Here is a 72089-nt window from a genome sequence, read left to right on the forward strand (position 1 = left end):
TTTATATTATGTACCATTTAGGTTAATTAGATATAAAATGACACCAGGACATATTGTGTTAGTAAAATAAAATAAAATAAAAACTGTAGAGAATGATTGTATGTGGGGTTTAGGGAATTTAAATAAATTATAGAAATGTATTCATTGTCTAAAATATTTGACTCATAATAGTGGACTGCAACCCAACTAATGGTTGTAACTTTTACTTTTAGCAAGAAGTACACATACACGGAGTGAATTGTGGGTAATTCATGGCTGCCAAACAAACGTTTTTTTTATTTTGTTTTCGAAAATTCAACATAGTACTGTAGTTATTCAAATGATAAAAGAATCGACATTACAGAACTATTCTGTACCATTAGTTAGCTGTCTGGTTACAAGAAAGCTCCAAAGAAGTTGTTTATTTTCTTCAGGTATCAGGTTATTGATCAGCTTGATCACTTTTTAATGACACTTAGGAATTCTTCGCCCGAATTCATTGCAGTGGACAGGTTCATTGAACCAGTATATTGCAAGTGATCCTTAGCGGGATATAAGGCAAAACTAGCCTAAAACAGATAATATGAAATTAGGTACTACCAGTGACTCAGAGAGTCCATAAAATTAAACTTAAAAAATGCAATTCATGAAAAGACATGTTACAACTTACAGATACTTTTTGTCTTTTCCGCCTTCTAAGTGAAAAGATAAGGTAAATTTTATTTTAAGTCGACGAGACAGAAAAACAGTACAACATAAGCGGCAAGCGCTTTGTAACCTAATATGAAATAAGGCAAAGCCTCAAAGCGAGCTCAAAGAAATCGGATTTATCTAAAATTATGCATCATTTATTTGTCACAAAGAAACTATTCACTAGTCACAAGAATTCAGGAGAACCTATTCACTGAAAAAGTCTACATTTAGTGTCACCATACCTATAACAGCGAATATCATACGTTGCAAAATTTATGGGAAGCCGGTGTCACGGTGACGTCATTACCGCGTTCCCGTTTCTTTTTGCTTATTATGACATTTTTTTCCATTTTCTGGCCGATGCTTGATCTTTTAAATGAAAACAATATTTTTTTCAAACAACTGGAAATCATTCTTTCATTATTGTTAATTGATGAATAATTTTTAGCAATTGAACGAAGTTCTGTATTCACTCCGGAAAGAAGTACTTCCTGTGAGCACCAGTCCGCTAGGGTGCGCTTTTTTAAAACTTCCGACGAAACTTTTCAAATCCATCACCAAGTGTGAAAGTATACTTGCGTTACCGTAAAGCTCGATTCTCGAGCAGGCCCTTTGGGCCTGCTCTTCGAGCTCGCTACTAAGTTATGAGACGAACCGCATATAATGCGTCAAATCCTCCATCAAATGAAAAGAATAATTGTCCTAGAGTATTTACACTGATATATATACATATATTTATTATTTATTTATTTATCCTGAAAGCACTGTTTAACTTTCTACTTTGAGTTCAGGCTGTGCTTGATTTTTAAGTCTTATAATATAAACCAGAATAATGAGAATTTGTTTTTCCAGGAGACTACACTGAGAGTAATTCATGTTTTGTTTGGGTTTAACGCCATTTTGAACAGTATTTAACGGCGAGCAATTAACCTGAACTAGTGTCCATTGATTGTGCATCAGTACAAACCAAGTTCTCCGCAATTAACTGCCAACTTCCCCACATGAATCAGTGGTAGACAACAAATGATTTCGGAATCCGAAATTCGGATACAATATCTTTATCAAATCCTCATGGAGAATAACGCCCTGCCCAGGGATTGAACTCACTACTCCGCAGTCCATAGAATTGTGCCCTCCCTATTGAGCGTATTAGCGTAAATTACACTTTGAAATAATGCACATACGCATGTCTGATAACTTTTAAGTGTATAAAAACATACATGAAATTACAGAAACGCACGCAATGACTTTTTACTAGCATAAACAAAATCTGAATCGTCTGGATGCTTTATGTAACAGAGCATGGTTGGCATTAATTCTACCACATTGAACATTGTTGAATGTACACACACATTGAATGGTACTCAATAAACCTAGGTTAGGGATTTTTCTAGACCTCTAAAAAGGGGCAGGGTGCATTTTGCGCGTTGCGTACCTTTGTCCACAAAAATCATAAGGTAGATTTCCATGGTTTTGTTGTAATGTCTACATTGTAAGGTACTACAGAAAGATTTGCAATGAATCTGAATGTCAGGAAAAACATTAATACCTGTTTGTCTATAGTATATAACATGCTTAAATCATTTATAATTACATGCAGTTTGTTTTATATAATTTGCATACATTATTAGTCCCCTACTGGTTGAAAACCAGTTTCGGGGACTATAGGAATGCACTTTTCTGTCAGTCCGTCTGTCCGTCCGTCCGTCCGCAATTTTGTGTCCGGTCCATAAGTCTGTCATCCATGAAGGGATTTTTAGCTCGACTATTCGAAGAATAAGTAGAGCTATCCTACTCACCACGGCGTCGGCGTCACACTTTGGTTAAGTTTTTCGTACCAGTCCACATTTTGACAATGTCTTTTGAGGTAAAGCTTTGAAACTTTCAACACTTGTTTACCATCATCATGGCCAGTTATAGGCAAGAGCACATAACTCCATCAAGGATTTTGGCTGAATTATGGCCCCTTTTGACTTAGAAATCATGGTTAAGTTTTTCGTACCAGTTCATATTTTGACAAAGTCTTTAAAGATAAAGCTTTGAAACTTTCAACACTTGTTTACCATCACCATGTCCAGTTATAGGCAAGAGCACATAACTCCATCAAGGATTTTGGCTGAATTATGGCCCTTTTTGACTTAGAAATCTGGGTTAATATTTCGTACCAGTTCATATTTTGACAAAGTCTTTTGAGATAAAGCTTTGAAACTTTCAGCACCTGTTTACCATCACCATGTCCAGTTATAGGCAAGAGTACATAACTCCATCAAGGATTTTGGCTGAATTATGGCCCCTTTTGACTTAGAAATCTTGGTTAAGTTTTTCGTACCAGTTCATAATTTTTGTAAAGTGTTTGACATATGGCTTTGAAACTTTTATCACTTGTTTAGTATAATAGTCTCTATCTGTATGAAAGAGAACATAACTCTGTCATCTATTTTGGCTAAATTATGGTCCTTTTTGGACTTTGAAATTGGTTCTGTTTTCATACAATCCATGTTTTGTCAAAACTATTGACATATGGCTTTTAAACTTCGAACACTTGTTTATCATTATGATTTCCATCTGTAGGCAAGAGTACATAACTATTTTGACTGAATTATGGCCCTTTTTGGACTTTGAAATTGGCTCATATATTGCGATTTAGTGCAAGACTTATCGAAATCAAAGTAATACAGGAACATTGTTTGTCTAATCTATTTATTTCTTTTGTCTGAATATCCGTGGAAATATTTTGACCCCATTCTTCAATCAATTCTTTGAATAGTCGAGCGCGCTGTCATCAGACAGCTCTTGTAATATTACTTGGCACAAATGTTCCCCATGATGAGACGACGTGTCATGCGCAAAACCCAGACCCCTAGCTCAAAGGTCAAGGTCACAATTGGAGGTCAAAGGTCAACAGGGCTTTTTTCCTGTCCGGTCCACAACTCTCCCATCCTTGAAGGGATTTTAGTATTACTTGGCACAAATGTTCCCCATGATGAGACGATGTGTCGTGCGCAAATCCCGGACCCCTGGCTGAAAGGTCAAGGTCACAATTGGAGGTGAAAGGTCAACAGGGCTTTTTTCCTGTCCGGTCCATAACTCTCCCATCCATGAAGAGATTTTAATATTACTTGGCACAAATGTTCCCCATGAGGAGACGACTTGTCATGCGCAAAACCTGGACCCCTAACTTAAAGATCAAGGTCACAATTGGAGGTCAAAGGTCAACAAGGCTTTTTTCCTGTCCGGTCCTTAACTCTCCCATCTATGAAGGGATTTTAATATTACTTGGCACAAATGTACCTCATAATAAGACGATGTGTCATGCACAACTTTCAACCCCTAGCTCAAAGGTCAAGGTCACACTTAGCAGTCAAATGTTAACATAGCATGAACAGGGTCTGTTTCGTGTCCGGTCCATATCTCTGACATTCATTAAGGGATTTTAATATCACTTACACAAGTGTTTCCCCATGATGAGAACGACGTGTCATGCGCAAATCCCAGACCCCTAGCTCAAAGGTCAAGGTCACAATTGGGGGTCAAAGGTCAACAGAGTTTTTTTCCTGTCCCGTCCATAACTCTGCCATCCATGAAGGGATTTTAATATTACTTGGCACAAATGTTCCCCATGATGAGACAACATGTCATGCGCAAAGCCCAGACCCTTAGCTCAAAGGTCAAGGTCACAATTGGAGGTCAAAGGTCAATAAGTTTTTTCCCTGTCCGATCCAGAACTCTGTCATCCATCAAGGGATTACAATATTACTTAGCATAAATGTTTCCCATGATGAGACGATGTGTCATGCGCAACACCCAGTACCCTAGCTAAAGGTCAAGGTCACACTTTGAGATCAAAGGTCAAGAGGATTTTTTCCTGTCTGGTCATAACTTTGTCATGCAAAGCAGTATTTAGATATCAGTTGGCACAAATATCCCCCTGATGAGACAACATGTCATGCGCAAGAACCAGGTCCCTAGGTCTAAGGTCAAGGTCATATTTAGAGGTCAAAGGTCAAATTCAAGAATGACTTTGTACGGAACATTCTTCTTCATGCATGGAGGGATTTTGATGTAACTTGGACCAAATGTTCACCACCATGAGGCACCCTTGTTTTTAGAATTACGTCCCTTTGTTATTACTATGAATAGATTTTATTGTAACTTTTTTATTACTGGCAGTAGAGAAAAATCGAGACCACTTTTCTGTGGTACAGCATGCATGTTACATCCAATTTTTAGGTGTATTTTGACCTATCTCTACCTGGTAAAGAGTTTCTTGTGGACTTATATTATATAGATTTTTTTTTTTTTTTTTTTTTTTTTTTTAAAGATTAATTTCCCTTTGTTGTTACTATAAATAACTTACATGATAACATTTTTATAATCAGCTAAAAAAATTCAATATGAAAACAACTGTAGGTTTTTATATATATACATTTTAATCCAAGTGTTTTGTTATAACATATTGTATATATAGTACAATATTGTTTATACATCGTTGACAGATATCAGTTCATTATGTTATACTGCAGTAGAGAAAATTAGGTGCCTTCCAGTAGGGGACTTTGTATTGCATGGCAATACTTCATTCACTTGTTTTTGTCTGGAAGGTTTTCTTGATTAGAAATATACCATAATAATACTAATTGAATAATTTAATAATTCTGGTGCAAATCTGTCATTATGATTATACATTCATTATATTACTGAATGTAACTTTGATACTCATGTATAAATACATAATTTTTTTAAAGGGGTGCTGAAGAAAGGCAAAAGGGCGGCGATTTCGGGCAGAAGGGCGGCGTTAAAAATGGGCAGGGCGCTGCGCCCTGCTATTCTGCTCTAGAAAAATCCCTATAGGTTAAACTATATTATACACTCAATGCGTGCATAAATCAAATAGTTTGGAATTAATATAGACGTCATACGGTAGTGTATTTTAAAGTAGTGTCGATTTAAAATATCAACTTCCAGTGCGGAGTAAACAACAAAAATGTCTCTTTCTAAGAATGTAAAAGTGAACACATTTTTTTAACCAACAAAAATGATTCCAAAAACATAGCTAAATGTATATTGAAAATTGAATTCAGTATTGAGTGTGAAACCAAAGCAAGCCAAGGGAGAAAAAAGAAGCAAAAACTTGAATACTGAATTAAAACTGAACTGCAAACAAATTCTTGGGTGTTAGTACCAAATAAATATGTTATAAAACTGATTTCTGTTGTTTTTTTTCACATTCATAAATTTCCAGGAGTAAAATTACTCCTAGCCAATTTCAGACTCGACGGCATGAAACTGATTATCGGATAATTAGGAATAAACAATGTGACACCGGTGACTGTTTATTGTGTTTTATTCATGTAAAATTCAACAATTTATAGGGCCAAAAAAACTAGTTTTTTGGGGGGTTATTTTTGTTTTTCTGTATTTTTAATTTTCCGGGACATTTCAACACTGTCCGGGACACCGGGACGAGTATGTGATTTCCGGGACAATCCGGGACGTATGACATGTATGCTTTATATATTTCCAGCACTTGCAGATGAGCGATGGCACCCATAGGCTGTGCTCATGAGCAACTGCTTTTATGACAATAGTAGTGATTATAAATTTACCTCCCTTTGTAACTGCATTTATAAATATTATGTTACAATAGTTACTATTCTGACGTCAGGCTTATTTCAATGCGGGTTTTCAAGCAATAGAACACCCGAAGGCAAGAAAAAAACAAAGGGTAAAGCGGTCAGGACATGTTAGTTCACGGAAAAGTGAAAATAATTGTTAATGTTGAGCACTGTGAAAGAGAATAGTTTCTTACAAATGAGAGGTGAATAGTTGTGTTTTTCTTGTGAATATTCATATTCTTTTCAGTTTGACTTGTTGCCATCACCAGTAAAATCACAGAATTTCACACACATAATGACATTACATTGAGATTTTCTTGAATGGGTGCAACGTATTTTATTTAATTCAATAAAAACTAAAATTATCTGACTTTGAAACATCTGGGGTAAAGGAAATGTGAAAAAAAAAAGACAAACGATTTGTGCTTTTCCACAAGAAAACCTGTATTAATATTGACATAATATAATTATAATATTGTATAAATAATAGTTTGAAATACTGCAAAGTCAATGTTTTTCTGATGATCATGTAGAAACTGTATATTGTAATTCAGTTATCTAAGGCAAATCAGATTCTACCGTATTTTAAAAATTTATAAATGTTATTTGTGTTGTCATGGCAACAACCCATGCACCTTAGGAATAGAGGTGTATAGATAACAGGCCCATGATGAAACCAACAAGTTGTGGTTAAATTATTTTTCAGTAAAATCATTGTGAACTGTTTCTTAATATTCAGAAATATGGTGTTTAGATAGTGATATGCATACTTTGTCCCATAAATGACATAAGGAAGTACATGCCATGCACAACAACTTCATCTGCTTTCATCATGTCTCTTAAATGCCTTAATTTAGTTACTTAAAAGCATTATAAGTCTTTAAATAGTGAAGGCAATTTCTTTAAATTTTCAGATTTGAAATGTAAAAGAATATTCTTCATGAAAATTTTGTTACCTCAGTTTTTATTAAATATAGGATTTGTCGTTGAACAGCTCATTTGTTTTGATGTTTTAGGTTTTTCAAAATCTCAGAGGTAACTTTATTGAAAAAAAAAAAACAAATAACAAAAACAATGTCATTTAAATGTTCAAGTCTTCAGTAAAATTGTTAAAGTTGAATTTCTTATGTAATTGTGCATATTTGGGGGTAAAGGTTGTCATGTTTTGTATTTTTATTTCAGTTTCCAGGATTGTTTATACATAGAACTATAGAAGGGCAAAAAATGAGTACTTTACCCAGCCAGCCTGGGGCCCCGAAGCGGAAGGAGATATATAAATACGAGGCGCCATGGTGTGTATACAGCATGAACTGGAGTATCCGTCCAGACAAACGCTTCAGACTGGCATTAGGCAGCTTTGTTGAGGAATATAATAATAAGGTACATTACTATATATAATACTACCGTACATTACACCTGATTTAAAATGAGAAAACAACATCTGTGAAAATGTTTTTCTTATGTCAGGTAATAAAACTCTTATTGAATGGCTTGCAAGTCAGTAGTTTAAACTATTGACCAGCTTGTCATGTAGTAAGTGTATGATATTGATGGTACTTACAAATTCTAAATTTCCCAATTGTTTTCTTAAATAATTGGGAACTGCGTATCACAAATACGTGTATTACTGTAATCAAAAAGTGCAGCTGGCTGGCACTTAGAATACTTATTTGAAATTCTTTCCACTATGATATTCGTCTTTTTAAATAAACACCGTTGAAATGGTGAATTCATGCAGTTCTAAGCCAAAACTTGAGTTTTACAGGCTATTAGAATTTATTTTTCATACATAGATCAAAATTCTACAGATATTAATATATTTTAGCATAAGTGGTAGAAAAATGTATTTTTGCTATTTTTAGCTCGACTATTCAAAGAATAAGTAGAGCTATCCTACTCACCACGGTGTCGGCGTCGGCGTCACACCTTGGTTAAGTTTTTCGTACCAGTCCACATTTTGACAAAGTCTTTTGAGATAAAGCTTTGAAACTTTCAACACTTGTTTACCATCATCATGGCCAGTTATAGGCAAGAGAACATAACTCCATCAAGGATTTTGGCTGAATTATGGCCCCTTTTGACTTAGAAATCATTGTTAAGTTTTTCGTACCAGTTCATATTTTGACAAAGTCTTTAAAGATAAAGCTTTGAAACTTTCAACACTTGTTTACCATCACCATGGCCAGTTATAGGCAAGAGTACATAACTCCATCAGGGATTTTGGCTGAATTATGGCCCCTTTTGACTTAGAAATCTTGGTTAAGTTTTTCGTACCAGTTCATATTTAGACAAAGTCTTTTGAGATAAAGCTTTGAAACTTTCAACACTTGTTTACCATCACCATGTCCAGTTATAGGCAAGAGCACATAACTCCATCAAGGATTTTGGCTGAATTATGGCCCTTTTTGTCTTAGAAATCTGGGTTAATATTTCGTACCAGTTCATATTTTGACAAAGTCTTTTGAGATAAAGCTTTGAAACTTTCAACACCTGTTTACCATCACCATGTCCAGTTATAGGCAAGAGTACATAAAAGATTTTGGCTGAATTATGGCCCCTTTTGACTTAGAAATCTTGGTTAAGTTTTTCGTACCAGTTCATATTTTTTAGCTCACATGTCACAAAGTGACAGTGTGAGCTTTTGTGATCGCGCAGCGTCCGTCGTCCGTGCGTGCATCCGTGCGTCCGTGCGTAAACTTTTGCTTGTGACCACTCTAGAGGTCACATTTTTCATGGGATCTTTATGAAAGTTGGTCAGAGTGTTCATCTTGATGATATCTAGGTCAAGTTCGAAACTGGGTCAACTGCGGTCAAAAACTAGGTCAGTAGGTCTAAAAATAGAAAAACCTTGTGACCTCTCTAGAGGCCATATTTTTCACAAGATCTTCATGAAAATTGGTCAAAATGTTCACCTTGATAATATCTAGGTCAAGTTCGAAACTGGGTCACGTGCCGTCAAAAACTAGGTCAGTAGGTCAAATAATAGAAAAACCTTGTGACCTCTCTAGAGGCCATATTTTTCATTGGATCTGTATGAAAGTTGGTCTGAATGTTCATCTTGATGATATCTAGGTCAAGTTCGAAACTGGGTCAGCTGCGGTTAAAAACTAGGTCATTAGGTCTAAAAATAGAAAAACCTTGTGACCTCTCTAGAGGCCATACTTTTGAATGGATCTTCATGAAAATTAGTCAGAATGTTCACCTTGATGTGTCTAGGTCAAGTTCGAAACTGGGTCACGTGCCATCAGAAACTAGGTCAGTAGTCAAATAATAAAAAAACCTTGTGACCTCTCTAGAGGCCATATTTTTCATGGGATCTGTATGAAGGTTAGTCTGAATGTTCATCTTGATGATATCTAGGTCAAATTCGAAACTGGGTCAGCTGTGGTTAAAAACTAGGTCAGTAGGTCTAAAAATAGAAAAACCTTGTGACCTCTCTAGATGCCATATTTTTCACAAGATCTTCATGAAAATTGGTCTGAATGTTCACCTTGATGATATCTAGGTCAAGTTCGAAACTGGGTCACGTGCCTTCAGAAACTAGGTCAGTAGGTCAAATAATAGAAAAACCTTATGACCTCTCTAGAGGCCATATTTTTCATGGGATCTGTATGAAAGTTGGTCTGAATGTTCATCTTGATGATATCTAGGTCAAGTTCGAAACTTGGTTAGCTGCGGTCAAAAACTAGGTCATTAGGTCTAAAAATAGAAAAACCTTGTGACCTCTCTGGAGGCTATACTTTTGAATGGATCTTCATGAAAATTGGTCAGAATGTTCATCTTGATGATATCTAGGTCAGATTTGAAACTGGGTCATGTGCCGTCAATAACTAGGTCAGTAGGTCAAATAATGAAAAAACCTTGTGACCTCTCTAGAGGCCATATTTTTCATGGGATCTGTATGAAAGTTGGTCAGAATGTTCATCTTGATGATATCTAGGTCAGGTTCAAAACTGGGTCACATGAGGTCAAAAACTGGGTCACTATGTCAAATAATAGAAAAAAATGACGTCAAATCAGTTCAAAACGGGTATGTTGGACAGTGAGCGATTCAGGACCTCGGGTCCCCTTTTTGTAAAGTGTTGACATTGGGCTTTGAAACTTTTTATCATTTGTTTAGTAAACAGTCTTTATCTGGGAAAGAAACTAACTCTGCATCATTTTGGCTGAATTATGGTCCTTTTTGGGACTTTAAAAATTGGTTCTGTTTTTATAAAACCCATGTTTTTCAAAACTTTTGACATAGGGTTTTTTAAAAACTTTGAACATTTTTTATCATTATGATTCCATCTGTGGGAAATACAAAACTATTTGATAAATTAGGGCCTTTTTGGACTTTAAAATTTGGTCATATATTCCATTTATGCAAGATTTATCGAAATCAAGTAATACGGAACATTGTTTGTCTAATCTATTTATTTTTTTTTGTCTGAAAATCGTGGAAATTTTTTTGACCCCATTTTTCAAAAAATTCTTGAATAGCGAGCGCGTGTCATCAACAGCTTTGTTCACCCTTTGGAATAAAAGTTTACTCTGACCAAAAAAGGGTTTGAAAATTTTTAGTGGAATTGGTTATTTTTTTGATAAAGTAGTAAAGGCTGTTTCTGTTTCTTTTATTTGGTACAATTGTTCCTTGATGAGGCCCCTCGAATTCCATAAAAAGGGAACTTTGACCATCCATACCCCACCACAAAGATCATGTGGATTCCAGACACAGTAAGCTACTAATAACCTGTTCTCATTGTGTTGTAAAAAATAAAATAATGATATGGGAGACTGCGGAAAAGGGTTTAAAAAAAACAAAAATCTATTGGAAAAAAAAAACCTCCTAGCCTTCTGTGCCTTTTGCTTAAGCTTAGCCTGCTGGCGGAAAATTTTCTGCCTTTGTGACCATGCGAAAAGTCACCCTTGCACATCTGCTGCACGTTCGCTTTCAGTTTGTAAATATTTGTAAACCCCCTTTGAATAATAAATGGTATTGCCCAAATTGAATGATGGACCAGTCCATTTTAGAAATGCAGCAGGGTAAAGGTTAAGAAACTGATTCTTTGAAGTGGAAAAAAAAATGAATTTGTGTTAAAAGTGAACTCACAGAAGGCCCTCTGAACCAATAACAGGTTCATCATACTGTTACAAAGCAGAGTAGATTTGTCCTTCAAACAAACAAGTTTTCTTGTGCAAATAAATAGATATTTAGTAGTTGATCAATACTTTCAGAATTTACCCTTTCTTTTTTATTTTTTTTTTAATTTAGTTTGTCCAATTATTTTTTAAAAAAGAATTTTTCTGCAAGGTTTTTCTGATATTTAATCTTTTCACGAGTGAATGCAATGCTTATTTTAAAATTTTAACTGTGAATGGAAAATTCAAATACCTGACTTTGTAGACCATTAATTTGATTTCTAATTTACCAATAATAATTTTTATTTTGTTGTGAATTATAGCATTGACTTAACCTATTAATTACTAGACTAAGCAAAAAGATTTAAATTGAGTCAATAGTAATGTGTTTTCGAAAGAGTATTTTTCCTGACCTTTTGGCAACAAGTGGTGATTTTTACAGTATGGAGAGTTGGTGATAAGAAAAAAGACCCCGAATGTTTTTCTTAATAAGTAAGTGTTATAAGTCATCTTGATAGAACTTCTTGTGTGAATAGTCATTACGAAACTTGTATACTTTTAAAGCATATGAGTTTTTATTTTTCAGGCTGTTGGAATAAATTTGTCCTTAAAAGGGTCTAATGCCTTTCTTTAAAGTGGCTGCCTATTTTTTTAACACAAAAATATTTATTTATTGTAAATCCATTTTGTAATTTTTCTTTTATTTTTTATGCAAAAATTTTCAAATTTTTTTGAATATAGTACTTTGTAGACAAATTAATTTAAATTACGATTTTTTTTACCCCCCTTAATCTCTAACTTTTAAGTTCATGACCATATTAAAAGTCAAATTTTCGACCATATATTTGCATATAATCATTTAACACTGTTTTTATTTGTTTTTAACATAAAATTTTAAAACCCCATGGGAAATTTTTAAATACTGTGATCACTTTAAAATCATTGGGATCGGCAACTTTAAAGTTCCAGATAGTAGGATTTTTAGCCACAGAGAGTTTGTTTTAATGAGACTATGTAACATATCAGATTTAACTTTTCAGGCTCTTACAAAAAAAAAAATGTTATTAATTATGCAGTTAAAACCTATAAACAGAGCTTTCAGTTTAAGTAGGGTGACTTCAGAATTCCAGATAATGTGATTTTTAACTGCAGAGAATAGATTTCAAGGAAAAAGTTATATGTTTAAACATAACTGACCCTTTCAATAGAGGTAACATAGTACAAACTAGTTTTTACTTAAAGCATCTAAGTTAGGTTTGATGTAAATGTCATTTATAAATGCAGCTAGGATGTAAACAGAATAAATTTTAATTCTACTTTTTATTTCAGAACAAGAATTCAGATTTCTGTGCTCCTCTGACATCATTTGATTGGAATGAGGTGGATCCCAACTTGTTGGGGACATCAAGTATTGATACTACATGTACTATCTGGGGACTTGAGGTAATATAGGATATTACATACAGATAAAGAATTTTGCTACGGATTACATGTTATTCTGATATGCTTGTTGCTGTTATAACACACTTACGCTAAAATGACGTCGCGTTAACAGGCAATGATAATGTTTTTTTGGGGACCAAGAAAGAGCACTGCTATATTTTATCTTTTCTTTCTTAAATAAGGCCATATTAGAATCAAACTAATGTATAGCAAAATCATGTTTTGCTTAAATTAATACACTCAAAATCGGTTATACAGTGGAACTTCTGAATACTGGACCTTTGGAAACTTCTAAAAATTGAATGATTTTCTTGGTTTTGATTTTTTTCCTTCTTTTTAGCTCACCTGTCACAAAGTGGCAAGGTGAGCTTTTGTGATTGCGCGGTGTCCGTCGTGCGTCCGTCCGTAAACTTTTGCTTGTGACCACTCTAGAGGTCACATTTTTCATGGGATCTTTATGAAAGTTGGTCAGAATGTTCATCTTGATGATATCTAGGTCAAGTTCGAAACTGGGTCACATGCCTTAAAAAACTAGGTCAGAGGGTCTAAAAATATAAAAACCTTGTGACCTTTCTAGAGGCCATATATTTCACAAGATCTTCATGAAAATTGGTCAGAATGTTCACCTTGATGATATCTAGGTCAAGTTCGAAACTGGGTCACGTGCCGTCAAAAACTAGGTCAGTAGGTCTAAAAATACAAAAACCTTGTGACCTCTCTAGAGGCCATATATTTCAAGAGATCTTCATGAAAATTGGTCAGAATGTTCACCTTGATGATATCTAGGTCAGATTCGAAACTGGGTCACATGCCATCAAAAGTTAGGTCAGTAGGTCAAATAATAGAAAAACCTTGTGACCTCTCTAAAGGCCATATTTTTCATGGGATCTGTATGAAAGTTGGTCTGAATGTTCATGTTGATGATATCTAGGTCAGGTTCGAAACTGGGTCACATGCCATCAAAAACTAGGTCAGTAGGTCAAATAATAGAAAAATCTTGTGACCTCTCTAAAGGCCATATTTTTCATAGGATCTGTATGAAAGTTGGTCTGAATGTTCATCTTGATGATATCTAGGTCAAGTTCGAAACTGGGTCACGTGCGGTCAAAAACTAGGTCAGTAGGTCTAAAAATAGAAAAACCTTGTGACCTTTCTAGATGCCATATATTTCAAGAGATCTTCATGAAAATTGGTCAGAATGTTCATCTTGATGATATCTAGGTCAAGTTCGAAACTGAGTCACGTGCTTTCAAAAACTAGGTCAGTAGGTCAAATAATAGAAAAACCTTGTGACCTCTCTAGAGGCCATATTTTTCAGGGATCTGTATGAAAGTTGGTCTGAATGTTCATCTTGATGATATCTAGGTCAGGTTCGAAAGTGGATCACTTGCCTTCAAAAACTAGGTCAGTAGGGCAAATAATAGAAAAACCTTGTGACCTCTCTAAAGGCCATATTTTTCATGGGATCTGTATGAAAATTGGTCTGAATGTTCATCTTGATGATATGTAGTTCAAGTTCGAAACAGGGTCACGTGCGATCAAAAACTAGGTCAGTAGATCTAAAAATAGAAAAACCTTGTGACCTCTCTAGAGGCCATACTTTTGAATGGATCTCAATAAAAATTGGTCGGTATGTTCACCTTGATGACATCTAGGTCAAGTTCAAAACTGGGTCACATACCTTAAAAAACTAGGTCAGTAGGTCAAATAATAGAAAAACCTTGTGACCTCTCTAAAGGCCATATTTTTCATGGAATCTGTATGAAAGTTGGTCTGAATGTTCATCTTGATGATATCTAGGTCAAGTTCAAAACTGGGTCACATGCCAAAACTAGGTCAGTAGGTCAAATAATAGAAAAACCTTGTGACCTCTCTAAAAGCCATATTTTTCATGGGATCTGTATGAAAATTGGTCTGAATGTTCATCTTGATGATATCTAGTTCAAGTTCGAAACAGGGTCATGTGCGGTCAAAAACTAGGTCAGTAGGTCTAAAAATAGAAAAACCTTGTGACCTCTCTAGAGGCCATACTTTTGAATGGATCTCAATAAAAATTGGTCAGAATGTTCACCTTGATGATATCTAGGTCAAGTTCGAAACTGGGTCACATGCCTTAAAAAACTAGGTCAGTAGGTCAAATAATAAAAAAACCTTGTGACCTCTCTAGAGGCCATACTTTTCATGAGATCTGTATGAAAGTTGGTCTGAAAGTTCATCTTGATGATATCTAGATCAAGTTTGAAACTGGGTCAACTGCGGTCAAAAACTAGGTCAGTAGGTCTAAAATTATTAAAATCTTTTGACCCCTCTAGAGGCCATATTTTTCAATGGATCTTCATGAAAATTGATCTGAATGTCCACCTTGATGATATCTAGGTCAGTTTCAAAACTGGGTTAAGTGCGGTCAAAAACTAGGCCAGTAGATATAAAAATAGAAAAACCTTGTGACCTCTCTAGAGGCCATATTTTTCAAGAGATCTTCATGAAAATTGGTGAGAATGTTCACCTTGATGATATCTAGATAAAATTCAAAACAGGGTCACATACCTTCGAAAACTAGGTCAATAGGTCAGATAATAGAAAAACCTTGTGACCTCTCTAGAGACCATATTTTTCAATGGATCTTCATGAAAATTGGTCAGAATTTTTATCTTGATAATATCTAGGTCAAGTTCAAAATTGGGTCACATGAGCTCAAAAACTAGGTCAGTAGGTCAAATAATAGAAAAAACGACGTCATACTCAAAACTGGGTCATGTGGGAAGAGGTGAGCGATTCAGGACCATCATGGTCCTCTTGTTTACTATATAGACCATATTTCTAAATACTGGAACTTCTAATTTATGAATTCTGGATGATGATTTTGAAAAATTTGAGTTATTACAATAAAATTTTACTTCCAAAAACTGTATGACACAGAAAAGTTGAATTTAACTGTGCCTCTCGGAAAATTATGAATACATTGTCTTCAAATTAGCAGTGTCCGATTATTTTGACATGCATTAGAAACACGAACTGTCAATCAAAGGATCAAATGACTGTCAAAGATCATGATCTTTCATTAAAGAAATGATTAGCGGTTTAAATTTTTAGCTCACATGTCACAAAGTGACAGTGTGAGCTTTTGTGATCGTGCAGCGTCCGTCGTCCGTGCGTAAACGTTTGCTTGTGACCTCTCTAGAGGTCACATTTTTCATGGGATCTTTATGAAAGTTGGTCAGAATTTTCATCTTGATGATATCTAGGTCAAGTTCGAAACTGGGTCACGTGCGGTCAAAAACTAGGTCAGTAGGTCTAAAAATAGAAAAACCTTGTGACCTCTCTAGAGGCCATATTTTTCACAAGATCTTCATGAAAATTGGTCAGAATGTTAACCTTGATGATATCTAGGTCAAGTTCGAAACTGGGTCACATGCCTTCAAAAATTAGGTCAGTAGGTCAAATAATAGAAAAACCTTGTGACTTCTCTAGAGGCCATATTTTTCATGGGATCTGTATGGAAGTTGGTCTGACTGCTCATCTTGATGATTTCTAGGTCAAGTTCGAAACTGGGTCACGTTCGTTCAGAAACTAGGTCATTAGGTCTAAAAATAGAAAAACCTTGTGACCTCTCTAGAGGTCATACTTTTGAATGGATCTTCATGAAAATTGGTCAGAATGTTCACCTTGATGATATGTAGGTCAGGTTTGAAACTGGGTCACGTGCCATCAATAACTAGGTCAGTAGGTCAAATAATAAAAAAAACCTTGAGAGCTCTCTAGAGGCCATATTTTTCATGGGATCTGTATGAAGGTTGGTCTGAATGTTCATCTAGATGATATCTAGGTCAAGTTCGAAACTGGGTCAACTGTGGTTAAAAACTAGGTCAGTAGGTCTAAAAATAGAAAAACCTTGTGACCTCTCTAGAGGCCACATTTTTCACAGGATCTTCATGAAAATTGGTCAGAATGTTCACTTTGATGATATCTAGGTCAAGTTCGAAACTGGGTCATGTGCCTTCAAAAACTAGGTCAGTAGGTCAAATAATAGAAAAACCTTGTGACCTCTCTAGAGGCCATATTTTTCATGGGATCTGTATGGAAGTTGGTCTGACTGTTCATCTTGATGATTTCTAGGTCAGATTCGAAACTGGGTCACGTTCGTTCAGAAACTAGGTCATTAGGTCTAAAAATAGAAAAACCTTGTGACCTCTCTAGAGGTCATACTTTTGAATGGATCTTCATGGATCTTCATGAAAATTGGTCAGAATGTTCACCTTGATGATATCTAGGTCAGGTTTGAAACTGGGTCACGTGCCATCAATAACTAGGTCAGTAGGTCAAATAATAAAAAAAACCTTGAGAGCTCTCTAGAGGCCATATTTTTCATGGGATCTGTATGAAGGTTGGTCTGAATGTTCATCTTGATGATATCTAGGTCAAGTTCGAAACTGGGTCAACTGTGGTTAAAAACTAGGTCAGTAGGTCTAAAAATAGAGAAACCTTGTGACCTCTCTAGAGGCCATATTTTTCACAAGATCTTCATGAAAATTGGTCAGAATGTTCACTTTGATGATATCTAGGTCAAGTTCGAAACTGGGTCATGTACCTTCAAAAACTAGATCAGTAGGTCAAATAATAGAAAAACCTTTTGACCTCTCTAGAGGCCATATTTTTCATGGGATCTGTATGGAAGTTGGTCTGACTGTTCATCTTGATGATTTCTAGGTCAGATTCAAAACTGGGTCACGTTCCTTCAGAAACTAGGTCATTAGGTCTAAAAATAGAAAAACCTTGTGACCTCTCTAGAGGTCATACTTTTGAATGGATCTTCATGAAAATTGGTCAGAATGTTCACCTTGATGATATCTAGGTCAGGTTTGAAACTGGGTCACGTGCCATCAATAACTAGGTCAGTAGGTCAAATAATAAAAAAAACCTTGAGAGCTCTCTCGAGGCCATATTTTTCATGGGATCTGTATGAAGGTTGGTCTGAGTGTTCATCTTGGTGATATCTAGGTCAAGTTCGAAACTGGGTCAACTGTGGTTAAAAACTAGGTCAGTAGGTCTAAAAATAGAAAAACCTTGTGACCTCTCTAGAGGCCTTATTTTTCACAAGATCTTCATGAAAATTGGTCAGAATGTTCATTTTGATGATATCTAGGTCAAGTTCGAAACTGGGTCATGTGCCTTCAAAAACTAGGTCAGTAGGTCAAATAATAGAAAAACATTGTGACCTTCCTAGAGGCCATATTTTTCATGGGATCCGTATGAAAGTTGGTCTGAATGTTCATCTTGATGATATTTAGGTCAGTTTCGAAACTGGGTCAGCTGCGGTCAAAAACTAGGTCATTAGGTCTAAAAATAGAAAAACCTTGTGACCTCTCTAGAGGCCATACTTTTGAATGGATCTTCATGAAAATTGGTCAGAATGTTCACCTTGATGATATCTAGGTCAAGTTTGAAACTGGGTCACGTGCCATCAATAACTAGGTCAGTAGGTCAAATAATAGAAAAACCTTGTGACCTCTCTAGAGGCCATATTTTTCATGGGATCTGTATGGAAGTTGGTCTGAATGTTCATCTTGATGATATCTACGTCAGGTTCAAAACTGGGTCACATGAGCTCAAAAACTAGGTCACTATGTCAAATAATAGAAAAAAACGACGTCATACTCGGTTCAAAACTGGGTCATGTTGCGACAGGTGAGCGGTTCAGGACCATCATGGTCCTCTTGTTTTATGTTTACATCAAACATCCTGATGTACCTTCAGTTTAACTACGTTATCTTTAAAAGCGAGCATTTAGTTAAGAAATTAATTATCCAACTAGAAAATTTAACTGCGGACAATGGTTTAATTTTGTTATTGGATTAACAGTTTCTCTCGCTGATGCAACTCCAAAGGTTGATACAGGAAAGTAAATAAATGAATTTATAAACCTTTTAAAACCATATCATTTTACGAAATCTCCATTTTTTATGCCCCCAAAGGGAGGCATATTAGTTTTCAACTGTTCGTCCATTCGTTCGTTCGTTCGTTACAACGTTAACTTTTTGCATGAAGGCACTTTACTCGCGAACCACTGCACCCAGGACCTTCAAACTTCACATACTGATAGTACTTATTGAGTACACCACCCCTACTGACATTGGGGTCACCAGGTCAAAGGTCAAGGTCAAAGGGGCCAACGTTAACTTTTTGCATGTAGGCACTTTACTCGCGAACCACTTTATCAAGGACCTTCAAACTTCACGTGCTGATAGTACTTACTGAGTACACCACCCCTATTGACTTTGGGGTCACCAGGTCAAAGGTCAAGGTCACAGAGGCCAACGTTAACTTTTTGCATGAAGGCACTTTACTCGCGAACCACTGCACCCAGGACCTTCAAACTTCACATGCTGATAGTACTTATTGAGTACACCACCCCTACTGACTTTGGGGTCACCAGGTCAAAGGTCAAGGTCACAGAAGCCAACGTTAACTTTTTGCATGAAGGCACTTTACTCATGAACCACTGCACCCAGGACCTTCAAACTTCACATGCTGATAGTACTTATTGAGTACACCACCCCTACTGTCTTTGGGATCACCAGGTCAAAGGTCACGGTCACAGGGGCCAATGTTAACTTTTTGCATAAAGGCACATTACTTGCAAACCACTGCATCCAGGACCTTCAAACTTCACTTGCTGATAGTACTTATTGAGTACACTACCTCTACTGACTTTGGGGTCACCAGGTTAAAGGTCAAGGTCACAGGGGCTAACGTTAACTTTTTGCATGAAGGCACTTTACTCGCGAACCACTGCACCAAGGACCTTCAAACCTCACATGCTGATAGTACTTATTGAGTACACCACCCCTACTGACATTGGGTTCACCAGGTCAAAGGTCACGGTCACAGGGGCCAATGTTAACTTTTTGCATGAAGGCACTTTACTCGTGAACCACTTCACCCAGGACCTTCAGTCTTCACATTCTAATAGTACTTATTGAGTACACCACCCCTGCTGACTTTGGGGTCACCAGGTCAAAGGTAAAGGTGCTGCAGGGGCATTTGTCACCATTAGTGACAGCTCTTGTTTCATGCTTAAAATGATTGACACACCTATGAAATGTTGTAAAACATAACTGTCTCTTCAGCGCAAAATTAAACTAATTCGCAAGTCTGAACTTTCTGCAGATCTGTAAGAAAGGCTTATGGTATGCAGTTGTACTTGCCTAAATCTCTCAGTAATTCTAAATACCAAAAACTTCCAAAAAACAGACATTTTTTCTGGTCCTTAGGTGTGCAGTTTTTGGAAGTTTCTCTGTAGATCTAGTGAAATTGTTCCGCTGACATATAACCTCATTTTCATGTATCAATAAAGTTAGAGCATGATTTTCCTGCAGTTTATTTCTTAAATAGAAATTGTGTAAAAGTTAATTTCAAAAGCAAAGATTCTGTTTATTGTGTTCCATTTTGCTTTATGATTTTTTCTTTCCTGTTTTATTGCCACTTAGTACATGTACATGTTGCTTATGTATTGCTTTTATAGTGGATTATAAGGATCTTGCTTGTCTGTGTAGGACAGGGTTTTCCAAACCCGAGGGACAGTGTGGAATGGAAAAATCAAGCACAAGCTATTTTATTCAGTTTGTATATGCTATCAGTTTCCTTTTGATGTGTAAGATAGTTCATGTAAAAAGTGGTATACTGGTTATAATTTGTTTTTTTTTGTCATTACAGACTGGACAAGTGTTAGGGCGTGTAAATGTTGTCTCTGGTCACGTGAAAACCCAGCTGATAGCACATGATAAAGAAGTATATGATATTGCATTTAGCCGAGCTGGCGGTGGACGAGATATGTTTGCTAGTGTTGGTGAGTACTTTCATTTGTTTATCTGTGATATTAGTTAATCCTTCTACACTTGCCAGCCAGCCTTTCTTAGCTCAATAGGGAGAGCGCAGAATTACGGATCACGGGGTCGCGAGTTCGAGTCCTGGGCGAGGTGTATGTTCTCCGTGACGATTTGATAAAAGATACTGTGTCTCAAATAATTCTTCCTCCACTGCCAATTCATGTGGAGAAGATGGCATTTATTTGCGGAGAACAGGTTTGTACTGGTACAGAATCCAGGAACACTGGTTAGTCTAACTGCCCGCCATTACATAACTGAAATACTGTTGAAAAACTGCGTCAAACCCAAACAAACAAATCTACACTTGCCATATTCTGATCTTCAAAGTTAGTAAGAACATTTATTCTGATGTATCAAATATGAACATTAATTTTGTTCCCTTAACATGTGAACATCTTTTGGAGAAAGAACTTTTTGTTTAAGTGTTATCTTCATTGTTTGAAAAATGTTTGTATTACACTTGTTGGTTTGCTATAAATAGTACCAAAGCTGTACAAGACATAATCTAAGCTTACACAACAAGAATAAATTGGCATGCCAGTAAACGGAAGTTTAACCTTTGATATATTAAACAACCCACTATGAATTGATATGCCTTGATTAAAATGGTTATTGGCAGTCCTAAACCTATATTGGGGGCCTCCGTAGCTGAGTAGTTAAGGTCGCTGACTTCAAATCACATGCCCCTCATCGATTTGGGTTTGAGTCTCACTTGGGGCATTGAATTCTTCATGTGAGGAAGCCATCCAGCTGGTTTACGGAAGGTCGGTGGTCCTACCCAGGTGCCAGCTCTTGATGAAATAATGCACGGAGGGGCACCTGGGCTCTTCCTCCATCATCAAAGCTGGAAAGTTGCCTTATGACCTATAATTGTGTCGGTGCGATGTTAAGCACAACAAAATAAATAAATAAATAAACCTGTATTACCATAGGGGCATAATAACCTATGACAGTATAGGTTAAACAGGCATTTAATAAATGTAAAATATTGCCTTTTCAAGATACTTGCGCAGAGAAACTGCTACATAATTGCCCATGGAATGTTTTATCTATGAAATTTGTGCGAGAATACATAAATAGTTATACAATTAAAAAGCAGCCTGACACATTTTAAACTTAAAGCCTGATCTTGTTTAGTTACTTTATAAATGAACACATATACCGCCTCGGTAGCCAAGTGGTAGAGCGTCCGCTTCGAGTGCGGGAGGTCGTGGGTTCGATCCCCGGCCGCGTCATACCAGAGACGTAAAAAATTGTACTAGCAGCTTCCTTGCTTGGCGCTCTGCATTAAGAGGGTAGTGCTAGGACTGGTCAGCCCGGTGTCAGTATAATGTGACTGGGTGGGGTATCATGTCACGTGTCTACGGCGTGATATTCCAGTAAGGCAGCACTATAAAGTTGGGCATTGTGCTCACTGCTACAAGTAGACACCATCGTTTATATGACTGAAAAATTGTTGAATATACGTTAAACCCAAACACACACATATAAATGAACACCATTAATATTTGATTGACATATGCTACCAGATAAATTAATTCTGGTAACAATTATGATAAAAGGCAAGTGTTAAAATTTTGATTTACTTTGAAATTGCTCAGTTTTCAGGGTTAACTTTGTGTTTAACAATTGAGGTTTGTTCTAGAAAATAGATCAGTTTCTGGAATTGAGGGGTTCGGGTTTACAAAGGAATTATTTAAATGAAATAAGAAGGCAAAATTTTGGACTGCAAAACTTTCTCAGTGTGAGAGGTTGTTCCAATTTAGAGTAGTTTCATTGATTAAACCAAATGACAATACATTTTGGTACATAGAAAATAATTAATTTACGTACATGACAGGTGCTGATGGATCAGTAAGAATGTTTGACCTTCGACATCTGGAACACTCAACAATTATATACGAGGATCCTCAGCATCATCCCTTGTTAAGGCTTGGGTGGAATAAACAAGATCCCAATTACCTGGCCACCATGGCCATGGATGCCTTGGAGGTAATTACAATGTACTTCTGTTTTATTGACAAGGAGGTATATCAAGTCATGTATTATTTTGTATATTAATCTTAGGTGAAAGTATTGAAGGAATTCCAGAGAAAAAAGTTAGTTCATTACTTCTAAGATCAAGGTCTTAAGTAAGGGCTCTTATTTTCTTGCATATTTATATCAATGTTTTATGTCTCATAACTTTAAAACAATTCAACAGATTTCCATGAAACATAATGTTAAGCATGGTGAGATTGCTACAAGCTTACTTACTGTTTTCATATAATATCCAGACCCAATGAAATGATAACCAGTAAAAGCAGTCAAATGTAACCAGTATTCAGACACATTTTTGATTATGTGTAATCCCATTGTAAATGATTATATCAGAAAATCATGTGTAATCATGAATACTTTCTGACAGCAGCTTGATCACATGTAAATTATCCATATCCTTTTTAGGTATTTGAACTTTGATCATCCACATACTGACATTCTTGTAGAGGCATGTTTATAAATGTAGAAGTCAAAGGGCAGCTAGATACAAAAAAAGTATTTAATAGTATTTAATTTTACAGTAGTTCTTAACATATTTCACTGTGGCAGCTGTGCCACTTTGGAAGTATGACTGTGCTTTTCTCAAAATGATGTTTAATGTTGTGTCCGCTATTCCAGGTCATTATATTAGATGTGAGAGTACCATGTACACCAGTTGCCAGACTGAACAACCATAGAGCTTGTGTAAATGGAATAGCATGGGCACCACATTCCAGTTGCCATATTTGTACTGCAGGTGAGTGAAGGGCACATATTTAGTTCTTTGTTTTAAATGATACGGGATAGACATGGTGAGAATGTTCATATGTTCTTTATTGAAATAAAGAGGAGCAATAGTCTACAGGAAGAAGAGTGGCTAAATGGAACAATATTAAACCCCACTTTGCTTTTGCCTTCGCCTCTATGCTAGTCAAGGGAGCTAACCATCACACTCGGGATAATAATTGACTATTCACTAAATATAATGTATATATGTATGTGTAGAGTCCTGTAAGGGTGTCTTTTTCCACAACTTCATATGTCTTTATACAGTATGCTAGGGGTACATGTAGTTTTAATCTTTATGAATCTCTACCTGGTGGCGCTAAATACTTACGATTTTGATATAAGAAAAGTACATTTACTAAGCAACATATTTTAACATCCTTGAAGAAATTTTGCGGTTGTTGAGTCTTTATTAATATACTTACAGGTGATGATCACCAAGCACTGATCTGGGACATACAGCAGATGCCAAGAGCTATCGAGGATCCGATACTCGCCTATACTGCTGCTGGTGAAATCAACCAAATACAATGGTCATCTACACAACCAGATTGGATTGCAATCTGTTACAATAACTGTCTCGAAATATTGCGTGTATGACTGTGAATTTGACAGCTTTTATCGTTGTAAAGAGATATTTTAAGGTGTGAAAGCTACCCTTTGGGAATCCATTGAAAGTGTTACAATGGAGGACAGGGCCAGTTCTTGCTGAAAAACCTGCCAATACTATTACATTTATGGTGACTGGATATGGAATACACACTGTTGAGGAAATCCAGTAGCTGGTTAAAGCGAAACTTAACCTCATGTAGATTTCCAGCAGTGTACATCCCATAGCTTGTCAACAACAAATCACTTAACAATTTCATGTTATTTACAACCCTTTACTACAGTTTTTCTGTAGTTCAACTATACCAGAGGTGCAGCAACCTTTTTGTTTGAATCAAAACCTACATGGGATGTTTACAAACACCATAGGGAATATATAGGGTCTGCATGTGACCCACACAATCTTGACCAACAGAAATGCTGAAAAGTTGTTGGAAGCAAGATAAATATCCATAAAGTGGATGATTCATGTAACTGATTTCATATAAATTAAAGCGGTTTTACATTCAGCCCTCAGATGAGAAGGGGCTATTTCTGTCACAACAGTTAAGTGCTGAGGGGTTTGTATATTTGATTTTATATGTACAAGCATTAATTTCGCCACTACTCCTTGTAAGCAAACTCAGGATACCTTATTCATTTCTGAGTGTAGGTCTAAGATTTGTGTTCAGGTACTTACATCAGTCACTTTGTTATACTTCTTATCATTATATTATCTTTCTGAAATATATTCAGAAATGCTTGAGGAAGTTTTATTGCTTGGCTGTGAACTTATGTTGGTATGGTTTATGCAGACTTAATACAGAAAAGAGATTTGACTTATTTCATTGAGGCTTAAGAACACATGGCAGTACATGATATTTTCCAGAAAGTGAAAGAGTGATTGATGTCAGCATCAGACTTTCATCAGTAGCGTGTTCACATACACTATGGAAACAAAATAGTAAAATAAGAAATCTAATTTTGTGGACATAAGACTTTAAGGTTTTATTGCAAAAATGGCTTTTTCATGAAATTTAAGTTTGGAATATAGAAAGATAGGAATATTATCTGTTAGTTGCGATTTAATTACATCATTTGAAGAAGCCATGAAATTTTATATTAAACAAAATACCCCACAGATAATTTTTTCACAGTAATCTTATATTACTAGTGTAGAGGCATTGAAAAGAAAATGGATGGAAATGTATAATTTCTTTTGTGTTATAATAGTTTGTTAACAGTTCTTAGGTAAACTATTGCTAGATAGTTTGTTGCATCATTGCTTGATTGGGTAACCAGGGTCTTATTATGCCCCCCTTCAAAGAAGGAGGGGTATATTGTTTTGCAGATGACGGTCGGTATGTAGACCAATTGGTTTCTGGATGATAACTCAAGAACGCTTGAGCCTAGGATCATGAAAGTTGATAGGGAGGTTGGTCATGACCAGCAGATGACCCCTATTGATTTTGAGGTCAGTCAGTCAAAGGTCAAGGTTACAGTGACCTGGAACAGTTTCCGGATGATAACTCAAGAATGCTTGGGCCTAGGATCATTAAACAAGTTGAATAAAATAATAAAATGCGAGGCTCTGACGAGCATTTTATCAATTTTATTCAACATGTTTAGTAAATTGAATGTGGAAAGACACAAATGTAATATTCTTTAAATCACATGTAAGCTCTTCCTGCTGAAACATCAAAATTTCTTTAATTATTATAAACCAAGTAAATTTGACCAGTGTCTCCTATACTTAGATCGACGTCAAGGTCAAAGCTGTATTACACTAGTGTATTACCAGATTTATTTTATGGCTTTATTTCACTCCAGTGACGTCAAATGTGATAAAAAGTATTAATGCTGCATAGAATGGGAGTTTACTCTAAACTTGATTGGTAATTATGTCTCCACCACACAGTGGTGTGGGAGACATATTGATTTACTCCAGTCTGTCTGTCTGTGTGTCTGTGTGTGTGTCTGTCACAAAGCTTGTCCGCACTCTAAGTCGAACATTTCTTATCCGATTTTGACCAAACTTGAACAAAATGTGTTTGACCATAAGACCTCGGCCAAGTTCGATAACTAGCCAAATCGGTCCAAGCATCTTGGAGTTATGGCCCTTGAATTACCAAAAATCGGTCTTTTTACTCTTGTCCGCACTCTAATTCGTATATTTCTCATCCAATCTTCACCAAACTTGAACAAAATGTGTTTGACCATGAGACCTCGGCCAAGTTCGATAACTAGCCAAATCGGTCCAGGCATTTTGGAGTTACGGCCCTTGAATTATCGAAAAATCGGCCTTTTTACTCTTGTCTGCACTCTAAGTCGAACATTTCTCATCCGATCTTCACCAAACTTGAACAAAATGTGTTTGACCATGAGACCTCGGCCATGTTCGATAACTAGCCAAATCGGTTTAGGCTTTTTAGAGTTACGGCCCTTGAATTATCGAAAAATTGGCCTTTTTACTCATGTCCGCACTCTTAATCAAACATTTCTCATCCGATCTTCACCAAACTTGAACAAAATGTGTTTGACCATGAGACCTCGGCCAAGTTCGATAACTAGCCAAATCGGTCCAGGCATTTTAGAGTTACGGCCCTTGAATTATCGAAAAATTGGTCTTTTTACTCATGTCCGCACTCTTGATCAAACATTTCTCATCCGATCTTCACCAAACTTGAACAAAATGTGTTTGACCATGAGACCTCGGCCAAATTCAATAACTAGCCAAATCGGTCCAGGCATTTTGGAGTTACGGCCCTTGAATTATCAAAAATCGGCCTTTTTACTCTTGTCCGCACTCTAAGTCGAACATTTCTCATCCGATCTTCACCAAACTTGAACAAAATGTGTTTGACCATGAGACCTCGGCCAAGTTCGATAACTAGCCAAATCGGTCCAGGCATTTTAGAGTTACGGGCAGGGTTGTCAATAAGAACCGGCCGCCGGCCGAAATGGACGGTTCAAATGGCATTTGGGCCGGTTCAAATTCGCAACAACAAAAAAAAATTCGGGCCTAAAAACATTAACCCGTCGATTATAGTTTTTTTTTGACGATTCTGTCACGAAAATATAATTTGTATAAAGAACTCTCCATCCAGTCTAAAAATCGATATTACTCACGGCCGTTTCCGTTCATAATACACAGCGTGTCATCACGGGCGATGGTTTCATACACTGCCACGTGCCTGTCTATCTTTGACTTGAGTTAAAACACGCAATAAACCAATGAGAGCTGTGGATGTAGAACGCGTGACGTTTTTTATCGGCAAAACTATTTAAGCTCCGCCTTTACAAATGATGATATACGTACGTCATAACTGACGAAATCAAAGCTAACGTCAAAGAGACGAAAATCATGTTTCACGGACTGAATTATTATAACAGGCCTCGACCTTAACTTTTTTTCAGCAGTTGCCAGCAGGTCCACCAACTGCATAAATCTAGTAGGCCTCCAATTCCATCACATAAATTGTGATGTTGTAGACGTCATAACTTCATATGACTCAAAGAAACAGGACTTATTTCTAAAATAATTAAAAATGGAAGACAGTAGCAATCTGTTATCCCGAAAAATAATTATTTGAAAAGTGTCCCAAAATATGGACACAATAATCACCATCCTCCCGACCCGTGTTGAAAGTGAAAAAAAAATCAACACTTATGGGTAATTATTCTGATGATAAACTAAGTAATTGGCCGTTTTCATCATCAGTTAACACCCCCTCAAAGAGCTAAAAGAAGTGTGTCGGCTATTGTGGCATCTGCAGTGGAGATCAAAGCGGTATAGTTTCCCCGAGATTGTCATGGCATTACGTCATGTTTTCGCGCCATGTGACACATCACTGTCTGATCGTACTTTCTCGATTCCTTTAATTGTTGAGAAGAAATCAGTAAAAAAGTTTTTTCTTTAATTTTTTAAAAGCGACTGTGCAATATCCCGAATAAACTGACATGTAAATGTGTCAAACCGTGAACGATGATAGTGGATGTCCTACCTCTGTGACCTATTTGCCCTCAAGAAATTTACATTATTGTTTGAGAAGAATATCTAACAACAACAAAGTGTTGTGTCAAAAAAAATATGTACAAAGAATCATTTAAAACTTATTAAAAACCGCAACGACATCATACTGCTTCATTTTAAAAGCACATTTCTATTTACGTTCATGAGGTCACGTAACTTATTCTGCCGCGCTAACAGAAATCTGTTTGCCAAAAATCGTTTTACTCCATGTATTTAAATTGCTGCCCCTTTTCATTATTTAAGATTTTTTAATTGTGTTTTTTGTACTTTCTGGTCAAAAGTCTGAATTTTATTACCATAGTATGTACCGTTTATTTACTTTAAGAAGGAAATAAATGATCAAGATCGCGCTGTTTGAAATTTTACAAAACATTATATGAAAATTTTATCGTTTTTAAAGAATTTTGCCTACATTCCTGTAGATATCTTATTAAAATTGTTATAGAATTCATACTGTATTAGTTCTCAAGCGGTGTTGAAAATTTGAAGCGATTATATTAAAAAATGAATGCACTACGCGCGTTTTTTGTGTCAAAAGTAACCGCGATGTAAATTAGATATTACGATGGGGCGCACGTGCTTGTGGAATGGAAAATTACCAGCATGACGTTTTGATATTTTTACGATTCGCGGGTAAATTCCAGTCAATCCAGGTAATTTTGCCGGATGTAATTTCTCAATTTGGTAAAGTTACCACGTAAAAACCACTCGCCCGATCGGTTGAGTAGTCCATTCGTGCTATCCTGACTTTAACTCGCCAATGCTTATAACTGTAGAATGCCGTACTTAAGGCAAAATCAACATTCGTTTTGTGAATTCGCCGATATGGGTACGATTTCCCCCCTATTTTTCACTTTTAAGGGTTTTATTTTATTTGCAGACCGTGACTGAAAATTGGTTGACCGTCGGTCAACCCAACTTTTGATAGTGGACCTGTCGATATTTTGGTTGCGTCGGTCCAACGGTCCACCGCTAAGGTCGAGGCCCGATTAATATTAGAGATCTGCGTGAAAATATATTCATCAGTTATCGTAGTGTCAAAGTTATATTTTGTAGCAAAAATTTCGGAAGAAAGAGTGATGGGACATCCGCGATAATTTCCAAGAATTTTGAAATCATGAGTGTCGATGGTCCCGATTTAAAAGAAAAGACAACAAAAAACAAAACAAAGAAATTATCCACAAGCTCCTTTACATTTAATAATCCAAAATCGCTCATAACTAATCGTGTAAACAACAATTTTCGGATATTTTCACACCTATTTACCCCTGTCGAGTGCTGTTTATTGCATTGTATAACAAAGCCAGGTGTTGATTATAATGTGTGACAACTGAGACAGATATTTAATTTCTATAAAAAAATTATTAATCACATCAAATTTAGATCAGAAAATATATATTGGCTTTTACCTTTTTTCTATAAAATCGAAAGTACAGTAGTTGTCGCGGTATCAGCCGGCCGATTTTGATAAATATTTCTCTTAAATCATTTTAATAAGAGGAAATGTCATGGTAAATTTTTATATCAGATACTGTCAAATGCTGTTAAACTGTCTTTGCACCATCATATTTGTCAAACACATCCTTTAAACTGGAGATCTGGTCCCGGACATACAATTTTGGATATCTGGATTTTGATCAATAAAAAATCGAGGCTAGGGGTTTTGGATAAGGATAGGTGGGATGAGAATCAAACAGTTAATTTTCTATGCCTAAACTTGTATTACTTCTAACTCTGTACATTTTGTTTTGATGGTTCTAACAGTGACATTTTTTGTCAGGCCAAATTGTAAAAATTCATCTGGGGAATCTTCCCCACAAAAGAAAATATGAGTAGGCCTACAGGTTTAATTCTCAGTAGAGTTTTGAATTTAGATATACAGTAGTTCAATAACTATTTGATTTTGCAAAGAAGTAAAACAAAGAGTTGGAGTGTGGTGACAAGTTAGATATTAGCATTTCAGGACTTGAAAAATGCATGCATGAACGTGTAAACTCATTTTTATTATTATCTCCAAATTTACCAGGTGAGCTCATAAAAATGTGAAAATATGGGTATATTGTATTTAAAAATGCAGTGGAAAAGATGTTCTTAAATGCTTCCAAAATGCCCCAAAATGCAGGAAATGAAGCGCTGAATTTCAAAATTTTTCGGGGGGGGGGGGGGGGGGGGGGGGGGGGGGGGGGGGGGGGGGGGGGGGGGGGGGGGGGGGGGGATGCCCCCGGACCCCCCTAGCTGGCCGCCTACATTTCTATTTCAGCCTGTTCAACAAAAACTTATTGACAACCCTGAAGTTACGGCCCTTGAATTTCCGAAAAAATTGGCCTTTTTACTCATGTCCGCTCTCTAAGTCGAACATTTCTCATCCGATCTTCACCAAACTTGAACAAAATGTGTTTGGCCATAAGACCTTACCCAAGTTAGATAACTAGCCAAATCCGCCCAGGCACTTTTGATTTATGGCCCTTGAATTACTGATTGGATCCACTCATCCAGACCATCTAATTGGATCCACTCGTCTAAAACATCTAGAGAAACTAACATTTTTCATAGGGGCAGTTGTGGGAGACATGCGCTTTTCTCAAAAGCATCTCTAGTTTGTGATAATTTTGTGCCGTATGTATTAGACAAGAAAGTAACAGAGAAATGCATGCGAGATACTCCCCCCAAGCCCAGTTTTGGTCTCTTTAACTGTAAAGAGAAGAAAGTCTTGTATTGTCTACAAGTAACATATGACCATACAATGGCAGTAATGAGGAAGTAATGTCCTTCTGAATAAAACATCTGCTTATTATTTTGAGAAAAAAAATAAAAAAAATGAAGTGTGATACTAAAAGATTGAAGTAGTGATTACTTGAACAATGATTGAATAAAATATCCTTTTAATATTTCAGTATTGTAGAAATTTTTAACTCTGTGCATGTTTGCTGTATTTACAAGTAAGCTTGAATATATTTGCTAAATTTATAAATGCCAATTTGGCCCTTTGTAAATATTTGTACATATCAGTGTTTTTAAGATTCATATTGTATATTTTGTTTCCATGCATACAATGTGTTTGCAGGTTTTCTGTGGCATTATTTGAAAATGTATTTATGAAAAAACTGAAATATTACAAAATGTCATTTGAAAATTTATCTTGTCATTGACTCATTGTTAAATGTTGCTTATCAGTTGTGTTGTAATTTTTATCATTAATAGTTCTCCTGGAGTAATTTCAATCATTACATTATTACAGTAAACCCGGTAAGTAAGTTTGATTAATGTTTTAGCCATAGCATTATTATACCAGCATGTAAGTTATTGAAAAAAAATTCTGGTTTTGACTGGTCCAATACTGCCTTTTGGTTCTCAAAATAACATTTGAAATGTAAGTAACGATGCTATCACTGAGTATTTTTTTCCAATAAAAAATATTTTATTTTATTGATATGTTTTTGGTATAAAACTTCGAAAAGTAATTATGCAATAAAATTGACGTCTTGAAAATACCATGGTAGGTGGAAATAGATTACTTTTCCTGTAAAGTCAAAATATGTAATGACATACATCTGTACCTGCACGATTCAAAATAATAAGAAAGACAGACTGGAAATCCATGCATACTTAATTTGGTGTTTTTCCTTTCTTTTGAATTACTTTTATTACCATACTTCATGGTTTTAGCTAAAGCAGCTTTTTATGAGCATAAATTGGCATGATTTCAGATACAGATGTAATTAATAGAAATTTAATTTTGGAAATTGGATTTAAATTTCATGGGTTGATGCAACATTGAAAACCTCAAAAAATAGTCCCTGTTGAATATTAATGATTGTCGCCGCTGTGACCGAGTGGTTAAGGGGCTGACTTCAAATCACTTGCCCCTCAACGATGTGGGTTTGAGCCTCACTCGGAGCATTGAATTCTTCATGTGAGGAAGCCATCCAGCTGGCTTACTGAAGGTCGGTGGTTCTACCCAGGTGCCTGCTTGTGATGAAATAATGCACGGAGGGCCATCAAAGCTGTAATGTCGCCATATGACCAATAATTGTGTCGGTGTGACATGAAACCCAACAAAATAAATAAATAAATGTTCAGTACAAATGTACATGTATTTTATTTCTGTCAAGAACATAGATTTGAGTCGTGTGATAATGTTTAACAGTAAATAATCTGTGTCCTGTTGAATAGTTGATCATGTTCAGACAAAAAAAGGGTGTGTAATGAATTTTTACTTGACCACTATACATTTGCAAAGGACAAGTATAATGAAAATAGATTTCAATAAAATTTGTTTTTAAATAGATTTTGTTTTATATAACAGATGATTTTAGAGTATTTATTTTTTCCTGTTACTGTTTGTATTGTGAGTGATGATAAATATGTATAGTATGTGTATTTTAATGTTGTGCATGATAGCATTTTCATCACAATTCTGTGAACAATTTCAGTATCTTTGTCTACAAAGACAATAGTGTATAGATCTGCCTGTCTATATAATATGAGATGCCATATAAAAAAGGACCATCATTCTGTTTAAATATTTCAAAAATCTTGGTTTAATGAATTTGTAAAGCTTTACATGTACTGTGGAATTATTTAATTTCACGGGAATCAGATTTCATTGTTTTGCCGAAACAGTTATATCATTGGGATATGAAATTGTAGATTACTACATTTGAAGGTTAAAGAATGGGATTTTTACTTGTTCATTGGGGTTATATTTCATGGATTGCCACTACAGTGAAATCCACGAAAAATGTTGTCCCATACAAATATTAATGATGTCACAGTATTTATATTGGTACTGATTAAAAGTATAGGAGTTGGTAGGCTATAAAATTACATAATATACAATTTTTATTACCAAGCATTGTTTAATAAAGATGGCTTGTTTAAGTGTGATAGCACACAAATATTTTGTAATGATATGCAGGAATCTGCACTGTAAAATAAAATAAAATGTGACATTTCTTACTAAAACATAATGTTTATTCAAGTTTATCCATAGTTCGTGGTTATTTTGGGAGTCCCATATGACGTCTGTTGTCAGTGGCATTGTCTTTTAGATCATTCCAGCTTATCAAAGCAAAAAGACTTTGTGTAAAAATGGAATATTTATATTAGTCTATTTTGAACCATGTGAAAAGCTGTCTTGTATGTCTTTGGTTTTTGGACATTAATACAAACATATTCATTATGGTGATGCATACTAACAGAACTTACCGGTAGTAATTATATGCATTTTATGAGAAATGTACCAAATGGATATTAATTTTGATAGACTGATAGAAATGTAGCTTTGTGTTCTGCACTTTATCTTTAAACATCTGTGTGAGCCTCACTCAAGATTGTTCGAATACTCTGATTTGACAAGCTTAAAATAGAAAAACTATTGAACAAATTCTTGTGTTTTGCTTGATAATTCTTTACCAAAATCGGTTTGAAGAATCCATGCACGGACCTTGCAAATTTGATCAAATTTTCTGCTTGACCCTTTTAAGTGGCCACCAGAGCTTATCATACACCCCTCCCTGCATAGCTAAATAAGGAGAGTTCAATCTACTGATCACAGGGATATGTGTTATATGTTCTCTGTAATGATATTGTCAGGAGTCATTTTGTCCTCCACCTCTGAATCATGTGAAGAAGTTGGCAGTTACTTTCAGAGAACAGGCTAGTACCAGTACAGAATCTAGGAACACTGGTTAGGTTAACAGCATGTTGTTACATGACTGAAATACTGTGAAGAAAAGACGCTAAACTCAAAATAAACATACAAACAAATGATTCCAACAGCTGCTTTTGTGACCTTTATAATGGTCACCAAATTTGCTATGCCATCCTTATATGGACCTCCCAGAAGTTGGACAAAATCAGGTCCTTTTACCGCTTTCATAGCCACCATAGCTAAAAATAGAAAAACAAACTTTAAATGACTTTAATGTGAACTGCTTTAAATGGATCTTCATCAAACATGGTCTGTTGCATCTTTAGACCTTTCTCATATTTGTTCAAATGGTTTTACTGGACTGCATTACGGAGACACCAGAGGTAAAACTAGAAGAAAAATGTAAAACCACTTCTCATGAACTGCTTGATGGATCTTCACTAAACTTGGTATGTAGCATTACTTGGATGAACATTTGTTACATCTGTTTAAATAGTTCTATATGACTTTGAGGAAAACAGAGCTAAAAGTAGGAAACCCTCACTGATGTTGGTTCTCGAGCCTCACTCGGGGCATTGAGGAAGCAATCCAGCTGGCTTACGGAAGATCGGTGGTTCTACTCTGATGCCCACTCGTGATTAAAGAATGCACGGAGGGGCACCTGGGGTCTTCTTCCACCATCAAAGCTGCAACGTTAAACCTTACAAAAAAAAAGAAATATCTTTAACCACTTCTTCTCAAGAATAACTTCATGGATATTCACCAAATTCATGTTGAAGCAAAATTCCAAGAACCTGTCTCAAATCTGTTCAGATTGTTAATACTCTTGACTTCATTTAGGGCCGTCAGAACTGAAAATATCTTTTTTAAAAATCATTCAACATCTCTGAAACTACTGCAGTAGGCAAATGCCAAACTTGGGCTGTAGAATCATGGCACGGTCCTCTCAAGTTATTTCAAATGGTTTTGCTTGACTATCCTTAAAGCTTCTGTTATTTAAAGTGATGAACCAAAAACTCGTTAACCATATAATTGGGGCAATTTTTGAGAGGTCAAACCAAGGGTGCTAAAGATAAAGTTTGGTAAAAAAAAATCATAAGAAATTCTTTAAAATCAATTTTTAGACCTGTTTGGTGCCATTATTATCTGTTAATTTATATTACTATATATTACTATCTTGGTGTACCATAAAACCCAAATGAAAAGAACAGCCCATACTTACAGTTAAGCGGAAACATTTAAACAAAATTGTGGGGCTGTCATCGATAGAAACGATATTGATGTATCGACGATTTTTTTTGTCGATCGATTATCGATTCCCATTTTCAAAAATCAATATTTTACAGGGAGAAAAAACTACCCAAATAAACACTCAGACCCTAAAAAACAACTGAAGTTCACAAAGTTGTAAATTTGGATGAATGCAGAAAAGGAGTGAAGGCAAAATAAAAATGAAAGATGTTATTAATTTTATGTATTTCTTTTATTTCATAAATACAAATACAACACAATCAAACAGAAATATGGAAAGTAGGCAATCAAACTTAAAATAGCATTTACAGGAAGGTATATAGTATTATATGAACAAATAGGTCGTTAATCTAACTTAATAATCAATATATCGATGTATCGTCGATATTTGTCTTCTGATATATCGGTATCGTCGATACGCCTAAGACCCAATCAGTGACAGCCCTACAAAATTGAGAAGGGTCCATCCCATATCGCTACATACCACGTTTAGCAAAGATCTTCCATAATGAAAGATATGTTTTGTAAAGTTTTTTTCTACACTGCCCCTATACCGCCTGACCTGAAAGGGGCCAAATGGACCCATTTGTACAAACTTGTGACGGGACTATACAAGAATGCTACAGACCAAGTTTGGTGGAGATCCATAATCTGGCCGATAGGAAGAAGTTGTTTAAGGTTTTTGCTTCTATTTTGAGCTCAGGCAACCCCTCAAAGGAGCCAAACAAAACCACTTTAACAAACTTGAAAGAGAACCTTACAATGATGCTACAGACCAAGTTTGGTGACGATCCATCAGGTGGTTCATGAAGTAAATTATTAAAGGCTTTTCTATTTTTAGCTTTGTCCGTCTCTTAAAGGGGTCAAGTGGAACCATTGAGCATAATTAAGAGAAGACCATACAATGCAAAAAACAAAATTTGTGTTATCTCAAATGATATCAAACCAAGTTCCAGCATCATGCTTCTGAGTGCTTCAGCTTGGTCAATAACATAAAGACTCCTGCAATTTTCTTCTGCAGGCCCCTACCAAGACAGTTGCTGATTACTTGACCTCAGTAAATGATGAACACACAGCTATGAAATCTGGAGCAAAGAAGCAAGTCGCCAAATAGGAGGACACTTCAACATTCCTGACACTTTCTGGCTAGATCTATCCACCAGCCCCTTCCCCCACACACAGCTATGTAATCTGGAGCAAAGAAGCAAGTCGCCAGATAGGAGGACACTTCAACCTTCCTAACACTTTCTGGCCAGATCTATCCACCAGCCCCCCCCCCCCCCCCCCCCCCCCCCCCCCCCCCCCCCCCCACCACCCCCAATACAATATCCACCATCCAGAGTAAACCAAATCTTCCTGTCATTAATTGACGAGATCTATCCATTGGCAACTCTCATTATACATCTACAGTTGGCCAAACCTTCTGACATTAACTGGCAAGATCTATCCATCAGCATCTCCCAGTATTCATCCAGAGTAAAATAGAAAAAGTGGGAACTCCACAGGTCGCTCAACACGACAAAAACGAAAATGTTGCAGGCTCGGTTTGATTAAGCCTGTTCATGGCCGGTAGTGGAAATGCATGCTAATTCAAACCTTTCTAACATTAACTGACAAGATCAATCCATCAGCAACTCACACTATCCATCCTGACTAAGCCAAACCTTTCTGATATTAACAATCAAGATATATCCATTGGCAACTCTCATTATCCATCCAGAGTAAGCCAAACGTTTTTGACATTAACTGGCAAGATCTATATCCAGCGGCAACTCCCAATATTCATCCAGAGTTAGTAAAACCTTTCTAACATTAACTGACGAGATCTATCCATCAGCAACTCACAATATCCAGAGTAAGCCAAACCTTCCTGACATTAAATGGCAAGATCTTTCAATCAGCAGCTCCTTATATCCATCCAGTGTAAGCCAGACCTTCCTCAACATAACAGCTGACAACAGCCTTGACCATCTTGTTGATTTTCCTGCAAGAAACCAGAATATTTTTGACATTATCTTTATCATTCTTGCCCGCTTCAAACAAAGATTCAAACTCATGTCATATGTCAAGTACAATGATCGGGACATTGTGGATACTGTTGGATACCACTTTCTCCGATAAACAGCTAAAACTGGTCCGAAGAAAGCTCTTCTTGTGGAAGAAGACTCCAAGAGGATAGAATTCAAGCGTTGTCACCTAGGATGTCCAAGTTATGGGTGATTCTGAAAGGGCAATTCTAGATTGCTTGAGAAGGGAGTATGATCAAATTAAGATGACAAAACTATGATTTGTGTAATAAGCACCAGAAGAAAGTCCATCTGATGATGAGATGAGCAAACAAGAAATACCTGTAAGTGGAAACTACACAGATAACTTCAAGAAAATTTGTTCGTATGTTCAAAGTTAGGGACAAGAAATACAGAGTTAGCATAAAATGGAGATGGGTTTCTTCAGAGCGATACTTGTTCCAGAGTAAATATCCTCAACATACCAATTCAAGTCTGCTTTCACTGAGGAAAATACATTCTCCATTTTAGCCACTATCCATTTATATTCAGATATTGCTGTCGACTGGAAGGGAGGACAATCTTAGACCTCACGAAGCAACAGGCCCAGATACTTTCATACTAAATGCAGCAGCGATAGAACTTGATCCAGCCATAACCATCAATAAATTCTGGTTAAGAACCCAAGGAATGGCAAAATGCTCTAGTAGTCCATTTATACATTTGCCATTGTGGCTTCATACATCACGTTGAGAGACACGGTGTTTTAAGTGGCAACCTGCATGGATGGAACCAGCTGTTAACAATCCAAGATATCGCCTCCTCTGTAGCAAAAGGAAGACAATTTGACGTCATACTGCTACACTTTTTAAGTCTTTCGCATGAAAGACTCCTTCGAAAATTTGACCACTACGAGGTTAGGGACAACACCATGAAATGGATCAAATCTTTTCTGAGTCTTTGATTCCAATAAATTGTCCTCGATGGACTCAAATCAAAACCAGCAAATGTCACGTCAGGTGTTTCCCAGGGTATAGTCCATTGGTCCCCTCCTAGATCGTGTTTTCAACAATGATCAGCCTGGCTCCAACAAATCGTCCAAATTAAAGCTGATTCTGACAACAGGCTCCTCTTCAAGGTCATATTAAACACCAGAGATGTTGCCCTCCTCCAACAGGATCTGACTGCCCTAGAAGCATTGGAAGGAACTTGGCAAATGAGTTGTATTCATGGAAACTGCACAGTTGCTAGGATTGCAATACTACACAAGGAACCTATCCATAGTATCTACGTCCTTAAACACTGAAGAGGCTTGCAAGTATCTGCTTGTCGCACTCACAAACAGCCTCCAATGGAACCAACACATTCTAAACGTCATAAGCAAGGGAAACAGGGCGCTATAATTCCTTAGACAGAATTTCAAGGAATCTACGCCTTATGTAAGACTCTCACTGGAGTATGCGTCAACCGTATAGGATCCAGCAACCCAGTCAAAAATCAAGGCCTTGGAACAAGTCTTACAACGAGCTGCTCACTATGTCTTCATAGCAGCAAATCTCTAGGACGTGCACCAAGGCGTTGTAGGACCTTCGCTTGAAGTCGCAGGAAGAACGGAGAAAATAGGGAAGGCTGTCAATGAGAGATTGGATCACATTCCCTACAAGAGTTGTATTGGCAGCCTTTCTGTACCAGTTCAGACCACTCATTCAGGTGTGATCTGCCCCATAATCTTGACATAAATGATTGTAGTGAGGTTACCAAGACAACATTTCGGGAAAATCCTTACACAAGTCTATGGCTCCAAATCCAAAGTAACTAATTCTGAGCTCCGTCCTTACCCTTTTTAAACAACTTAAGCAAGTGCCTAAGAGAAAGAGAATGTAAAAAAATCCTCTTGTCAACTTTTATTTTTATCATTTAAAATTTTGAATATCTGAACCACACCTGATCTTTCCCGTCTAGTGTATAATGTTGGTAATACCAAAACTCTTGATTTCTCATTATGAACTGACTTAGATTGCTTACCATTCATGTTGCTATTTGCTTCATATTTTCATCCACAATCTTATACTGCTTTAATTTAGTGTTCGAAGTGACTGTTTCATATTCTAAATGTGGTCTTATTGTGCTTTTATATAGATGTAGAAACATTTCTCTGTTCATGAATGTGAATGACATACATATCAGTCCCAAAGTTCTATCTGCCATTTTATTTTCACTTTCTATTCACAGTATTTCTGAAATTTCATTCTGATTGTTTAGATATAAATACTTTGCCGGTTTAACCTTAGACACACAATGCAAATATTTACATTTTAGAGTTGAAGGTCAGTTGCCTATCCAAATGCACAAAATAGTTTGTCGAAGGAGAATTTCTTCTTCTGGATAGTTATTTTGGAATATTACGCTGTGTCATCTGCAAACTGTTTTATTGTGCAATTCAAAATACCTGGTAGTTCATTTACATAGATAAAAATAGGTACCGGACCAAGGAGACTATACCCTGGGAAATATGGTGTCACAAGCCGCCTATAACATCTTTTAAAGATCACAGTTAGAAAAACTTCTCTATTTGTCTGATACTCCTGTCAGAGAGATTAACCAGCAAAACTGAGATTGTGATTATGATTTCAAAATAAGTCTTACCGTGTAAATCGAATATTTCAAGATCTTCACTGAAAATATCTTGATAACCATAGATTGCAAAACTCCATTATCTTTAATAAGAGTTACAGCACCTTATTGTCTTTGTTAACCACAATCACCTGGTTTCAAAAAGGAATCATTTTTCTAATGTACCAGTCACGTTCGAACCCAGTGTTGTTCAGATTCTTACTTCCCCAAAAACTTCAGGTAGGTCTGCAATGATCTTTCACGTATACTGAGACAATAGACCCAGCCAATGCAATGATTTCTCCTGGTACTCTCCTTTGGTGGTTATTGTACATTCTAGATCTCAGTCTCTCGGGCGTTTGTTAGGTCAGTTACATAAAAGACCCCTGCACATAGTTCGAGTCTTAAAGTGGGACTAAGTCTCCCCATATATTCTATCTTTCTATGTTTTACATGTTATTTATCTTTATGCATACTTTATTACATACACCATGACCATTTTAACTGTTTATTTCCACATTTGCTTTTATTCTGGTCGAATACATGTATACCTTAAACCCGAAAAGTGGTATCTTTTCTTGTCTTACTATTCTTTGCGTTTCAATCTATTCTTCCCTCTCTTCTAAATGATTGCTTGAAACAAGCGTCTGTCAAATATAAAGCGCCACCTATTCAATTATTTCCAGTGTTGACAAAATATTCTTGGAAAACCGTTCAAAATTATGTTTCATTGATAATATTATGAACGGAAGAGATGTTATAGAATCTTTACAGGTATTACCCACTTAACATTTCACCGAGCATGCAGATGTCAAGCTATGAAAATGTAGATTTATGCCAATTTTTGAGTTGTTTATCCAAAGCACGAAGAGCATGTTCAGTTTGACATGTATGCCTGTTTCTCGTCAGTTCGAGCTTTCTCATCGATTCGAGCCCTTGTGTTTTAGTAAAATTCATGCTCATGTAGCATGTTCTTCCATCAGAAACTTGTGTCATTTACATTTTAAAATTCCTTGGAAAATATTAGTCATAAAACCACTGAAAAATTGATGAAATACCTATTTTAAATTTTTGCATCTAAAATTACTTATTTCAAAAGGAAATTACATAGTGGGTAATATTGTGAGCCCAAATTTCAAATTAAAAGCACCCCGAGCATATTTCGACTGTTGTAACGAGTGAACAAGAAGTCAAACTTGATAGAAATTTGCTTTATGGAAATAGAATATGCAAACATAAACATTTAATGACCTTCCAAACAGAGGGCTCGAATCGATGAGAAAGTTTTAAAATGATGTGGAGTTTCACCTCCTTCAGTCTCATGCAAAAAAGTACATATAAAAGATGATAACATTGTAATTCTTATTGCCCATTGTAAAATGCAAATATTTTTGTAACAAAAAACAAAAATTATTTAATTGAACAGGTTTACAAAAATTTGCACACCTCTAAAAGATTTAAGAGGCTCGAATCAAGGAGAAAGCAGCATACAGGTCTAGTATATTCCCCGATTGGTGCATCATGCACCGATCAGTGTATCATGCACCAATAGCACTCTCTCGTGTTCTATAAATAGAACATGTAGCAGTTATACCATAATGCAATGCACGAATTGCGGACAAGAGCGCGTTTTCTGTATATAATGAATCATCAGCTATCTGGGAATTAAAAATGTAACATGCCACCTGTATAAAATTGTCGCACCCGTTAACAGAATAAATAAGAGATGAAAATATAAATAACTAATTAAAGAAATATATTGGAACGAATGTAAGGAATATACAAAATATACAGACATATTATTTTAAGAAAACGATACAAAACGGGCCTACTAAGCAAATAAAGAGCACTATTTTGAAGCATGGCATCCATATTACTCCATATTATACTATTTAAATCTTGCATAAAAAGAACGATTTACAGCTTAATAACAAGTTACAATATTTTCGGATGCGACACACCAAAGAGCACTTGTAGTTGAAACTTTAATGCTAAATCATTTTGATTCATGATGTCCAAAGAATGTATCAGCAGAATTAAAATCATAACAAATATAACTACATGTTGTTTTTTTTCTAAACAATTGATTCACACAACACAAGACGAAAACTCATTTATGATCACCGATGTCAGTGGTCGGTGTGGATCCATCAAATATTTCGATCTATCCTTTTTAAAAATACATATAAATATATGCATGATTTGGTAGAAAATAATGGTGATGCATTAGATTCACACATATTTATTATCAGATAACATCTAAATATTACTATCAAAAGTCAAATATCTTTAGTTTATTATGTCACACTAAGCGGTCATCTGTAATAAAACACAACATATGTATATCACAGAGGTGTTAATTGTTTCAACGAATAACTGAATATGTGGCCGAAAATAATAATGTGGATGACAGTTGACATTAAAATATATATGTTGTTTATAACATTTAAAATTTCAGTGAATTTAAATTATGCGATTTTACATTCACAGATAGATCTATTAAATCAAACAATTAAAACGGAAGATTTTTTACTAAAATATAATGTTAATATATGACAGTAACTAAGAAGAACAATTTGGATCTGTGAATACATTTTTGTTTTAAATAACGTTTTTCCATTTGGTGTTAATACATTTTCCCGAGTTATTCTACTTTTTTAAATATTCTTTTTTTTTAAACTGAACGTGTCACAAAAAGAACAGAATTATATAATAACATTATCCATCCATACATATATATTGATGAAAAAGCGATAATTCTAACATGGATATAAAATAAAGAGTTTCTCGGCTAGTTTAGTGAAATAAAAAGTGAAGAAAAACATTTGTTTGCGATGTGCACGCTAGAAACCTGAACAAAAATAACGAAATAAATGCAAAATGTATGGTTTACTTATACTATTGTACAATGAATGCACTGGTTGTTTGTCCGCAAATTGAGTGCTGTGCTATTTTTAGATAGCAGACCTTATCGGTGACGTCACAGATCCTTACATACGAGAGTGTGCTATTGGTGTATTCAACAATACACCGATCAGTGTATTGGCCAAGAAAATTTATCTACTGACCGTTATTTTACATGTATTTGATATTTCAGATATGTGACAATTAATGATACTTTATCCCGAGCAATTACCATATACACCAGTAATAAAGTACATCATAGTACATGTATATTGATTACCAGACCTCTAGGCTCTGGGTCTAGACTATAGAAGTTGGGTTAACCAGACCCCTAGCCACTTCCTTGTCAGTAAAGAAATTATAAGTAAAAGTTTTATCTGAATTGATAGATTTTTCCTGAGTATTTGGTGCCAAAATTCACTTTGGTAAGTTTAGGGGTGGGTGCAGTGGTGCGAGGGGGGGTTGGAATTACCAGAAAGTACCGGCAGGGTTCTACTAATTTATTCACATGTATTTGAAAATACACTGCTTATCCTTTGCTCTAAGGAATATCTTCTTCAGTAAAACATTTGTGTTCAATATAATTCACTTTAAATATTAAGTCAAACTAGTGTTGAAACTTCTTACATGGTGATATTTATGTCTCCCACCACACAGTGGTGTGGGAGACATATTGATTTACTCCAGTCTGTCTGTGTGTGTGTCTGTCTGTCACAAAGCTTGTCCGCACTCTTATGTCAAACATTTCTTATCGAATCTTCAACAAACTTGAACAAAATGTGTTTGACCATAAACCTCGGCCAGGTTCGATAAATAGCCAAATCCGCTCAGGCAGTTTTGAATTATGGCCCTTGAATTACTGATTGGATCCATTCCAGGGTTTTCCCGGACGCAGGTTTTCTGCGTCTCTGACGCGCTTTTACTGCTTTGAACTCGCATTTTTAGTGCCTCTGCGTCCCACTGGACCCGCAAAATCGGTCACGAAACTCCTTTGCACTGAAGCCTCCTTTGCGCAGATACCCATGTAAAATGCGCAGTTTTTTACCACCGGGACCATCACGGAATCGTGGGTGCTCATTATACACAGGTATAGACGATTTTCCAACTTCAAAACAAGTTTTGTTATCGATGTTCGCCATTTTGGTAAAGGGAACCTACTCTCCCCGCTAACTGTCACCGCTAAAATCTAAGATTGCCGTTACGTTCCGTAAAAGATCGAATGGTTTATTTTTTTATTAAACAACATTAATTTCATATAAATTTAAAGTATTTTGATGAAAAAATATTAATAAATCACAGAAATTATGATACTAATTAAGGATCGAGTATTATCTTTAACCGAGATAAAACTGTGAACAACATAATTGACCAGGGTTGTCAATAAGTTTTTGTTGAACAGGCTGAAATAGAAATGTAGGCGGCCAGCTAGGGGGGTCCGGGGGCATCCCCCCCCCCCCCCCCCCCCCCCCCCCCCCCCGAAAAATTTTGAAATTCAGCGCTTCATTTCCTGCATTTTGGGGCATTTTGGAAGCATTTAAGAACATCTTTTCCACTGCATTTTTAAATACAATATACCCATATTTTCACATTTTTATGAGCTCACCTGGTAAATTTGGAGATAATAATAAAAATGAGTTTACACGTTCATGCATGCATTTTTCAAGTCCTGAAATGCTAATATCTAACTTGTCACCACACTCCAACTCTTTGTTTTACTTCTTTGCAAAATCAAATAGTTATTGAACTACTGTATATCTAAATTCAAAACTCTACTGAGAATTAAACCTGTAGGCCTACTCATATTTCTTTTGTGGGGAAGATTCCCCAGATGAATTTTTACAATTTGGCCTGACAAAAAATGTCACTGTTAGAACCATCAAAACAAAATGTACAGAGTTAGAAGTAATACAAGTTTAGGCATAGAAAATTAACTGTTTGATTCTCATCCCACCTATCCTTATCCAAAACCCCTAGCCTCGATTTTTTATTGATCAAAATCCAGATATCCAAAATTGTATGTCCGGGACCAGATCTCCAGTTTAAAGGATGTGTTTGACAAATATGATGGTGCAAAGACAGTTTAACAGCATTTGACAGTATCTGATATAAAAATTTACCATGACATTTCCTCTTATTAAAATGATTTAAGAGAAATATTTATCAAAAATCGGCCGGCTGATACCGCGACAACTACTGTACTTTCGATTTTATAGAAAAAAGGTAAAAGCCAATATATATTTTCTGATCTAAATTTGATGTGATTAATAATTTTTTTATAGAAATTAAATATCTGTCTCAGTTGTCACACATTATAATCAACACCTGGCTTTGTTATACAATGCAATAAACAGCACTCGACAGGGGTAAATAGGTGTGAAAATATCCGAAAATTGTTGTTTACACGATTAGTTATGAGCGATTTTGGATTATTAAATGTAAAGGAGCTTGTGGATAATTTCTTTGTTTTGTTTTTTGTTGTCTTTTCTTTTAAATCGGGACCATCGACACTCATGATTTCAAAATTCTTGGAAATTATCGCGGATGTCCCATCACTCTTTCTTCCGAAATTTTTGCTACAAAATATAACTTTGACACTACGATAACTGATGAATATATTTTCACGCAGATCTCTAATATTAATCGGGCCTCGACCTTAGCGGTGGACCGTTGGACCGACGCAACCAAAATATCGACAGGTCCACTATCAAAAGTTGGGTTGACCGACGGTCAACCAATTTTCAGTCACGGTCTGCAAATAAAATAAAACCCTTAAAAGTGAAAAATAGGGGGGAAATCGTACCCATATCGGCGAATTCACAAAACGAATGTTGATTTTGCCTTAAGTACGGCATTCTACAGTTATAAGCATTGGCGAGTTAAAGTCAGGATAGCACGAATGGACTACTCAACCGATCGGGCGAGTGGTTTTTACGTGGTAACTTTACCAAATTGAGAAATTACATCCGGCAAAATTACCTGGATTGACTGGAATTTACCCGCGAATCGTAAAATATCAAAACGTCATGCTGGTAATTTTCCATTCCACAAGCACGTGCGCCCCATCGTAATATCTAATTTACATCGCGGTTACTTTTGACACAAAAAACGCGCGTAGTGCATTCATTTTTAATATAATCGCTTCAAATTTTCAACACCGCTTGAGAACTAATACAGTATGAATTCTATAACAATTTTAATAAGATATCTACAGGAATGTAGGCAAAATTCTTTAAAAACGATAAAATTTTCATATAATGTTTTGTAAAATTTCAAACAGCGCGATCTTGATCATTTATTTCCTTCTTAAAGTAAATAAACGGTACATACTATGGTAATAAAATTCAGACTTTTGACCAGAAAGTACAAAAAACACAATTAAAAAATCTTAAATAATGAAAAGGGGCAGCAATTTAAATACATGGAGTAAAACGATTTTTGGCAAACAGATTTCTGTTAGCGCGGCAGAATAAGTTACGTGACCTCATGAACGTAAATAGAAATGTGCTTTTAAAATGAAGCAGTATGATGTCGTTGCGGTTTTTAATAAGTTTTAAATGATTCTTTGTACATATTTTTTTTGACACAACACTTTGTTGTTGTTAGATATTCTTCTCAAACAATAATGTAAATTTCTTGAGGGCAAATAGGTCACAGAGGTAGGACATCCACTATCATCGTTCACGGTTTGACACATTTACATGTCAGTTTATTCGGGATATTGCACAGTCGCTTTTAAAAAATTAAAGAAAAAACTTTTTTACTGATTTCTTCTCAACAATTAAAGGAATCGAGAAAGTACGATCAGACAGTGATGTGTCACATGGCGCGAAAACATGACGTAATGCCATGACAATCTCGGGGAAACTATACCGCTTTGATCTCCACTGCAGATGCCACAATAGCCGACACACTTCTTTTAGCTCTTTGAGGGGGTGTTAACTGATGATGAAAACGGCCAATTACTTAGTTTATCATCAGAATAATTACCGATAAGTGTTGATTTTTTTTTCACTTTCAACACGGGTCGGGAGGATGGTGATTATTGTGTCCATATTTTGGGACACTTTTCAAAATAATTATTTTTCGGGATAACAGATTGCTACTGTCTTCCATTTTTAATTATTTTAGAAATAAGTCCTGTTTCTTTGAGTCATATGAAGTTATGACGTCTACAACATCACAATTTATGTGATGGAATTGGAGGCCTACTAGATTTATGCAGTTGGTGGACCTGCTGGCAACTGCTGAAAAAAGTTAAGGTCGAGGCCTGTTATAATAATTCAGTCCGTGAAACATGATTTTCGTCTCTTTGACGTTAGCTTTGATTTCGTCAGTTATGACGTACGTATATCATCATTTGTAAAGGCGGAGCTTAAATAGTTTTGCCGATAAAAAACGTCACGCGTTCTACATCCACAGCTCTCATTGGTTTATTGCGTGTTTTAACTCAAGTCAAAGATAGACAGGCACGTGGCAGTGTATGAAACCATCGCCCGTGATGACACGCTGTGTATTATGAACGGAAACGGCCGTGAGTAATATCGATTTTTAGACTGGATGGAGAGTTCTTTATACAAATTATATTTTCGTGACAGAATCGTCAAAAAAAAACTATAATCGACGGGTTAATGTTTTTAGGCCCGAATTTTTTTTTGTTGTTGCGAATTTGAACCGGCCCAAATGCCATTTGAACCGTCCATTTCGGCCGGCGGCCGGTTCTTATTGACAACCCTGTAATTGACACAAGGTGACACGTTAATTGCCGGTAATTACTGGCTATTTAATCATAACAAAAAGACTATCACACCTTTTGTAATCAGTCTGAATTGAGAAGCTCATGCCATTTTGAAAGATACCATTCCGAAATATTGAATCAACTGCTATCTAAATTAAAAAGATACAATTAAGTTCATTCGGTTTAAGGGTAAATTTTTATAGTAATAATGTCCATTTTCAAGATCAATACTTTGTGGACCCCCAAAAATTATTAGGGACCCTTAAATTAGCAGCCATTGGAGTCCATGGACTCCCAAATAAAAAACCCGAGGGAAAACCCTGCATTCATCTAGACCATCCAGAGAAACTAGTCATTTTTCATTGGGCAGCACTGTCACAAAGTTTTTCCGCACTCTAAGCCGAACATTTCTCATTGGATCTTCACCAAACTTGAACAAAATGTGTTTGACCATAAGACCTCGGCCAAGTTCGATAACTAGCCAAATCCGCTTAGGCACTTTTGAATTATGGCCCTTGAATTACTAATTGGATCCATTCGTCTAGACCATCCAGAGAAACTAGTCATTTTTCATTGGGCAGTTGTGGGAGACATGCGCTTTTCTCAAAAGCATCTCTAGTTTCAGTTTGAATTTGACTGTAATCCATTATCAAAATTTTACTTAATAGATATGATACTATTTGTTTTAACGTAATCAAAATATACATCGCCTTACATAACAGCCATGTAATTAATTAGAGTATCAAAGAGAATTTATGCAAGATTGCAGTGTTCTCACTAGCAATTATGCACAGTGGTGTGGGAGACATATTGATATACTCCTGTCTGTGTGTGTCTGTCTGTCACAAATCTTGTCCGCACTCTAGTCGAACATTTCTCATCCGATCTTCACCAAACTTGTACAAAATGTGTTTGACCATAAGTCCTCGGCCAAGTTCAATAACTAGCCAAATCGGCCCAGGCACTTCGGAATTATGGCCCTTGAATTACCGAAAATCAGCCTTTTTAGCTCACCTGAGCACAAAGTGCTCAAGGTGAGGTTTTGTGATCGCCCTGTGTCCGTCGTCGTCCGTCCGTCGTCAACAATTTGACTGTTAACACTCTAGAGATCACAATTTTGACCGTATCTTAATGAAACTTGGTCAGAATGTTACCCTCAATAAAATCTTGGGCGAGTTTGATATTGGGTCATCTGGGGTCAAAAACTAGGCCACCAGGTCAAATCAAAGGAAAAGCTTGTTAACACTCAAGAGGTCACAATTTTGGCCAGATCTTAATGAAACTTGGTCAGAATGTTACCCTCAATAAAATCTTGGGCGAGTTTGATATTGGGTCATCTGGGGTCAAAAACTAGGCCACCAGGTCAAATCAAAGGAAAAGCTTGTTAACACTCAAGAGGTCACAATTTTGGCCAGATCTTAATGAAACTTGGTCAGAATGTTACCCTCAATAAAATCTTGAATGAGTTTGATATTGGGTCATCTGGGGTCAAAAACTAGGTCACCAGGTCAAATCAAAGGAAAAGCTTGTTAACACTCGAGAGGTCACAATTTTGGCCAGATCTTAATGAAACTTGGTCAGAATGTTACCCTCAATAAAATCTTGGATGAGCTTGATATTGGGTCATCTGGGGTCAAAAACTAGGTCACCAGGTCAAATCAAAGGAAAAGCTTGCTAACACTCTGGAGGTCACAATTTTGGCCCAATCTTAATGAAACTTGGTCAGAATGTTAATCTTGATGATATGTAGGTCTTCATGAAACTTGGTCAGAATGTTAACCTTGATTATCTTTAGGACAAGTTCGAATCTGGGTCATGTGGAATGTGACCTACTGACCTACTTTTTTGTTTTTAGCCCACCATCATCAAATCACTCTGCGTCCGTGGTCCATCGTCCGTCCATCCTTCCCTCTGTCCTTCTGTTAACAATTTCTCATTATAGTATCTTCTCAGAAACTACTGGGGGGATTTTGACCAAACTTTGTCAGAATGATGTATTTGTACCCTAGTTGTGTCTCCCTGAAAATCAGACTGGTTTAACAATTTTTGAGTGAGTTATGGCCCTTTGTTTATTTTGATTCCTAATACAATTTTATATCCAGTGGCCCTCCAAGTAGTTAATTTGTTTTCTATGGCCTTACCTGTAGAAGGGTCATAAAGTCTGCAGACACTAATGAGATAATGATTGGAGTTGTTCATTATTTTTCTATTACACCTCAGCAGTGAATGGACTACCCTAGCAGATTGATGATTAATTTGTTTAGTACTCAAATTTCTGGGTTTGATTATTAGTTATAATATAAGTAATTATATGTGCATTCTTTGTTTCCATAATAAAAAAAAAATAATTGCATATAACTCATTAATGGTGTCATCTCTCTTGTTTAGGGTATGGGTTTAATTATAAGTTTTAATATAAGTAATTATTGTGCATTCTCTGTTTCCGTAATAAGAAAAAAAAATGCATATAACTCATTAATGGTGTCATCTCTCTTGTTAAGGGTTAAGGTCATTTATTTTGATCTAGTGACCTACTTTTTTGTTTTAACCTACAACATTCAAATTTGGACCACATGTATATTTTGAGTGGCTAGATGAACCTTGACATGAGTTGACCTTGATCTTGACCTAGTGACCTACTTTCACATTTCTGTAGCTACAGCTAGTTACAGCCTTCAGATTTGGACCACATGCATAGGTTTGTGTACCGAAATAAACTTTGACCTTGACATTGACCTAGTGACCTACTTTCACATTTTTGAAGGTTCAGGCTTCAATTTTGGACCACATGCATAATTTTGTGTTACGAAATAAAATTTGACCTTGATTTTGACCTAGTGACCTACTTTCACATTTCTCGAGCTACAGGCTTCAAATTTGGATCACATGCATAGTTCTGTGTTCTGAATTGAAATTTGACCTTGATTTTTACCTAGTACCTACTTTCACATTTCTCAAGCTACAGCCTTCAGATTTGAAGCACATGCATAGTTTTGTGTACCGAAATGAACTTTGACCTTGAAATTGATATAGTGACCTACTTCCACATTTCTCAAGCTACTGCTTTTAAATTTGGACCACATGCATGGACCACATGCACAGTTTTGTTACTGAAATGAACTTTGACCTTGATTTTGACCTAGTGACATATTTGTGCTTAAGCCTTTGCTCATAGAACATTCATACATTGACCAATCTCTTTGATATTTGGTATGTAAGTACCTTGTATGGAGCCAAAATTACCAATTGATATTAAGAGGTCACTGGATTTAAGTAATTACTTTGTTAAGTCTGTTTTAAAATCACGCTATTGCTTAAGTTATTGTTATTTAATGTTGATTTTTTATATAACAATGTATTTATAACTAAATTATACTATGGTTTGTAGTATTTGTCTGCAGCTCTTATTTCAGTCATGCAAAAATGATATTTCTATTTAAGCACGGTATAACGAACTAAAGTATTTGCTTAAGTATATTTCTTATTTCTTTACTTTGCTTCCTGTAAAAATCAGAATTGTTGTGTTTAGATCTATCAAATAGTCATATACTGTTCTAATATAGATGAAAAAGTCAACATTGAAGATGCATAAAGGGCAAAAATAAGTAACTGAAATAACAGACTTAACTAAGTAATTACTTTAGTTTTTTTGTGAAATTGGGGCCTCTGACATAGTTACCTACTTTTAGAATTTTGAGCTAGTCTTGAAATTTGGAACATTCAAAAATGACTCAATGGTGGGTGCCAAGATGACTCTGTGATCTCTTGTTTAAGATACAGCTTTGAAATTTGGATGACATGTACAGTTTTGCACACTGATCTTAAAACTGACTTCAGTGACCATCCATGAATGTGACCTACTGACCTACTTTCTTCAGGTGAGCGATACAGGGCCTTAACGGCCCTCTTGTTTAAAATGTTCTTTAATTCTGCGAAGTAATTAGTATGTGAGAACGAAAATTAAGCTATTCCAAACACTTTATAAACTGATGGTTTTAAATCAGAAATTGTCACCTACACAAACACGCAGACAATCACATGTAATTGCATAGATCATATACCTGCTGACCTGTCTCGCGGTGTAGTGCAAACGGGCATCGCTGATTGGCTATACGTGGCTATCGATGACAAGCGGGTAATTCCGCCCACTAATATTGCTGTCTGGAATTTACCAATAGTCAAACCTTGTTTATTCACTGGTGTTTGTAAACAATTAATTATTGAGTTAAAGCTTGCATCCCACTGCAGAAACTTGTGTCCAGGGACTCCCAAGCTTCATTAAATACGCGTAGACTGGGACCAATTATGCGTACAGGGACACCGAATTCGGCGTTTCCGAGAACACAGAGGATTGTCAAATTTATTGCTCTTATGGTCACATTTTTCAGGATTTAATAACCATGGAACTACGTGAGGAGAGAAACATTGCTGTAAACGGCTGGCATCGTCGTCGTATGGCAAGGATCAGGGATGTTGTTGGACCAGCCCCACGAGATCTACCAAGACAAGTGAGATATGAACGAATAACAGTTGATGACGACCACCTTAGGTATTACAATATCACAGATGGAATGTTCATTTAATAGGGATATGACTTATCCACAGGTCTACAGATTTTAGCAGTTCCCCTGGCTACAGGGATAATTTCTGTGTGTAGGGAAGATACAACAACAAAACTAAAAGTTAATTGATTAGAAATTGCAAACTGTTGCAAGTTATGTATCCCCAAAGTTGAACCTTTTCTAATACAGTGTGTTTTCATGGGGCCTAATACTGTGAAAAATAGTCCAAGCTATTCTACTCACCCTGGTGTCAGCGTCACACCTTGGTTAAAGTTTTGCAAGCAAGTACATATAGCTATTATTTAAAGGCATATAGCTTTGAACCTTTTTTTTTTTCATTTTTTAGGTCAATTACTAACCTCTAGGATCAAGTCCCATAACTCTTGACATGCATAAAATCCTGGTAAAAGTTTTGCTCTCCAAAACTAATGCAGGCATTGATTTGAAACTTAATTTGTGTCTTCGGGGTTATAAATCTAAATGATAGCATCAAGTCTTATAACTCTGACTTGTATTTTAGCCAAATTATGTCCCCTTTTGGACTGAGAAAATCCTCGTTAAAATTTTGCATGTAAGTTACTCCAAAATTAATGCAGATACTGCATTGAAACTCTATAGATATTTTAACATTAGGGTAATATTCCTGCTTCTGGGACAACAATTCGAATAGTCAAGCATTTGCTGTCTTATAGACAGCTCTTGTTTCCATACATGCCATATTATTATTTTCATATTAATATATGTTATGTATACATACTTAATAAAATATAGCATTTTAAGCTATCAGTGTTTTGATTACAGAAGACAACACCACTAGATTTGAAACAACATGATTTTATATGAAATGACACTGTTCAAAATGCATGTACTTTTCACATAATATTTTTGCAACATGACAAGTGCACAAACTGCTGCACATCAGTTGACATAAATGAATCCCATGGCGTTATATAAATGTTTGCAATATAAACTACAATTCAGAGCCAAATTAGCTAGTATTTTTGTGTATCTGAAACTATATGAACAAAATTTTCACACACTTTTTATCTCCACAAATTAACTTGGCCCTGAAATATTTTAAGATAATTTGGTAAATGGATAGTATCTAAAATTTCAGATTACGAAAAACGGTTAAAAAAACTAATGTTGAGTGTTTTGATATTTATAAAATTTAAGACCAAGTATGATACTAAAGTCTTAATTTGATCATTTTGATTTTGATGTTGCCCCTAGTGCAGAAAGTCCTACCAATGAATTCATTGATAAATATTTAATCCCAAATTTTAACTGGATTATTGCGGAAAGAACTTATGTGACTGCGAAAATGTTGTAAAATGCATATTGTATGACATCAGAAAGTGTTCCAAGTCAGATAAAATAAATTCGGTTACACTATTTAACCTGAAATTTAGGTATAATGTTAATTTTACCATACCACACATCATGCCCGTCCGCTTAGCTCAGTAGGGAGAACGCAGATCTACGGATCACAGGGTCGTTCTCTGTGATGATTTGATAAAACATTGTGTCTGATATCATTCGTCCTCCACCTCTGATTCATGTTCTCCATAACAATTTGATGAAAGACATTGTGTCTGATATCATTCATCCTCCACCTCTGATTCAAGTGGGGAAATTGGCAGTAACTTGAGGAGAACAGGTTTGTTCTGGTACAGCACCCAGGAACACAGGTTAGGTTAACTGTCCACCATTGCATAACTGAAATACTGTCGAAAAACAGCGTTAAACCCAAAACAAACAAAATACCACACATCATAATATTATGTAAAAACAAGAAAAAAACTCGTCAATATTTAGTTTGAAAATTAATATTTAATTGAAATGACTTACCGTACATGTATCACCAAGTTTTTAATGACACAGTTAATTCATTCTTGCTGGCATTACACAGGTGCATAAATAAATGCAAGGTAGGATTATTATTTGTGTTATTGATTGTTTGATATTTGAAAATGTGATGACATTTTTTTTTCAACAGTAACTACTTTACTAACATAAATAGGCATGTTTGAAAGTTTATAAAGTAGCAAAACTAGAAAAATCAATGATATTTTGGGAATTTTATGTTTAATGTTGGGAAAAACCATTTTTGATTGCCTTTTGGTTTTTCCTGGCAGTAACTGTATATAAATATGGGAAAAACCAGAACTTTTTGTAAGAATATAGTAATAACAAATTACATATGAAGTGTATCATTCTTTTAACCTTGCAGTTTTGCCACAAATGAATTGAACAAAGTTGGACTGTATGTGGCAGCAAAACCACTGTCACCAGAAAATTACTATTTTGAGATAGAAATAGTGGACACAGGACTAATTACTGCTATTGGTAAGTTCTTTAAAGACAGTCTAATTTTTTGCAGCATAAAAGAATTATTTTAGAAATTAGTGTGAAAACCTTATATAACCTTATCAAATCAAAATTTCTTCTTTCTATGCTTATTATATAGACCAAGTTGATTTGACCAACATTTTCAATAATTAAAATGAGGTCAGCGTTAAAAGCTTTATTGCACTAAATTAGTGTTAGTAATATACATGTGCCAAATTTATGTAATTTCTATATAACCCATTATGTCATGTGAAGATGGGAAAGAAAGCATATTTCATTGACTTACTACAGAGAGAAGGACACTCTTCAGTCATTAAAAGTTATACTGGGCCTCCATAGCTAGATAATGTTGCTGATTAAGATTCACTTGCCCCTCACCTGTATTGGTTTGAAACCCCACTTGCAGTGTAGAATTCTTTCTTGTGAGGAAGCCATCTAGCTGGCTTTAAAAGAAAAGTCGGTGGTTCTACCCAGGTGCCCGCTTTTGCCAGGAAGTGCACCAAGGGATCTTCTTCCATCGTCAAAAGCATTGAAGAATTTTAATTAATTGTTGACAGTGTGTTAAATGTTGAAAATTCAAAGTCAAGTACCTATACTTTATGTTAGCATATAATGTAGAATACAGCTTTCAGGAAGTTTAATGACTAAAATATTTTCTATATTTAGGTATTGGTCTTGTTCCATACAAATATCCAATGGACTCCCAGCCAGGATGGAGAGCATTCTCTGTGGGTTACCATGCCGATGATGGGCAGTAAGTATCATCACCTCTTCTGCAACTATATTTCTTCCTTCCCAAATTTACCAAAACTAGATAACATTCATGCTTTTGGTAGGGAAACTATGGTTTGAAAATATTTGGAGGCATTTTAATTTTGAAAAAAAATACAGCTAATTACACCAGGGTTACCAATGCATAAAGGCAGTATCATTTTCATTTTTAAAACAGAATGAATACTCTATTATAAATTTTAGGTTATTTAAGGCAAGTGGATTTGGGCGGCCATTTGGTCCAAAGTGTAACATTGGGGACAAAATGGGTTGTGGTATAAAATTCAAGAGAAACGAAGATGAGCGACCACAACCGGAACAGGCTGTTCAGGTGTTCTTTACCAGAAACGGGCAAGAGGTAAATGCATATCACAGTGTTTAGAAGTTTTAGCTTGGCTATTCGATAAATAGTCCGAGCTATTCTACTCGCCCTTGCGTCTGTGTCAGCGTCACACCTTGGTGAACGTTTTGCATGCAAGTACGTATAGCTTTCATTTAAAGGCATATTTTTTTGAAACTCACATTTTCTTTTTCTAGGTCAATTATCAACCTCACTGGGTCAAGTCCCATATAATCTGACATGTATTTTGGCCAAATTATGCACCCTTTCAAACTCAGAAAATCCTGGTTAAAGTTTTGCATGCAAGTTACTATCTCCAAAACTAATGCAGATTTTGAATTGAAACTTCACGTGTGTCTTCGGGGTCATAAAACTAGGTGATTGGCCAAATTAAGCCCCCATTTGGACTTGGAAAATCCTGGTTAAAGTTTTGCATGCAAGTACATATAACTATTACTTAAAGGCATATAGCTCTGTAACTTATTTTTTCATTTCTAGGTCAATTACCAATCTCACTGGGTCAAGTCCCATAACTCTGACATGTATTTTGGGCAAATTTTGCCTCCTTTTGGACTTAGAAAATCCTGGTTATAGTTTTGCCTGCAAGTTACTACATATTTCTCCAAATTAAATGCAGATATTGAATTGAAACTTTACATGTGTCTTCAGGGTTATAAAACTAGGTTATAACATCAAGACCCAGAACTCTGACATGCATTTTGGCCAAACTGGTTAAAGTTTTGCATGCAAGTTACTTCCAAAACTAATGCAGATACTGGATTGAAACTGTATAGATATTCTAACATTTAGGGTAATATTCCTGCTTCAGGGACAACAATTTGAATAGTCGAGCATTTGCTGTCTTATGGACAGCTCTTGTTTCTCATTTTTTCCCACCAATTTCAAAATGAAATGTTATCATATTGAAATTAAATACTTCTTTTGTATTTATAGATGTTATAAGCAATTATCAACTGGAGAGTTTTGTATGTGCAAATTTTAATTCAAACGTTGTGTTATAACGTATTGTATATATAGTACACTTGAATGGTTTGGTTTAAAACTGATACTTAATTCAGATCATATGGGGACTTTTGTTAACATACTTTCATATAATTTATCACAAATACATGGCATATTCATTTATAAGGTGACCATAATTGTTTGAAATCCTTTGCAGAGAATGTTGAATATGTTAACAATAACAACATTGTATTCATTGTAGTGAGGATGTGGCTCTTACCAGGTTTTGAACTTGACTTGAAGTTGTAAAATACTCCCCCTACTTACCTTAATTCTTTGTGTGTTGCATGTGGTTGGCAGGATTACAATTTGATTACCAAGGATAGTGCCAACTTAACTATGTCTGTGAAATAGTGTAAGCCTTAATGTGTTAAACTTTTATTTTAGGTTGGCACAGTAACTGTACCAAATCCTCCAGGAGGTTTGTACCCGGCAGTAGGTATGCATTCAGATGGAGAAGAGGTGCGGTTAAATCTGGATGCAGAGTGGCAGTATGAGGAACTGGTCCACATGGCTGTAGACAGCGGGGAGGAGGAGTGGTCAAGATTACATGATGTCAAGTTAAACGGAATGGTCAGAAAAAAATTCTTTATGCCTGATAATTTGACAGCTACTTATATGTGTCATTTGATCTTGTAATGGGATTAAACTGAATATATGCATCTTTTAATAAGTTTGTTAGTGTACATAATGGGTAATTAGATATTCTCTACTGTCAAAAACTAAGGGTTGAGTTTGGTTGTTTGAATTTTGTGCTTTAGTGGTGAGAGTTTGGAGGAGGGCATGATGATTGGCCCATATTTATCTGTCTAACACACATTCCTTTTAAAGGAAATCAGTTACCCCTTATGTGTAGATATACACAAGGGAAGGCATTTTTATATGCCTGTTTTGGACAAAAGGGCGTAAATTATGTGTTGGTTCGTCCGTCTGTCTGTCATACTTGTGTCAGGAGCATAACATAACTTTCAAGTATTGCCTTTAAACTAGGCATATAGGTAGATGGCAGTGAGACAATGCACAGAGCTCATGAAGCTGGTCAGTAGGTCAAAGCCACAAATGGAGCTCAAAGGTCTAATATGTCCCTCATTCTCTGTCTAGACTTAACTTAATAACTATTCAAGGTATTGACTTTTTAACATGGCATTAAGTTAGGTGGTGATGAGACGATGTGCAGAGCACATGAACCAGGTTGGTAGGTCAAAGGTCAAGGACACAAATGTCAAATTTGTCCTTCATATTTTGTGTCCGGAACATAACTTCGGAATTGGATACATGTACATCATGAAGAAAAATTAATCTGATTGTGCCCTAGAAAAATGATTCCACAGGACATATAACCTCTTCATTATATTCAAGTTAATTAAAACACACTGCTGCTATATATTGTTTCTTAAATGACTATCTTGATTATATTGAATGATTTGGTTTATTTGTTTTTGTCAGTGAAAAGCAACAACCAGCTTAAAATATTCGTTAACTAGTTTTTTAAAAGCAGAACAAAACCTGTACAACCATTACAGTTTAGATCAAGCTAAACTCAATACATGCAGATTGCTGCATAAAAGTTCATCCTGACAAGAAAATGTACATGTACTTTTGTCTGGCCTTTCAAAAATACCACTCCTTACAACACAATAAGTTTCTAGGAAAAAACAGAAAATAAGTTTATAGAAATCCTGGTTAAATATTACATACACTTAAGCAGTTTTGTATGACTAAACAAGGAGTATAGGTTTTTTTAGCATTTATATCCTTGTCATGCACTTGACTCTGATTTAAGATACCAGTCTAAACAATATATATTGTTCCTAAACGTTATATAATTCTTGCATTCAACGAAAAAACTATTTGGGTCCTAGAAATGTATTTATTGGACATGGATGCCACCTAAAATTGTAATTAAAACAAAGAAAGGTCTATAACTGTAGGAATGTTTGATTTATTTAAACACAATTTTGCTTTATATATAGCTTTAATACTAATCATGAAATTAAGTAAATTAACATTATTTCTTATATGTAAAACAGTAGAACAAATATGGTAGCTCTGTTTCTTGGTCACAGGAAGTACGTCAACATACATCAACATTACCATCTATTATTTGAAATGAACATAGTTTGTCATATCAGAATGTAAGAGATATAATACAAGTGATCCTAGGATATCTTGCAATATTTCTTCTAATTTCAGACCTTAGAGTATTCTGGTAGAGGAAAAAGCATTCATGATGTTGGTCTCGCACAGGCAAAACATCCATTAGATACAATGAACCATTATTTTGAAATAGAAATTATAGACCCAGGTGAAAGCTGTTATATAGCTATAGGAGTGGCTAGAAGAGTAAGTTACTGAAAATTCATTCATAATTACTGTATATGATCTAGTTCTTGGTAATATCTAGGAAAATGTAACAATTATTTATTACTTGTATACAGATTTGTTTATGGAGTCGTTACATACGTTACTTGATTTGTCTGGTAGGTCAGTAGATGAAGTGCAAGAATCGATTGAGAAGGTTTTTTGTTTGATCCATTTTCAGTGAAGACTCGACAGGAGACAATTATGTTTGTTGTCCACTACCTTTGTTTTCATTTATGCACATATGACAAGGGGCCACCATGCTTGACAGTGAAGGTTGCTGATTTAGAATCACGACCCTCATGACTGTGGTTTTAGAATTTTAGGAAGCTATCCCGCTGACTAACTGTATGTCTGTGGTTCTACCCAGGTACCCATCTTTGCCAGAAATTATGCTCGGAGGGGCACCTAGGGTCTTTCTCGCACCATTAAAGCTGCAGATTCACATGTCCTGAATTGGGTTGGTTTGACTGAAAGAAAACAAACCAACAAATTGCAGATAGCAAGTCAGTGCTGTTGTGAAATACAGGAACAACAGTTGAAAAATGGCATTTACTGATATCAAGCATAATTTTCCTTACAGTTTGCTTGGAATTTCGTGATTATAATAGAAGGTGGTTACTGGTGTTAAACTGTTAATTTTACACACAAAAAAAGCTTGAATCATAGCACACATATTCATGGCTTAAAGTGCTAAATCATAAAAGAATTATTTTTTTACATAATGAAAAATTTGCATTTTATTTTTACTGTAGAATTATCCAAAAGATAGACATCCTGGATGGAATAAAGGATCTATAGCATATCATGCAGGTATGTGATGAGGATGTTTTGAAGAAGTTTCAGTTAAAGGTTTATATTAATTACAATTAAGAATAATAAATGAAAGGCTTTTCAATCTTAAAACCTGCCAGTTAGCTCAATTTAATTAAGGTTTTGGATTAATGAATATGTTAATAGCTCTTATGACAGTGGTTATGCTTATATACTATGATGAGGTTATCAAATGCGAATAGTTTCCTAACTGAATATATTGAACAAGTTAGATAAATTTTGTGAGCCTCAGGCAAGAAAAATACTCAGCAAGTTCAGTAAATTCAGTACGGAAAAAACACAGATTGAATATCTCTATTTTCATCTTACCCGAACTACAGGTTAAGGGTGAGCTATTAGTATCATATGAAACTACTGGTTAGAATTACACCAAACTTGGTCTGTAGCTTCCTGGTAAGGTTGAGCTTGTTCAAACATGGCCACTTAAAGGGGCTGATAGATTTAAAAATAGAAACTTAAAGCCTTCATCAGACTTGGTCTATAGTATCATTAAGGTCCTTTGTTCAGATGGAGAAGTACCTTTTAACAACTTGTCATGAAGTGCTTGATGTATTGTCATCAGACTTGATCTTTAGCATTCTTATAAAGTCCTTTCTTAGACATTCCATTTGAACCACTAGTCAAGGTCTGGTGAATGACTTGCCGCCATTATAGCCCTCTTTGTTATGTACTAAATTTAGATGACTCAGCTCATTAAACAATATATGCACAGCCGTGCAATATCAGTTTTATGGAGATGGAAAATGCGCACATTTATGCAATAAATGTCAATTAGCAAAAACCTATTGAAACATTTTCTAAAACTTATTTAGGCTGGCAGTAATTTTGTATGATAAAATTATGAGTTTAAATAAAGATTTTCTTGAAATAGTTTCTCACTGTAATGTGCTGAGCATGAACAGAAACATGCCTAGTGTAAACACTAACATTTCATTAATATATTATATGAGTAAAAGAAGCATTGCACATAGAACAAAGTTCCTCTCTCACATCTGTGCAAGTTGACATGATACAATGATTTTATTTTTCAGATGATGGAAAAATATTTGTAGGGTCTGGTATAGGTGATCCATTTGGTCCAAGATGTCATAAAGGTATTGTTAAATGTTTTTAACCCTTACCCTGCTATATTTCTAAAATGGACTGGTCAGTCATTTAATTTGGGCAGTACCATTTATTATTTGAAGGATTCAATGAAAATTTATTGGCTGAGTAGCAAACAGTGCAGATCATGATCAGCCTGAACAGATGGATGTGCAGGCTGATCTTGGTCTGCACTGATCTCAAAGGCAGAATTACTTGCCGATAGCAGGCTAAACGTTAAGAGATTACAGCAAGTCATATGACGATAGACTGTAGAAATAGTAATATTCATAAATAATGCCATTTGCGACTTTAAAATATTTGTGAATGTTAATCTGTAACTCGTCCTAAAGCCCTCTACAGACGGTAGGTTTTTGTTGTACAACACCAATTAAATTCAAGATGTACAGCCAAATATTATCGTGTGTATGATGCTATTCCTTGATTTCGTAAATCTTAAGTCTTGACTTACAGATTAGGACATGTTCTATTTCGTAAGTTTTGCCTTACGTACCACCCACGTTGACAAGCAACAAATTGGTAAATAATTAGTTGATAAGAGACAAGTGAATGAAATTCCAGAAACAACTGCCCAAAAAATAAACACAAATCTGAATACAAAATGGCTTCTAATGCATAATGGAAAAAGGATGACACTGAAAAGTTAAATGATTTGAGCCGCGCCATGGGAAAACCAACAGAGTGCGTTTCCGACCAGTATCCGCGCATTCTGGTCCATGCTGTTCGCTAACGGTTTCTCTAATTGCAATAGACTTTAAAAGCAAACATCATTGATCCTGACCAGATTGCGCGGATGCACAGGCTGGTCTGCATCCATGCTGGTCGCAAAGCCACTATGTTGGTTTTCTCATGGCGTGGCTCATTTGTGTCATGCGTAATCAAATTCATGGGATATAAAAAGGTGAATATTATTTTTTATTATTAATAGTTACATTCTTTTCAGTACCTGATGCACTATGTTTACTAGGTAAATCTCTGTGATTTATATGGGAATGGAATACTGTCTGTATGTGAAAAATGTACAATTTCAAAATTGTACATCTTTGAGATAACTAGTGTTGTACAACAAAAACCTACCGTCTGTAGAGGGCTTAAGATGCAAGCACTTGTTTCACGAATTCTTAACACGATAAATGATGCTGCTAAACTAAGCCTACACAAAAATTACTCAATGTACAGTATATTTGACGATGTAGTGCCTACTTAATAACTTACATTCTACATAGATCTATTATATGTACCAAGCCTGCCAGGATAGCTGAGTAGGTAGAGCACAAGACTGAAGTTGGAAGTAGTGAGTTTGATCCTTTCGTTGAAATGCAAGTTGACACACTGTTTTAACTTGTACCTCAGAAGATATATATCATGCTTGAATGTAATTTCTGTTTCAGTTTAATGATAATGATAAATAATAATATGATATTACATGTATAAACTAAAACCTATACATTTTTAGCTCGACTATTCGAAGAATAGTCTAGCTATTCTACTCACCCTGGCGTCGGCGTCGGCGTCGGCGTCTGCGTCACACCTTGGTTAAGTTTTTGCATGCAAGTACATACAGCTATCATTTAAAGGCATATAGCTTTGAAACTTATTTATTCTTTTTCTAGGTCAATTACCAACCTCACTGGGTCAAGTTCCATAACTCTAACATGTATTTTGAGCAAATTATGCCCCCTTTTGGACTTAGAAAATTCTGGTTAAAGTTTTACATGCAAGTTACTATCTCCAAAACTAATGCAGATATTGAATTGAAACTTCACATGTGTCTTCGGGGTTATAAAACTAGTTGATAGCACCAAGTCCCATAACTCTGACCTTCATTTTGGCAAAATTATGCCCCCTTTTGTACTTAGAAAATTTTGGTTAAAGTTTTGCGTGCAAGTACATACAGCTATTACTAAAAGGCATATAGATTTGAAACTTATTTTTTCTTTTTCTAGATCAATTACCTACCTCACTGGGTCAAGTCCCATAACTCTGACATGTATTTTGGCCAAATTATGCCCCCTTTTGGACTTAGAAAATTCTGGTTAAAGTTTTGCATGCAAGTACATACAGCTATTACTAAAAGGCATATTGATTTGAAACTTATTTTTTCTTTTTCTAGATCAATTACCTACCTCACTGGGTCAAGTCCCATAACTCTGACATGTATTTTGAGAAAATTATGCCCCCTTTTGGACTTAGAAAATCCTGGTTAAAGTTTTGCGTGCAAGTACATGCAGCTATTACTAAAAGGCATATTGATTTGAAACTTATTTTTTCTTTTTCTAGATCAATTACCTACCTCACTGGGTCAAGTCCCATAACTCTGACATGTATTTTGAGCAAATTATGCCCCCTTTTGGACTTAGAAAATCCTGGTTAAAGTTTTACATGCAAGTTACTATCTCCAAAACTAATGCAGATATTAAATTGAAACTTCACATGTGTTTTCGGGGTTATAAAACTAGTTGATAGAATCAAGTCCCATAACTCTGACATGTATTTTGGGCAAATTATGCCCCTTTTTGGACTTAGAAAATCCTGGTTAAAGTTTTGCGTGCAAGTACATACAGCTATTACCAAAAGGCATATAGCTTTGAAACTTATTTATTCTTTTTCTAGGTCAGTTACCAACCTCACTGGGTCGAGTTCCATAACTCTTAACATGTATTTTGAGCAAATTATGCCCCCTTTTGGACTTAGAAAATTCTGGTTAAAGTTTTACATGCAAGTTACTATCTCCAAAACTAATGCAGATATGGAATTGAAACTTAACATGTTTCTTCGGGGTTATTAAACTAGTTGATAGCATCAAGTCCCATAACTCTGATATGCATTTTGGTCAAATTATGTCCCGTTTCGAACTTAAAACTCTTTTGATATTTAACATTTTGGGTAATAATTTCCTGCTTCTGTGACAATATTTCGAATAGTCGAGCTTGGCTGTCTTACGGACAGCTCTTGTGTTTCCAAATATTCAAGGTGATGTGATGGGATGTGGTATAATGTTCCCACCAGACTATGACAGTGAAGTAGATAGTGACTTATCCCCTGATGAAAACGAGAGTCCTGACTTCCAGGAGGAACCATATCATTCTTCTGATTCAGAAGATGATGAATTCTGGGGCGGGAATAAAGATTTTGAATCTGGAACAAAAGTGCAAGTAAGTGAAATACTTTTTATTGAGCTTCCTAGATAGTGTAAGTATGCAAATTGAAAAATCGAGATTATAATGCAGTGCATGCTATAGTTTTCTTTTACGTTTGGTATGCTTTTATGTTGATTGATTGATTTGGGGTTTACAGTGCTTCAGTATGGTACAGGTTATGTGGTCAAACAAGACAAAAAATTTTGGTTTCACAACTCATTAAAAAGATTGTATGAGGTAAAGGATGAAATCTTCTATACCTGCTGGAATCACAGAGAAACAGCACATATAAGTATTTAGTAGCCTGTTACAGTGATACATATGTAAAGACATTAGTTTCAATTCTTTCCATACACAAGTTGTCCCAGAATCACACGGGACCCTTTTATGTCGTTCGTTAATGAAAAAGCTGTACAATGATGATATCAGACCTATAATACTATTATACCATACTTGAGTTGCCTTTTTCTGTGTTGTAATAAATTTTTAATCTTTCTATGCAGACAAGCATGAAATTAAGTTGTGACTTTGTAGAATAAATAAGCAAGTGTTGATTTGACTCTGTTACGCTAGAAGTGGATTTCAAATTTATTTTATTGACACTGTATAGCCTATCCTACTGTCATGTCTAGTGTGTTCGGAAAAACATTATACTGTAGTCTTGCAGAATATTTCACACAACTAAATCTGGCTTCTTTTTTTTCTTTTCAGATATTTTTCACAAGAAATGGGAAAATAATAGGATATAAACAAATTAGTATACCAAAAGGGGGATTTTATCCCACTGTAGGAATGTTAAGTAGTTGTGAAAAAGTTCGAGTTGATCTCCGACCCCTTACAGGATAGATATGCTATCTATCCCTCACTGTGTTGAAAGGTGCAGGTCAATTTCTCCAGAAAAAAAAAACATGGATTTACAGTAATACAGATAGCAATATAAACAATGACACAAAATTACCAGTTATGGTTCCAACATTTGCTATGGCACACAAATTCCGGTTACTGACACAGCATCGGCTTCTTGTGGAAATGCTGATGTCTAGATTTTAAATTGCAGTTTGGAAAACAGTTACAGTAAATACTGGCAATTTGTAGCTTCATGAACATAATTTATTGTAAACTATCCTGGTTAGAAATTACATTGTGTTAAGTACAAATAAAGAACTACTAATGTACTTCATTGGCAGGATATACTCATAAACAGGAACAATTTTTAGCTCGACTATTCATAGAATAGTAGAGCTATTGGACTCGCCCATGCGTCAGCATCCGCGTCCCGATTTGGTTAAGTTTTTGTATGTAAGCTGGTATCTCAACAACCACTTGTGGGAATGAATTGAAACTTCACACACTTCTTCACTGTGATAAACTGACATACACTGCACAGGTTCCATAACTCTATTTTGCTTTTTTACAAAATTATGCCCCTTTTTCGACTTAGAAATTTTTGGTTAAGGTTTTGTATGTAAGCTGGTATCTCAGTAACCACTTGTGGGAATGGATTGAAACTTCACACACTTATTTACTGTGATAAACTGACTTACATTGCACAGGTTTCATAACTCTATTTTGCTTTTTTACAAAATTATGCCCCTTTTTCGACTTAGAATTTTTTGGTTAAGGTTTTGTATGTAAGCTGGTATCTCAGTACTCTGTAATTGGAATGGATTGAAACTTCACACACTTATTCACTGTCATGATCTGACATGCACAAAGCAGGTCCCATAACTTTATTTTGCTCTCTTTCAAAATTATGCCCCTTTTTCAACATAGAAATTTTTGGTTAAGTTTTGTATGTAAGCTGTATCTCAGTATCCACTTATGGGAAAGGATTGAAATTTCCACACTTGTTCACTGTCATGATATGACTTGCAGTGCAAAGGGTCAATAACTCAACTTTCGCATTTTACAAAATTATGCCCCTTTTTCAACTTAGGAGTTTTTGGTTAAATTCCTATATGTAAGCTGGTATCTCAGTACCCACTAATGAGAATGGATTGAAACTTCACACACTTGTCCACTGTCATGAGCTGATAAGCACTATGCAGGTTCCATAACCCTATTTTGCTTTTTTGCTAAATTATGCCCCTTTTTCGACTTCCGTATTCATTCAGTCGACAAGGCTGTTGAATAGTCGAGCGTTGCTGTCCTCCGACAGCTCTTGTTTTACAAATACTAGTGGCTTTAACATATTCAGATATAAAAACAGCAATGTACTATATAAATAGGATAAACAATTTTACAGAAAGGCAGAATCACTTGCCGCCAGCAGGCTAAAGGTTATTTATAGGAATGATACTTATTTGTTTCAGTTTAAGATCAAAACATTATTCAACAAATGAACACGAGATGCATTATTTGCCACAGTAAAAATGTAAGATAAGGTGTTCACTAGTGAGGAACATTTTGCCTTTAAACACTTGTAAAATAAAACAAACAAATTTTCTTCTTACTTATAGTTTTGACTTAATTTCACCCATAGTGTCTTACAACTAATAGAATATACTTGATATTTTTCACTGCGAAAATATCTGATATATCTCCCTCTAATTTTCCAATAATTCCCTGAAAAATATGTTATAAATATGCATACTTTTGAGACCATATTTAAGTCAGTGGAGTATGAAATGTGTTCATTGAATTTAAAATATTTAAAATAATGATTATTTTACCACAAGGCCCGTCCAAAGTCCTTTTGTATTAATTGAAATAACACCATAAGAGTGGTGAACATATATGTATAATTAGTTTTATATTGAATTATTATTCTAAACCTTATGAAGATGCCTTGCAGATGTTTTGGGTAACATTTTTCTGTTGCAAATAATACTTTGCTTAAAACTATTGTGAATCTTTCATTTTACGGATTTAATGTTTTTGCCACAAATATTGCTGCAATGTATACAGTTAAGCTTGTATATACAGACCATGCTTGGGAATAAACTTAAACTGTTTTATTTTGGAAACAACTGGTCATTAAAGGCAGGTGGTTGCTGTTGACAAGTGGTCTTTAGCACAGGCTTGACTGTAAATGTTAGTGCTTTTATTCTCTGAATAGCAAATTTGTGTCTAGATTTTGTATATCTCTGAACTTGAAAAGGTTAGTGGTTCTACTTAGGCCTGAAAGAAGTGGAGGTGCACGTGGCCTTTCTCCACCATACAAAGCTTGGAGGTTGTCATGTGACCACTAAAACATGTCCACCATATGGATGTAATTCAGATATATGTTTTGTACACTATACACAGTTGTTTAATATTCAGTCTTTCTGACATGCATTTTGTCTGTCACACGTGAATGTAGAAAGTAGCTTTTAATATAATAAGTACTGTAAATTACATCATATTTTCAATGAGAACATTTTAGAATATTTGATAAATACTGTATACAGTTTTTTTACACCAACTTTTTGCACATTTGAAAGGAGCAGCTTGGATATTTTTACAGTAGAAAGCAGTTGCCTTGTAGGGGATATTGAGGGCCCATATTTATCGGCATTTAAAGTCTGAAATTTGGCCTCAATAATGCTAGATATTCTTTTGGCACAACTGTCATTGTTAAATTAGCACAGAAAAATAAAGGAACTTTCCATTAATGTTTAATCTACAGTTTAGCAAAGTTTTGTAAGCAGAAATTTGCTATAAACAAAGATAATTAAATTGATTAATATTTACTGCTCATAAGTTAAGTCTAAGGTTTGGCATTGAAATTTTCTTTTTGTGCAATCATTGTTAAGGGAACTTTGTAAGATTGTAAAGGAATTTTCCATGAATGTTTTATCTACAGCTTAGCAATTTTTCTTCAGCAAAAATTTGCTATAACAAAATTACTAATAATTAAATTTACTGCTCTTAAGGTTAAGTCAAAGTTTGACTTTAAGCGTTGATTAGTAGGGGCCCAGTTTTGTCTGCTATAATTACTTTTTAACCTGATATTCCCTGTAAGCAGAATATGCGTCTTTAACAGTAGTTTTTGCAAAATAATTAATAATTTTCAAATAATATCCATCACTTTGTAAATATCATAAGCTGGAGAGGTGGGTCTACATTTTTCACAAGTCCCAGAAGTTTCCTATTGGCATACACTGTGATTATTGTTGATGTATAGTTTTCATATTTTATATATGACTTCTAAAAAATGTCATTTTTTAATATATCCTATACTTGTTATAAGACGTTACACAATACATGTATATATTTTTTAAACAAAATTTGGAATCTAGTTACAGAAAATGGCTTTGCATTTTGAATAGTTACGCAGTAATTTTAGATGTTGTAATTTTTGCGCTGTTTTTTTTTCATTAATATTTGCTAAGAAAGTGACAAAATAATTAAAAATGTATGAATATAATACATTTTGTCCACAAATTAATTATTTAAGAAATAATGAATAGCAGAACCATGTTTTAACTTATCAAAATAATACGATGTGGTTATACGCTTGCAGAATAATTACTTGAGGGCATAGGCCAAATGAATTATGCGTGTGGCGTGTAACTGATTGGTATTGTTGAGATATGTTAAAATTTGGTTCTGCTAAATGTTATTTTGATTCTAGTATGTCTTTAAATAAAGACATGTAGATAAAATAGGGAAGCACAATTTCATGGTGCATATAAGGTGTCAAATACAGTAGGTCTACGTGACGTCAATGCATAACTGTGTTTTAACAGTGTTAAAAGACAGGAAGTAACACAACCTGAGGAATAACTTAAAAGAGTGCATATGAAGCTAAATATAATACATTGATGTAATATCAGATTTCCATGTTTTAAGGGAAATGTGCATGGGTTTTTTCATATTAGAACTGAGAATGAAATAAAGTGAGAACTGCATATTTTGCTTTGCATTCATTGTTGTTTCAAGACATAAAAATACTGTATATCATTCTCATTTGTAAATAATCTTTATTTAAGGATCTGACTTGTCTAATTAGTTGTTACTTGAAGCCTCATTTTGACCACTGATGTTATTATCTGTGAGGTTCTGTAAAAAAACAAAACATGAGCAGTTATTTAAACTTACGTCAAGGTGTTGACACAAATGCCACAATAGTATTAAAACTCGACAATATCTTGAAAGTAGGTGCAGGTGCTTTCAGCTTCTCAAAAGTAGCTTGAATTTAAAAAATTGTGCAAGAAAAATAAGATGAAAGAATTTGAGGAAAACCATTAACAAAAGCTTGTGTCAATTGCAGCAATTACAGGTAATAAAATATTTTAAAGTGTATGGATTTTAAAATAGACCAAGTAAATAAAGTCACTTTCCAGATGGCTGACTCATATTCATTAGAAACAATTCTTTGATATCATGTTTTAAAGTTTGTTGTCTGAATTTTACTCTATTATATGATTTTTTGTCTGAAGATTTTTTTACAAGCTGAAAAGACCCTATGATTTTTATTCTGTTTTGAAGAGTGGGTCATAATACTAGTATCATGACAGATGTATGTTGACACTGAAAAGTTCCTATCCCTATGATTATATTTATATTTTCCCTTCTCATTCCGTTAAAAATAAGGACATTAATTTTGCTTGAAACACAAAAGAAAAGGCACTAAAGTTATAGTAACATTGCTTTGTGATAATGTAGCGCTGTTTTGACAACATCCACATGTAGTCAGGCAAACATTCTTTAGACAATGTCGCAGTTCCATGATTGGGAAGCTGATACAACAAAATCTGTGCAACATATATATATATAAGCCGTGCCATGGGAAAACCAACATAGTGGGTTTGCGACCAGCATGGATCCAGACCAGCCTGCGCATCCGCGCAGTCTGGTCAGGATCCATGCTGTTCGCTTTTACAGCCTATTGGAATTGGAAAAACTGTTAGCGAACAGCATGGATCCTGACCAGACTGCGCGGATGCGCAGGCTGGTCTGGATCCATGCTGGTCGCAAACCCACTATGTTGGTTTTCTCATGGCGTGGCTCATATAAGATATTTTTTAGAATTGGAAATATAATGTAAATATTAGACAAAACAGTATAATTTTCATTCAGAGTCATGTGAAATGAATACAGAATATGATTGGCAAATTAACCATGAATAGCTAGCACAATTCATGGACTTTCCAGTCGAATTCTGCTGTTCATTTTGCATGAACTCTGATCGATGAATGTATTTGATGTCTTAAATGAACAAGTTGCTGTACTACAGAATAAGTTTACCCAAATCAAATATGTGTTGTTAGTTTACATATATTTCTTATAGTTCTGTTGTGAGTAATATTTTGGAGCCAGGAGTCTAAAGTTTAAAGGGACATGCCTCGAGATTTATTTAGGTCTTTTTCTTAATTAAAGAATCCTTACTGTTTTTTGCAGTTGTAGATAAAAGGTATCAACAAGGTGTTCCTAAGAGTTAAATGCAGTATGTATTGACAAAAACGCTTTTGTTGTCAATAAAATATGTAGAAATTCTGTCTCTTGTCATGTAAGTCACATAATTTGAAAGTAAATTTACAACATGACATTACAACACATGAAAATTGTTAAAATTACAACATATGATTAATTCTGATTTTTTTTTTTTCCAAGGCATGAAAAATGCCGATACTACAACATACATGTATCTGTGGAGGCATGTCCTTCACAATTCAAGGAGGATAATTCAGTATTTTAACCACAAGGTCGCTTTGTTATTGTATTTTGTTATGTTGTTATTATATGTTTTATATTAATTGTTGTGTTTATAGAAGTGTGCAAGCTTACAGAGGATGATAAATAAATGAGCCACACCATGAGAAAACCAACATAGTGCCTTTGCGACCAGCATGGATCCAGACCAGCCTGCGCATCTGTGCAGTCTGGTCAGGATCCATGCATTTCCTTTTAAAAGCCTATTGCAATTAGAGAAACTGTTCACTAACAGTATGGATCCTGACCAGACTGTGCAGATGCGCAGGCTGGTCTGGATCCATGCTGGTCGCAAATGCACTTTGTTGGTTTTATCATGGTCCAGCTCATATATTGTAAAGAAAAATTTTTTTTGTCACTTAAGTTATTGACATTCTGATTAAATATACTTTGATTGAAAATGGTACCAAATACAAGATTTTATTAAAATAGATATAAAGAATTGTGTCTTTTTGCAGGTCTCAACGATTATAAGGTACACCTTGTATTTCTGCTAAATGTTTTGGGGAATATAGTTAGTCTTAAAGAGTTGGGGAAATGCATTTTATTTGTTGATTAAAGAGAAATATTTTTGATGTAAGAATTTAATGCTCATGAGAAAATCTGATATGAATAAATACGTAATAAATTATTTTGTTATTGTGTCTTAAATCTTATACAATTAGTTTTCTCTTCTTGCGGTTGAAAGTTCTGTTCATGCGGCTATTAAACAAATCTTAATAAACCTATAAATCAAATCTGTAACAAGAACAACCATGTCAAATAAAAACAGACTTTATTGGTTCGATTGTATCTGTTTTGGAGGGGTTATGAAATGCACAACACCCGTAGCACCAGTTTTTAGCTCGCCTGAGCACGAAGTGCTCAAGGTGAGCTTTAGTGATCGCCCCATCGTCCGTCCATCTGTCGTCAACAATTTGACTGTTAACAGTCACAATTTTGGCCTAATCTTAATGAAACTTGGTCAGAATGTTACCCTCAATAAAATCTTGGACGAGTTTGATATTGGGTCATCTGGGGTCAAAAACTAGGTCAACAGGTCAAATCAAAGGAAAAGCTTGTTAACACTAGAGGTCAGAATTTTGGCCCAATCTTAATTAAACTTGGTCAGAATGTTACCCTCGATAAAATCTTGGACAAATTTAATACTGGGTCATCTGGGGTAAAAAACTAGGTCAAATCAAAGGAAAAGCTTGTTAACATTGTAGAGGCCATATTTATGACTGTATCTTCATGAAACTTGGTCAGAATGTAAATCATGATGATTTTAAAGTCCAGTTTGAATCTGGGTCATGTAGGGTCAAAAACTAGGTCACCAGGTCAAATCAAAGGAATAGCTAGTTAACAGCCTAGAAGCCACATTTATGACCATATCTTAATGAAACTTGGTCAGAATATTAATCTTGATCTATAGCTTAAGTTCAAATCTGGGTCAGGTGGGGTCAATAACTAGGTCACTAGGAAAAGCTAGTTAACACTGTAGAGGCCACATTTATGACTGTATCTTCATGAAATTTAGTCAGAATGTTAATCTTGATGATCTTTAGGTCAAGTTCGGGGTCAAAAACTAGGTCACCGGGTCAAATCAAGGGAAAAGCTAGATAACACTTTAGAGGCCACATTTATGACCATATCATAATG

General features: G+C 35.5%; 2 protein-coding genes across 2 annotated transcripts; both read left to right on the forward strand.

Annotated features, from left to right (window-relative positions):
• The first annotated feature begins 236 nt into the window (after positions 1–236).
• On the forward strand, positions 237–24893 carry LOC123536048 (DDB1- and CUL4-associated factor 7). The gene is given in 10 exon segments (XM_053528133.1): positions 237–413; positions 7470–7671; positions 10912–11003; positions 11807–11900; positions 12539–12543; positions 12738–12851; positions 20565–20697; positions 22578–22729; positions 23396–23513; positions 23970–24893. Coding segments are annotated over 9 exon segments (1041 nt in total). The 5' UTR covers positions 237–413; positions 7470–7511; the 3' UTR covers positions 24143–24893.
• Positions 24894–40323: 15430 nt separating this feature from the next.
• On the forward strand, positions 40324–65598 carry LOC123535629 (SPRY domain-containing protein 3-like). Its single transcript, XM_045318353.2, has 11 exons — positions 40324–40460; positions 51714–51874; positions 54121–54236; positions 54906–54993; positions 55215–55368; positions 56761–56946; positions 58567–58716; positions 59490–59547; positions 60600–60662; positions 63646–63827; positions 64524–65598. The coding sequence occupies exons 1-11, from the start codon at positions 40428–40430 to the stop codon at positions 64656–64658; spliced, it is 1326 nt and encodes a 441-aa protein (XP_045174288.1). The 5' UTR covers positions 40324–40427; the 3' UTR covers positions 64659–65598.
• Positions 65599–72089: the final 6491 nt, after the last annotated feature.

Source organism: Mercenaria mercenaria, chromosome 17, assembly GCF_021730395.1.
Source record: "Mercenaria mercenaria strain notata chromosome 17, MADL_Memer_1, whole genome shotgun sequence".
In the NCBI taxonomy this organism is placed as follows: domain Eukaryota; kingdom Metazoa; phylum Mollusca; class Bivalvia; order Venerida; family Veneridae; genus Mercenaria; species Mercenaria mercenaria.

Coding starts and splice junctions, on each gene's coding strand:
- LOC123535629 (XM_045318353.2), top strand. CDS start 40,428: ATGAACGGAAGAGATGTTATAGAATCTTTACAG. Junction 40,461..51,713: donor ATGTTATAGAATCTTTACAG/GTATTACCCACT, acceptor CACATTTTTCAG/GATTTAATAACCATGGAACT. Junction 55,369..56,760: donor TTACCAGAAACGGGCAAGAG/GTAAATGCATAT, acceptor CTTTTATTTTAG/GTTGGCACAGTAACTGTACC.